The 70,933-nt window shown below is 42.2% G+C and overlaps 3 protein-coding genes and 3 long non-coding RNA genes across 12 annotated transcripts; 4 read left to right on the top strand and 2 right to left on the bottom strand.

Annotated features, from left to right (window-relative positions):
* Positions 1-9,310: 9,310 nt before the first annotated feature.
* Positions 9,311-13,211, bottom strand: LOC109195433 (uncharacterized). Its single transcript, XM_019347473.1, has 5 exons — positions 12,999-13,211; positions 11,834-12,184; positions 10,429-10,656; positions 10,137-10,238; positions 9,311-9,318 (listed from the first exon to the last, which is right to left on the bottom strand). Exons 1-5 carry the CDS (start codon positions 13,033-13,035, stop codon positions 9,311-9,313), a joined length of 726 nt encoding a protein of 241 aa, XP_019203018.1. The 5' UTR covers positions 13,036-13,211.
* A 20,781-nt stretch (positions 13,212-33,992) lies between these two features.
* LOC112844455 (uncharacterized) lies at positions 33,993-35,480 on the top strand. Its single transcript, XR_003217176.1, has 2 exons — positions 33,993-34,314; positions 34,669-35,480. It is a non-coding gene; the product is annotated as an uncharacterized LOC112844455 (long non-coding RNA).
* A 2,835-nt stretch (positions 35,481-38,315) lies between these two features.
* On the bottom strand, positions 38,316-47,448 carry LOC109195589 (uncharacterized). Of its 4 annotated transcripts, none has more exons than XR_003217173.1 (6): positions 46,736-46,931; positions 45,351-45,492; positions 42,906-43,235; positions 40,253-40,573; positions 38,617-39,198; positions 38,316-38,378 (listed from the first exon to the last, which is right to left on the bottom strand). XR_003217173.1 is itself a non-coding variant. In XM_025904175.1 (6 exons), exons 3-6 carry the CDS (start codon positions 45,490-45,492, stop codon positions 39,122-39,124), a joined length of 870 nt encoding a protein of 289 aa, XP_025759960.1. In that variant the 5' UTR covers positions 45,493-45,523; positions 46,736-46,776; positions 47,087-47,448; the 3' UTR covers positions 38,468-39,121. The 4 variants fall into 4 exon arrangements, 3 of the variants coding, with proteins under 3 accessions (XP_025759960.1, XP_025759959.1, XP_019203387.1); XM_025904175.1 differs by lacking the exon at positions 38,316-38,378 and adding an exon at positions 47,087-47,448 and having other exon boundaries at positions 38,468-39,198; positions 45,351-45,523; positions 46,736-46,776; XM_025904174.1 differs by lacking the exon at positions 38,316-38,378 and having other exon boundaries at positions 38,468-39,198; positions 45,351-45,523; positions 46,736-46,932.
* Positions 47,449-52,180: 4,732 nt separating this feature from the next.
* On the top strand, positions 52,181-54,733 carry LOC112844467 (uncharacterized). The gene is made up of 2 exons (XR_003217196.1): positions 52,181-52,227; positions 54,603-54,733. It is a non-coding gene; the product is annotated as an uncharacterized LOC112844467 (long non-coding RNA).
* A 608-nt stretch (positions 54,734-55,341) lies between these two features.
* On the top strand, positions 55,342-56,289 carry LOC112844464 (uncharacterized). The gene is made up of 2 exons (XR_003217192.1): positions 55,342-55,620; positions 55,984-56,289. It is a non-coding gene; the product is annotated as an uncharacterized LOC112844464 (long non-coding RNA).
* A 2,481-nt stretch (positions 56,290-58,770) lies between these two features.
* LOC109195591 (uncharacterized) lies at positions 58,771-65,869 on the top strand. Of its 4 annotated transcripts, none has more exons than XM_025904164.1 (19): positions 58,771-58,895; positions 59,273-59,517; positions 60,262-60,565; positions 60,688-60,827; positions 60,963-61,167; positions 61,430-61,620; positions 61,704-61,845; positions 61,930-62,580; positions 62,680-62,757; positions 62,976-63,139; positions 63,233-63,352; positions 63,427-63,474; positions 63,552-63,635; positions 63,745-63,810; positions 63,967-64,617; positions 64,715-64,766; positions 64,855-64,899; positions 64,984-65,048; positions 65,125-65,150. In XM_025904164.1, exons 5-15 carry the CDS (start codon positions 61,086-61,088, stop codon positions 64,198-64,200), a joined length of 1,860 nt encoding a protein of 619 aa, XP_025759949.1. In that variant the 5' UTR covers positions 58,771-58,895; positions 59,273-59,517; positions 60,262-60,565; positions 60,688-60,827; positions 60,963-61,085; the 3' UTR covers positions 64,201-64,617; positions 64,715-64,766; positions 64,855-64,899; positions 64,984-65,048; positions 65,125-65,150. The 4 variants fall into 4 exon arrangements, with proteins under 4 accessions (XP_025759949.1, XP_025759951.1, XP_025759950.1 ...); XM_025904166.1 differs by having other exon boundaries at positions 59,273-60,565; positions 63,967-64,058; positions 64,557-64,617; XM_025904165.1 differs by lacking the exon at positions 64,984-65,048 and adding an exon at positions 65,353-65,869 and having other exon boundaries at positions 59,273-60,565; positions 65,125-65,234.
* The last annotated feature ends 5,064 nt before the right edge of the window (positions 65,870-70,933 follow it).

The following is a 70,933-nucleotide window of genomic DNA, read 5'->3' as shown; positions in this document are numbered from 1 at the left end:
CATTCCAACAGAAACTTCAACCTCGATCAGATCAGGGCAGACTGTGAGGAAAGTGAGGAAAAGCAGGAGAAACAGGCTCATGAAATAAGACACATCAGACAAAGGTCATTTACACTGAAGTCAGATCCAACTTTATGAAGAAACCAGCAATAAAATCTGAATTGTGTGGAGGAAAAACTTAACTTGACACTTTATGAATTTTGGTGTTTGAGCTAAAATATTTTCCCTTCACTGAGTTTACAGTTAGAGTCCATTCAATACATACATGCAATAAATACTATCACTCATAATAACACAAAAGAAATACATTCAATTATTATTTTTTTACTGTATAAGAGTGTTTTATAGCACTAACACTGTGATTTCAGCTGCTGCCACTAACTTTTATGACATGTCACATTCTCTTGTAAAACACACTCTTATCTGTTTATCAATAAAATGAACCGAACTTTGACCTTTAGGATGTTTATCCTTTGCAGTACTAAACCTAAGGCTGCAGCCAGACCGGATGAATAATAACAGAAGCAGAGGACGAGGATGAATACAGGACTCAGCTCAACTGTCCATGTAACCTGAAACTTTGTGTGCAGTCCACATCAGACCCTGAGAGCGGCTCTGAGGTCCATTCATAAAGATCCATCTATTTTACACAAACTGAAACTGGTTCAGACTACATCTGAAAATAAGTTACGAAGATTATTAATCACAATAACAGACTGAAATAATACATTTTCAACACTTTCAAATCTGTTTTGTTCAAACTCTGTGGATGCAAAAATGTAGAAATGATGTACAAAGAGTCTGTGATTAGATTCTTTGTTTGTAAAATCCTGTTTTTATTATACAGTGGAAAATAAAAATACAGTCAAGATGAAACACATCAGTAAAGTTCAAATAAAGACATAAAAAATGGAGTAAAGGAGTTGTGAATGCTGTTATCTCTGAGTTCAGAGCAAAGAATCCAGCAGAGGAAAAACAGGAAGTGATGATCTCCAAATTAAAGCCAAATGGTCTGAAGCATTTATGTACGTTTCAGTCTTGCTTTAAATAACAGTAATAAAGATCTGAATGTGTGATGGCGATGTTGAGATTAGCTCGATTTTAAAAAAACCTGCAACTGTAAAATGAAAGAGACGGTTTCTTTGTAAAGAAAAAAACAAGCTGTGATTTGAGGTGTGTGTGTTTATGTTTCGAGGTGACCAGCAGCTGACTCCACCCAAAGGAAGTGACCTCACACCTGTTTTATTCAGTGAAACAGGATGATGAGAAGCATCTTTTTTGGTACTGTTCTTCTACACAGAGATTCTGAAAGGAATTTTGCTGGTTTGTTATTGTCCATATTTTAAGGGAGTTTTCTGTAAGATGGGAAAATGTTTTATTTTGTTTCTTTAAGTTCCCCAAGAAGAATGATGTTTTTTTATAATAAATTTGTTAATATTTTTAGCTAAATTTTTATCCAGAAGTTTACTAATAAAACACTTCTAAAACATTTCTGTCATTTTCTTAAGGATTTGGAATTGTACATAAAATCAACATCAGACTCCACCAACAAAAAAGCTCTCAAAACAATACATGTGTGTGAGTTATTGTGTGTATTTATATAATCATTTTTTACCCCTAATTTGTGTGTTCATGTTCTGTTCTCTTGTATACTTTATATGCTTGTATGTTGTATACTCACTGTTTCTTCAATAAAGTTCCTAAAAAAAAGGGATGATGAAAAGCTGTGAGTGAGTGTTTAGAGATGTAAACACTAAAGAAGAACAAAACTGGATCAGATTAAAAGTTAGACAGCTGTTTTTATTTTCACTTATTTAACAGGACGGCTCATATCAATAAAAATCAATATAAAACGATAGAAGATGGAAACCTGCCAGATTTGAGCTAAACTGCTCATTTCCATGTGTAGTCCCTGGGCAGGTCACATGACTCTATCCAACAAAGACACACAGACACACAAGAAAAGCCAGAGAAACAAAGACAAATCCAAACAATCCATCATACTGAGTTAAAGTGATCACAGGTCTGCTTTGTTGGAGATGAGCCTTCAAAGTGGAACATGTGGACTGTTCCTTTATTACTACCACTGAAGGCCACGCCCCTCTGGTCATGTGATCATGTGGTTTGTAGGAACGCTCCTCTTCCTCAGAGGATCCACCTGTGCTTCCTCTCCTCTCTCCTCCACCTGTTACAGTGAGGGAACGTCCTCCATGATGGAGGAGCTGCTGGAAAGTGCTGAGAGTTTCCTCCAGAGTGAGACCTCTGTCACAGTTCAGAGGATCTACGGCAGCAGAGACCTTCATGGACACTAAAAGTCTCAAACACACAACAACAACATCACACCGACTCCACTCTGACATCACTGATCAATAATCAAAGAACACACAGATCAAACTGATTGATCAGCCATCAGAGGAGTCGGATCAATGGAGCTGCTTCTGTTCCTGATGTCCCCTGTTTGATCCTGGACCTGAACTCTCCCTGCAGAGGAGACACAACACAGTCAGACACACACACACACACACACACACACATATCATCTCTGACAACTGAGGAAGTTTGGGGTCTCTCCAGTGATCCTCTGGCCTTTCTATGCAGGCGCTGTGGAGAGCATCCTCACACAGAAGATTGCATCCTGGTATGGGAACAGCTGTGTTAAGGACCAAAAAGCTCTTCAGAGAGTGATCCGTACAGCAGAGCGCTGCTACAGGACTGCCTCCCTACAGGACATCTACACCAGTAGATGCTGGACTAAAGCAGCTCTGATTGAAGGACCTGTCACATCCCAGCAAAAAACCGTTCCAAGGTTCTTCACTGTCTGCGCAAAAACAGAGAAACTCAAGAGCAGCTTCTATCCTTGGGCCATCTGTGTGTTACATCAGGACATAGAACTGTGCACATGACAAATAAAGAATCTTGCATCTTGAATCTTTAAATATAAACATGAAGACAGAGACAGACAGATACCTTTGACTTTCAGCGGGATTATTTTGTATTGGATGATACTGCTGCTGGTGACCATATACTTATACACTCCACTGTCTCTCTCTGTGGGGTGTTTCAGGGTCAGACTGAGGTCTCCAGTTCTCAGCAGGTCTTCATTCATCTTCGTTCGTCCTCTGTAATCCTGGTCCTGTTCTTCTGGCTGGTCAGAGCCGTTCTTATACACGTGGACCTTCCTGTCATCACTGTCCCTCCACACCACTACAGCATCTTCAGGCAGGTTTTCTGAGGTTTTGAAGGGCAGCTGGAAAGACTCCACCCCCTCCTCTACCTCCACCTGACAGACTGAGAGGACAACAAACAAAAGATGGGCTGTCCAGACAGCAGCAGCAAGTTTTCAGAGTTGTTGAGAAAGCTGAAGGACAGAAGCAGATCAGAGCAGAAGGTAACAGGACAGAAAGTTAAAGGAACTTTTTGAGCTGTTGGAGATGCTGAACAAATGTGTGAAGAGTTTGTCTGTGGTTTCTTTGGGGAACATTTGTGTTCCAGACAAAGTTAAAGAGACTGAGCGAGAAATGTTCCCTTGAAACACTGTGGGAGAATATATGGACTCCACTGATACAAACAGTTTCTGAGGAAAAGGAAATTTGAGTTGAAATTTGTTAGTTTTGCCCTGCTGACTGTAAAGGATTGTATTGTATATACAGTGGCTTGCAAAAGTATTCGGCCCCCTTGAACTTTCCCACATTTTGTCACATTACAGCCACAAACATGAATCAATTTTATTGGAATTCCAGGTGAAAGACCAACACAAGTGGTGTACACGTGAGAAGTGGAACGAAAATCATACATGATTCCAAACATTTTTTACAAATAAATAACTGAAAAGTGGGATGTGTGTAATTATTCAGTTGCCCATAGACGTTACCTGATGAGTGCTAATGACTAAATAGAGTGCACCTGTGTGTAATCTAATGTCAGTACAAATACAGCTGCTCTGTGACGGCCTCAGAGGTTGTCTAAGAGAATATTGGGAGCAACAACACCATGAAGTCCAAAGAACACACCAGACAGGTCAGGGATAAAGTTATTGAGAAATTTAAAGCAGGCTTAGGATTTCCCAAGCCTTGAACATCCCACGGAGCACTGGGATGGGATACTGGGATACTTTTGCAAACCACTGTAATTGAAGACAGTTTGACTGCACACAAACTTCATGTTGTCAGTGAATTCACTGTGCAGTGGGAGTGACTGAAATGACACCTGCAGATTCAGATTAAAGCAGGCTGCAGACAGAGGTGGGAAGTGACAAGGTACAAGTACTTTGTTACTGTACTTAATTACAATTTTCAGCTGTCTGTACTTTACTTGAGTAGCTTTTTTTCTGACTACTTTTTACTTTTACTCACTACATTTTTAAACAAATATTAGCAAACACACAAACTCTTTGTGTGTTTGTGTCACAGTGCATTGCAGCTAAAGGTGCAGCTGCTGGACTTCACAGTGAGATAAAAGAAAGAGAGCTAACTTCACTCAGAGAGGAAGAAAGATAAGAAAGACAGGAGAGGAAGAAGAGAGCTTAGATTTAAAGGTAAGGACTGCTCATTTAAAGCTTACATGTAAGTCCTCATGTTTTTAAATCAGATCTTCAGTCTGTACATGTCACATTGTGTTTTTAAAAATAAAGAACAGTGTGTGCCTGGTGCACAGTGACCGTGGTTTCATGCTCACAGTTAGCTTACATCAAGTGTAGTAGAGATTCATATGAATTTCAGCTGATGATGCTGAGATTCATTCACTGATTTCCACCTTCATACCAAGTTTGTATTGTCTAATATAAAGACTATAAACAGCGTAGTGTCAGTGTAGAGGATGACATCAGCCAGGACAGCTCATGAAACATCTGCTGACATCTGGTTGAATTCAGTTGTGTACATCCACAGAGAGCAGCAGGTCAGCTGATCAGCCTGCACACTAAAGAAATCTACTGGAGCTCTCAATAGATATTAATGTGAGTTATGATTGTTTTCCCCACACTGAGACATTACAACCAATTTTAAAATTACTCCACCTGCTGAATCACTTCATCCCCTGACTGTACATATTTTCTGTTTAGAGGCAAAGTCACCCTCTACAATGTAGCAACAGGAAATACAAATATATTTTTTTTATTTTGCTTTGCAACCAAATAATAATAATAATAATAACGATTTCAAAGGACATTGTCAGAGTCAAAATTCACACTGACAATGTTTGAAACTTTGCATGTCAAATTTTTTTTTTAAAGAATTTTTTATACAAATCTAAATAATTTCAGTTGATGATTAAATGCCTAAATGTACCTGTGTTCTGTAAGCAGCATTTAACAGTTTGGAGTGTTCAAACATGTAAACAAATGCAATAATAATGTAATAATAATGTAATAATAATGCATGAATGATAAACATACATGTGGAGGACCATGAAGAAGACAGAAGGGAAGATTTTACCTTGTGTCATTCGCCGTTATTCTTAAACTGTGCAGTCACAATGACACAAATGTGCTGCCCTGAAACTGTTTTAAAGCACTATATCTTAAAATTGTGACTTCAAATCTGGCTGATAGTAAACTAAATGGAGCATTGCAATTTGAAAATTAGTGTTGCCATTTTACTGTTTGGGTGACCTTAATTTTATTTTAATTTTATCATGATACTTAGGTAATATACTTACGCTTGTCTAGTAGAGTTCATTCTGATCTCAGTCTGTGATATAGCGTGACATAGTCGATTCATCATTTCACTCATGAAGAATAGATGATGCTTTTTGATTTTACTGCACTAGAAGGATTGTGAGGGATAATTCTCCTCCTGACATGACGTAAGGCTGTTTATGGATGTCACTCATTGCTCAACAGCCTAGTGATGATTTTAAATTGATTACCACAAAAAACACAAGCCACAGCCTGCCTATCAATCCAGCTTAGATTTGTTTGCATACAGCATGAAAAGGCTTTACTCTAATCCTGCAAAGTAGTTTCTAGAATAAATAAAATGAAGTCATTCAGGAGGACAGCTCAAGTCCACCATTCCCAGTGTTTCCAATCTCTTCCCCTGGCCTTGATTCCTGAGCATTGCACCAGCAGCCAAACTGCTACTCCACATGTCTCTGGTCCCCTCCCCAGTCATACCAGGGTTGATATGTTTAGCTTGCTGGCTGTCTGAGGGGTGTCCAAAAATGTGGGCTTTATAGATAATTGACAAACTTTCTGGAGGAAGCCTGGTCTTGTTAGGAGAGACGGCATTCATTCCACTTTGGATGGAGCAGCTCTCATTTCTAAAAATCTGGTCAAATACATGAAAACCTCTGAGAACATGCCCCAAAAGGTTGATTCTGTTCATCTGGACACAGCGTTTTCAGTGGGAGAAACATTTAGTCACTCATCCAACTGACGTCTTAAGTCTCAGCTGACTTGTTTCCCCAATCTTGTAAACATTTGCACTGAAACGAGCCCACTGAATGACTGTGAGGTCAGTTCCTTGATCATTAATATGCCACTGTATAACGATTGATCAACAACCACTGATCAATGATCAATGGATGTGTACATCCTCATCCTTGAAAGAGTCTCCACTGGCCTGTAGGTGTGAACAGACTGCAGAGTCCTGGCCTCACGAGGTAGCTCTTCTGTGTTGTGCCAGAGGTTGTTTAGTTTCCCCGATGTATAAACCATGACAATCCTCCTAGAGTGTTGGGGATATATTCGCACATGAACACTCGTGCACAAGGAATCCTGTTACCTCTATAATACTCCACACTGATTTGGGTCTAATGTGAAGATCTCCACATTAACTACCTGAAAACAGCGTGTTAGGTTTCACACTGCAAGGACCTAAATCATGGTCTTTCTTCCCCACTAATTACTTTCTGCAGAAGAAGTAATTCCCCAGCTGCTGTTTAAAACCACCAGTGTTTCCACTCATTATCACATTTCTGTGTGTCCTCAAAGCTTTGAGCTACTGCTGTCTGTGTCCTGTGTTCTAATGAGTTGTTATATTCAGCAAAGAAATGCTGCACTGACTCCATAAGATTCACTCTGACTCCAAACTCAAAGAGGCACTTTTGAACTGGAAGCCACTTTTACCTTCAATCAGCTTCTCATTAGCTGCCTGGAAACAGAAAACAAAGTCAGAGGTCTGCAGCACTGACCTCTGAATTTCAGCTCCACTTGTTTCTTGAGGATGTTTCCCTCCCTGCTGCAGATGGTGCAGGTGTAGGTGGAGTTGTCTCCATCTGTGAGGTATTTCAGGGTCAGACTGAGGTCTTCAGGGTGGTTGCTCCCTGTTGCCCCTGGTGAATCTATCTCATCGCTGTCTGAGTGGGTGGGGGTCAGGTGGTGTTAATTCTATCTTTCCAAATTATACTTTAAAAAGACAAGTCTTGAAAATCTGCTGACAATTTTATACATTAATACAGTGTCACACATAACCATTTATGCACAAAATAAGGTAAAAAAATAATATAAGTGTTTTTATGTGATTTCAAAATCAGCTGTTACATCTACAGCCACCTCAGAGTCACTAATTGGTCTAAACATGTGATTAGCTTAATTAGACAGTTGACAGTGTGAATAAATGTGGCTTGATGATGGACAGAAACACAGTGTCAGTGTTGCTCTTTGTTGGTCGTCCAATAAAGTAGCAGAATGTTGTTTAGTTTTTGGCTGAGAAGTGTACGAGGCAACTCAAACTGTAGCTTCTCAGAAGGAAATAGTTTTAATTTAACTGAAATGATCCATAAAATTTTAACATTTAACATTTAAGAAAAAACAAATGTGTTATATATGATCACAAATTGAGTTCTGGCATAGTCATGTACTAACCTTTGACCTGAAGCAGTACTTTTTTTTCATTCCTAACTTCCTGTTTGAATCATCTGTCTGTAGTTCCTCTGAATGTTGGAGGTTCATCAAAAGTCCAAAGCCCAATTTGTGTTCACAGAGCAGCTCAGATCAGAGCTCACTGTCTAAGTGCTAATTATGCAAATCTCAGAGGGGGACCACTATCTGGTTTTGTCCTGGAGGTCAAAGTTCAGCAGGTGTTTGTTTAGTCACACAGAACTTCTCATTTTACCCTCTGATCCTTAAGCAGACAGAAGGAGCTTTATCAAGCAAACAGCTGAAATAAAGATAAATCTTTCTGATTCAGTGGAAATTAGACTGAAAGGAAGGGTTAACCAGCTTCAACCTGTTAGCAGGTCTCTGTCCCAGGAAGCAGGATTAGCTAAAACCTCTGAGTCAGTGTAAAAGTTCAAAGCAAAATAACTTAACTATGGAAATTTATATTTTTACAAACACTGAGATTCCAGTTAGAAGTTCATTTATTTTGTAATCAACGTGGCTACTTTCATAACCCAACAGTGCTTAGGATGGGGAAATAAATTAGACATGCATTCATTTATTACAAAGCAGGCGCTGTTCTTTACTTAGCTGTTGATTTGTCAATTCTGAAGCTCGACTGATGATGGCTTTCTTGCTGTAAGCGTGAGTTTTCAGGAACATTTGTGTTCCACACAAAGTGTGAGCCAGACTCAGTGAGAAATGTTTCCTCCAAACTATGAAGGAGGAGAACAAAACTCTGGAGGCAGCAGATCCAAACTGTTCCTCTGCTGACTTCATGAAATACCAACATGTTTGCTTTCACACTGAAGGAATTTCAATGCTATTATTTCTTTCTGATCAGTCTGTCAGCTGCTCAAAACTCCTCTCTACAGAAGAATAAATTCTCCAATTGCTTTTTAAAACCACAAATGTTTCTTATGATCAGTGGAAAACCACTTTTACCTACGACTTAACTAAGACTTAACTTTGACCTGTGTCTGCAGCACTGACCTCTGACTTCCAGCTCCACTTGTTTCTTCAGCAGGATGTTTCCCTCCCTGTTGTAGATGGTGCAGGTGTAGGTGTCACTGTCTCTGTCTGTGGGCTGTTTCAGGGTCAGACTGAGGTCTCCAGTTTTCAGCAGGTCTTCATTAATCTTCGTTCGGTCTCTGTAAACCTGGTCCTGTTCTTCAGGCTGGTCAGAGCCGTTCTCATACACGTGGACTTTACTGTCGTATTTGTCCATCCACTGAACTTTAGCATCTTGAGGCAAGTGAGCTCTCGTTTTGCAAGGCAGCTGGACAGACTCTGCCCCTGAATCCACCATCACCTGGTAAACTGGACAACAAAAAACAACATGATGATATGAACAGCAGATGGGACGAGTCGTGACTTCCCAAAATGGGCTCTTTGAATGCAGCACGGATGAGAACTTGGAGAAACTCGAGGCTGTCGTGAGGACTCAGACTTTGCTCTTTGAGCGCAAAATTGATAACATCTTTGAGAAGCTCACGGCTCTTAAACGGGAGAATGAGAGATCAGTGACGGACTGTTAGATCGGCTGTGAAATTGACACGCAGTTGTTCACACTAAAGGAAAACCACCATCATTGACTGCAGGTGTAAACATTGCATGTGGCAAATAAAAGGATTGATTGATTGATTGATTGATTGATTGATTGATTGAGCTGTGATGGTCACATGACCTCCCTGTCCCCTCCTTGTCTTCTAGTCTCAGTCAGATTGTGTCTCAGTTTGTTCCTGATGTGTTCCTGACTCATTCTTTGGTAACTAGTCTGCAGCGTCCTGTAAAGTGCTGCAGACATGTTGGATGAAGAGCAGAAGAACAGACAGACTGAGCCTCCACAGTCGGCCATGTCTCACACACATCAGCACAGAAACCACGAAGATCTCATGTGTCTGCTCTGAACATCTGAAGCTCTCCACCACATGACTGAGCACAACTCAAGGAGGAACATTTACTGAAGCTGCTGCAACATTTACTGTCAGCATGTTTCCATGTCAGCCTGCTGTTTACCACCACAGAAGAAGAACAGCTTGTACACATGCAGCCTGTGTGTCAGATCAATGCAGTGAAGCACACACACTGTTTAGTAAAGTCATGTTGTGGAGCTGTTTCACTGATCAATGACTGAGTCTGAAGGAGGTTTTCTGGAACAAACCTGGAAGTTTCTCTTCAGCTCTCTGTATCAGCTGTTTGTAACTCTCAACTCTTTCAGCTTCTGGAACAAGTTTGTGTGAGCCGCAGTCAAGGAGCCACCAGAGGACACCTGCTAACCATCGGCATTATGGGTAGTGTAGTAGGAGACACTCACCTGACATGAAAAAGTGCCGGAAATGATATAAAAGACCTCCAGAAACCACAACAAGAACCAGGAGAACCAGGAGAGCAACTAGAACTTTGGCCCAAGATCGTTCTAAGAAGAAACAATAAAACAAGAAATTGAACTGTTACGCTCTTACTTGTAGCAGCGACCTCTGACCTGCATTTACAGCACTGACCTTTGACCTGCAGCACTACTTTCTGTCTCAGGGTGTCTTTGTCCCTGTAGATGGTGCAAACGTATCCTCCACTGTCTCCATCTGTGGGGTATTTCAGGGTCAGACTGAGGTCTCCAGTTCTCAGCGGGTCTTCATTCATCATCGTTCGGACTCTGTAAAAGCCATCCTGTTCCCTGATGGTGTTACGTGTCTTTGAGTACACGTGGACCAACATGAAGTCTACATCAGAGCGAGTCCACTCAACCGTGGCATCCTGTGAGAGGTCAGCTGTCGTTTTGCAGGGCAAGATGGCAGACTGCGATCCTTCTACCACCTTCACAGTCACCTGCTGGTCTGAGAGGACAAGAAACAAAAATGATCACATATGGAAGCAGCAGCCATTATCACAACAGTGAACTACACTGTTATCCTAGTGTTTACATTCCTTTCCTCTGACTCTATACTTCCAGTAGTGTTAATAAAGTATATAAATATCCCTTGTGTGGCCATTATCAGTCGATAGTGTGCTGAGCCTCGTGGAGTGGTGCACAGATACTTTTACATGTTCATTCACTGCAAAAAATAATACAAAATCACTCATTTGAAATTTTTACATTTTTTTGCATGCTTAATCGAGCACTCAGATGAAACAAACCTTGCACCCTCCTGATGAACTAACGGGTGAGAAAAACATATCAGGGTTTTCAAACTGTGCTAAAGAGCCAGCAACATGCGGCTAACTTATCTATGATTATTGTCTCAGACAAGGTGCCAGCTCAGAGTTCAGCTTCACACCTTGTTAAACCAGGTCAGTGGAATGAATGTTTTGTTAATGCCGGTGTTCTGAGATTCTACCCTGCCAAAACGTCCAACCGTAAGCAGTTTATGCACATTCCTGATGTCACAGAGTAATTCCAGCACAAATGTAAGTAGGTATGACGGTTTGCCACTTAACATTGCCCATCAGAGTATGCTTGTAGCTCATATTCATAAAGCCAGGACGGTTTGGCACTTCATTTTACCCGTTAAAGTACGTTTCTCGCTCTTATTAACAAAGGTAGGATGATTTGCCACTGAATTTTATCTGTTGAAGTATGTTTATAGGTCACATTCATAAAGGTAGGACGGTTCGCCCTTTAATTTCGTGTTGTGCGCATATGTAGAAACAACGGGTAGGATGGTTTGTCAGGTAGGATGGATTCCCAGAACATCGGTAAAACCTTTACTGCATTTTTATTGGGCCTCAGTGGGCCCAGAGTTACAGTGCAGAACAATAACTGGAATGTTTATGTAAGTAGGCAATTTTTTTAAACGAATCAATCAGGGTTAGTTGCTGACCTTTGACCTCCAGCTCTATGTCTGTCAGTCTGCGTTCTACTCCATGGCTTCTATAACTGAGGGTGCAGGTGTAGTTGCCGCTGTCATACATAATAATTTAGGAAATATCTTTCTTCAGTTAACCTCTGACATTTGTCTACAGAACTGACTTATGACCAGTAATAACAACATTTGTTGCAGTTTTTCTGCTAACCTTTGACCTTCAGCTGGATGTCTATGACTCTCCGTTCCTCTCCTCCATCACTGATGGAGCAGCTGTAGTTGCTGCTGTCAGTCTTTGTTGGTTTTCTCAGAGTGAGGCTGAAGTCTCCAGTGTCCAGAGCGTCAGACCTCATTGTTGTGCGTCTGCTGTAACGCTGGTTTTGTCCTGTAAGATCATCTCCTCCTTCTCCTCGTAGGTGAACAGATTTCAGATCAAGATCATTGCGAGTCCATGTCACAGTGGGATTTGTCTCAGGTATGATACCGGAGTACTGACAGGGCAGCAGGACATAGTCTTCCCCCTCATTCACCTCCACCACCAGAGCCAGGGCATGCTGGGAAACTGTGATGAACACACAAACAGAAACACAGATTAACTGCTTGCCTTCAGTTTAGCACCGTACTGACATTTATCTGCAGGCATGAAAGAGACAACTTTTACAGTTAGTCTCTCCATGAAAAAACAGATTCAATCAGAGACGCTGGTGGTCAAAGAAATTACAGAATAAACTCCTAAAGTGTGACCTCATCACACATCTGTGCAGTACTCTAAGACTCATTTAACATCAAACTAAGAGATATTATTATAAACTACAGATCTAAGATTAAACAGCTGGAAATGCTAAAGTGATGAACACGTTAAGTTGTTTTAGAAATGCTTGAAATACACTGTTGTAGCATTGCAGTACAAGTACAAACCTACACAAAATAAACACCTGATACTGTAACTGTATTCAAACTATTGTAAAAAAAAAAAATAATAATCACAGTTTACTGGACTTCCTGATCCACTGATGAGAATTTAAATGTCCATAGACGATGGGAGGCACAGAGCTACACAACAACACACAGCAGTTGTAGTACAAATACAAACTTAAGCAAAACAAACTAACAGTTTGCACGTTTCCAGGAATCTGATTTATTCATAGGACAGTACAACAAACACAGGAAGCAAACACACACACAGCAGCTGATTGTAACATGAGCTCATCTGAAAGCCACCAAGAAGAATCCAGTGATTTGAAAGTTGCTGCTTTGGATTGTTAGTTTGATCTGAATCAGAATCCAGTGTTTGATGGAAATCTCCTCCTGCTGCACTTCAACACATTAAAGAGAGAGAGATGATGATGAGAGCAGAGAGAGGAAGGTGTACTTACCGTGCAGGAGGATCACAAACACCACAAACATCTTCATGTTCCTGTCAAACTCAGAGACTCTTTAAAAGCCCTTCAGGACATCAGCTCACAGCAGCTCTCACTTTCCTCTGCTGATCATCTACTGACACTCTCACACTGCTCACACTGTCACAGCTCAGAGTTCAGCTTCACACTTTGTTAAACCAGATCAGTGGAAACAACTCCAGACGTGCACGGATCACTTCTGAGGAAAGAGGAGGACGTTCAGTTTCCTCCTAGTTTCACGCCCGAGCGCTCCGGTTGGAGGCGGCTGCTGCGGCCTCACCCTGACACACACAAAGCTCCACCTTCAGTCCTGACACTGAAACATGCACTGAGGGAAGGCCTGAAGCTCAGCCAATCACAGAAGAGAATCGGGAAAGGTCTTGATCAGCTGTCAGAGTGAGGCTACCTCACTGCTGAAAACAGTGGACCTGAACCCCTTTCTTTGTGTAACCTCCCACCAGTTCACAATAGGCAGTTCTCTTTAGGTCCTCACAAAAGCAAAGACCTCTAGGGCAAAGGTGAGGTATTCTTCCTCCCTGCAAGGTGACATACAAAGAAACAGCAGACAATCCTTCGCCTGTACGTGTGTGTCATGGTCCTCCAGGCCTGCTGTGTCACTGCCATTTCTCTCTCAGTATGAATATGTAGTGTTTTTGTGTTTGTTTCTTTACTCAGGCCTGCTGGGTCCAGGATCCAGGACCTTCACCCTCCTCCTCTAACCATGCTAGTGAACCTGTTCTGTGAGTCTCTTTCCTGTTGTTGCCTCAGGGATTACTCATTTGTCATCTCCTCTGTGCAGCAGCCCTGGTGTTGTTTCCCTGCAGACAGAGCGCGAGAGCTGTGGAGTAGTGCTGGTAGAAGTGTACCGAGGCTTCGAAACGACCTGAAACCGTCTCCACAGTGACACCTGCTGGACAGTTTGGCTGTCACCACATCTTGATGATGATATTCTGTGAAACAGTAACACAGCGAGGAAAGACTGCAGCGTTTCCTGTAATAACCATGTGTTTGGGTCACTTTAGGTTTTCTGGGAGTTCATGTTATCAGGTTTGTTTAACACACTGTCAAGCAAAGATAAAAGCTGACATACCGTTAGGTTTTATTTTTAATGAATTAAAAATCACGCTGCTGTGGATGTTTTATCCTGTAACACTGGCATGATGTTTTACTGAGTCTGTGAACCTTCATTACTTCTGTTGTTTATGATAAATTCACAGCAGAAGCTTCAGTGGGAATAAAAAAGGAAAAAGAAAAAACGAACTTGCCATGAAAACAGTAAAGAAGTAGATCACCTGTATTTAACGGATGTGTTTTACAGATTATTTTCTTTCTTGCTGTGTGCAGTGTGTGAGTGTCAGGTTACATGACTCACTGTTTTATTATAGAACTCCTGTTTTATTTCCTTCCTGAAAGCAGAGAGCAGGCTTTTATTGAGATACTGAAATCAGTTTACAGCAGTGTTGCCTCCTCTCTCTCTCTCTCTCTCTGCTGATAGGAGTGAATGGAGCTCTCGCCCTGAGTGAGCACTTGGTGACATGAGGCCTGGGAATTTCTTCTCCTTTCAAGAGACTGAAAGGAAGCTCAGTCGTGTGAAAGCCTGGCTTTTAACGTCCCATCACTCCTCTCTACCTTCTTTATCTCTTCGACCGTTTAACCCTTGGCTCTACCTTCACACACTTTCTTTCTTGATTGAAAAAGAACAAACTCTGGGACTGAATTCAGAAGTTCAGATGGTTCAACTTTAGACCTGAGAGGAAAACGATACTTCTGAACCAAACAAAGGACTAAACTTTAGGATGGAAATACAGGATTTTACACACCAATGAAATGAATGGGACTAAATGAGAGGAGAATTTAATGCAGCTCAAGTTCAGAATCATGAGGCCAGATTAATGGCATGGGTAGTTTTCCCTGTGGTCTCTCTTTTCTGCCTGCCTGTAAGATCAATCTCCAACATCCTTTGTCCAGTGTATCCACTGTCCCTCCCGTGCACATGTCCACACCGTCTCAGTCGTGTCTTTCTAACTTTGCAGTGAGTGCACTCCCTTTACCAGCCTTAGTCCTTGTGTTTAAAGTCTCTACTCTCACCTCCACAGTCCTGTCCTTCCTTCTGTCTTGCTGCCTCTGAACTGCTTTTCCTCTTCTCTTCCATTAACACCCTGTTGGTCAACAGCACCAGAGGCCATCATCATAAACCTGGGCCCTGACTGATTCAGTATGTTTATGATCCGCATGTTTGATTTTGCAGAGATTTTATGTCTTTCCTGATTTTACCTTCCCTATTCAGACACACAGTCAGATGCTGCTCTGGTTCCTCTGCTTCCTCAGATCTGCTCCCAGCTGCTAACAAGAGTTCAAACTGTCTCACTGACATCGTTTCATATGTATGAATGCGAGATACAGCTTCTACTCCTGCATCAAACTATAATGTTCTCCATGCCAACGTCACTTTTTTTCTTCACTGTGCAGTTTCTGAGGACTTTTTGCAAAAATGTAACACATTTGGTGTGTATATAGGCTACATGGCAAGTTCTGATTAGTAAAATAACACAGTGTGTAACATCCTTCAGCATCAACTTAAATCTCTGGAACGCTTGATGTAACCCAACTCTGACGATGAACACCTCAGTCGCTGTGCACCAGTCCAACACTGTGTTCTTTACTGTGTATTCACCACAGAGAGGCAAGCTAGCCTATTACAGTATTACAGAGTCTGGCAGTCTTTGCATGATGTCCACGTCACTGTAAGTTTCTAGCTGACTCTCAGGTGTGACAGGTGTGCCAACAGGAAAGAGTCATAATAACCTGCATCCTGAGGTTTGTCATGCAGGATTAAAGGAGCCAGGCTTTGTTCACACAGCTAGGATTGTATTTACACTGACCCTGGGTCAGTATAAGTATCATACAGTTTAAACGAAGCACTGAAACTTGCACATATTCATTACAGATGCACTAAAGAAAATCGAGATATTTACAGTCAATCTGTGGCTGCGATTAATCACTTTACTGGAAACTTTATTAACTAGTAACTTCATCAGTCATGACAGAAGCTAATATTTCTGTGCTAACATCGTTTAAATAAGTGGTTCCCAAACTTTTTTTGCTGGGTCTCCTTTGTTTTACAAGAAAAATTTGCCCGCCCCCCTCGTGCGCACAAACACATCCTCCAACCACACACACCCATGTTTTGCTCCATTGTGGTTTATTTCACACCTCAAACATTTAGTAAACAATTAAGCAAATACAGGTAATCTGCAGGTAGTAAGAAAATAAACTACTAACTCTTTTACGCTGCGTCCACACCTACACGGGTATTTGTGAAAACGCAGCTGTTTCGTCCACACGTAACCAGCGTTTCAAATCACCAAAAACTGAGATTTTTTAAAAGTCATTTTTTGCATTTACGTGTGGACGAGGAATACAGAGTTCGTCACGCAACGTCAAAGGTATGTGCCTCTTTTCACGCCACGCTGTGCGCCACGTTATTGTTTACATGAGATGAATTGCAGAATGGCAGATAGAGACAGTCTGACTGTCTGCAGGTTTTACACGCAGTTACTGTCCCTGCATTTACAAAGGCAGAGGCGTCATGGTGTGATTATTTTAGTGTAGTTGTTTTTTTCCTGTGTAATAACCAGTGTTGGGACTAACGCGTTATTAAGTAACGCGTTACAGTAACTACGTTATTATTATGGTAACGAGCACGGTAACTAGTTATTATACCAAAACCAGGAACGCGTTACTCGTTACTGGGATTTAGATAGGCTCGTTACTCGTTACTTCGTGTGGTGGATATCGCGGAGCTTCCACAGATTCAATAACATTAGCAAGTGGTGGAAGCCAGCAGGTGGATGAAGGAAAAGGGAGGCAAGAGGAGAGACCCGAAGCGGCCGCCGGTCCGAGTGTCAGGTGAACTGAACTTCAGGTAAGAAGTTATGACCTGCAGCCTATCAGTCAGATATAAACCAAGTTTAGGTGGAGTTTATTTTCGGTATGCTGACATTTTCGTACTGCGAGCTAGCTAGCATGACGGAGTTTCTATACAGCTGAGTGGGTGCTATGTTACTGATGTTGAACTTTATTTTGTTCATACAGTTAATTATTAGAGTTGCCAACCATCCCGTAAAAAACAGAATCGTCTGGTATTCAGAGAAAATATTACGCGTTTCGTACTGAGGTGAAAAGGAACACAGTTTGTCCCGGACTTCAGCTACAATGAAAAAGACACAAAGCTGAAGCTGCACAGCTGCCTCTTCTTCTCTCATTCTCTCCTCTCCTGTTTCTACTTCAATCACGAAACTGATCAATGATCAGCTGATTGGCTTTTCTCTCTTGTTTATTTATCGCCCACTTTGCGCCAGAAAGAGGAAACCAGCGGAGGTCGCGTTAAACAACAGCAGCACGTTTAAGCTTGATCAGCTGTTGTTAGAATTTATTTAATATTAATTTCTAGTATCAGTTGATGTTTGCTGGAGCCACAGCTGTAAAGCTGCTGGTCATGATATCGGTTTGGTTATCTGGTGAGAGGGAAACATGCAGATGAAACCAGGAGATGTCCTTACTGAATCATCAGAGCTGAACAGGTGATGGAGAAACAGGTCTACCTTTTAGGTAACATGAATGAGTGGAAGGGAAGTTATGAACTGTTTCTGAGAGACAAATAACACCAGCATCCTTATTCTATGTAGCTGACAGCTGGTAACTGTGCAGGGGCGGGTCTAGCAAAGTTTTGCCAGGGGGCCAGGTAGGGCATTAACAGGGAAAGGGGGGGACAAGGAAATACTTTTCTTTCTTATTCTCATTTAAAATGTCTCGCTTTTAAAAAAATAATTATCTGAGTCTTACAACAAACAATTGATAGATTGATACGTATATACCATCAGAACAGTGTACATCACTGTCACAACAGTGTTTGTTTTCATTCAAAGGCTTTATGATTTTTCCTATAATGGTGGGCCGGTCTCTTGTCAAAATGCCCGGGACGATTTTTTTGTCCCAGTCCAGCTCTGTATGCAGCTCATCTGCAGTCTGGTGTTACCCACATCTTCCTATTCAGAAGGCAGAATTTCCAAGTTCTGAGTACAATCAAAAGCACCACGACTGCAGTTTTTGTGTTGGATGTAAAAAGCAGGCTAGAATCATGGCGGCGGTCAACGACGGTCCAGGCGTGGGATTTCTCTCGTGGAAATGTGCACATTATTTTTTCCTTTCTATTGGTAGGTGGCACAGTGCACTTGTGGCAAGTAAGCAAGCTAGAAGACTGGCAATCTGGCTGGGTATCCAGTTACGGAAGCAACACATTAACAAGAGAATTCTGAGTAAAACCAAAGTTACTTTCCCTAGTAACTAGTTACTTTGAAAGTAACGAGTAACTTGAAGTAACTGAGTTACTTTTTTAGAGAAGTAACTAGTAATGTAACTAAGTTACTAATTTAAAGTAACTTACCCAACACTGGTAATCATATTCAACATTGCTATCAATACATTTTTCAAAAAATGCCTCTCTGTGAAAAATGGGTTCAAAAACATAAACAGCTGTGGGAGACTGTTTGTCCGTGATTTGAACAGGGGGAACAAATCGTGGCAGGATCAGCCTGATATTATTTGTATCCCGCTGTAACTTTACTGTATAAAGAGCTAACATCTCCAAAATGTCAGGAGTAGTTTGTGAACTAAAAATCAAGAATGTGGGATACTGTTTGTCTGTGATTTGAACAGCCGAGCGCTGCTCTGACGAAGGGAAAACTAATTGTGCTGAGGAGACCTACCTTGGCACTTGTGCTCCCCCCCCACACACACACACACACTTTGGGTAGGTCTGGTTTAAACAGTAACAGCTTTACTACAATTATATTTTGGCTCACACGTGTTATAAAGCTGTTCTTTCGTACTGCTTTTACGCGAAACATGCTTTGTAGATGAGGCCAAAGGGTGTTCATCCTCTTCAATTCTAACAGAAACAGTTGCCTCTGCCATGTTTTCCTGTCTCTTCTTTCCGTGTGTCCGCTAGTTTGAAAGGCTTGAGCCGCTCTGCCCGCCACAGTTCATAACTGGTCATGTGACCGCCTGGCTACATCTGCTGGGGAAAGAGTTGCAGGAAACTCCACTGGCGGCATGATCTATTATTAGTAACATTATCTAATGTGTGAAATTAATTATTTAAAAAGAAAGTAACGAGTCAAATATTGTCAAATGTAGCGGAATAAAAGTACCGTTTCTTCTTCACAAATGTACTCAAGTACAAGCAGAGGTGGGTAGTAACGAGCTACATTTACTCCGTTACATTTACTTGAGTAAGTTTTTGAAAAAAATTTACTTTTTAAGTACCTTTTTTGCACGATACTTTTTACTTTTACTTGAGTACATTTATGAAGAAGAAACGGTACTCCGCTACATTTGCAAAATTCGACTCGTTACTTTAAAAAAAAAATTAGTTTAACACATTAGATAACATGCCGTCAGTGGAGTTTCCGGTAACTTTTTTACCAATGAGACGTGGCCATACAGTCACATGACCAGTTTAACCGTAGCGGGCGGAGCGGCCCAAGCGTTTCAAAGTAGCGACACACGGAAAGAAGAAATATGATGGCAGAGTCTACGCTAGAGCTGAAGAGGATGAACACCTTTGGCCTCACATACAAAGAATGTTTCGCTTAAAAGCAGCACAAAAGAACAGCTGTGTCTGCAGTGTCGGTGTCTTCAGTGAGAGCCAAAACAAACCAACTTTTCAACGTGAAACAAATCAGCTCGTAACCTGATGAAACGGTAAGTTTTCTCTAAATATCTTTTTAGCTGTGGTTAGCTGGATGTCAGTCTTATGTTACAGCAGCTGTGTCGAGCTCGAGCTGCGAGTCATATTTTCGGTGCTACGTTGTAGTGAGATAAGTTTGTGGGTGTTTTGTGCAGCTTCAGCTGTCTTTTTAACTGCTCGCTGGTTAGCTAGCGTGAGCTATAAGCCAGTGGTTCCCAAACTTTTTTTGCTGGGCCCCCCTTGTTTAACAAGAAAAATGTTCGCGCCCCCGACCCCCGCGCGTGCACGCGCGCACGCACACGCACAAACACATCCTTCAACCACACACACCCATATTTTGCTCCATTGCGGTTTATTTCACACCTCAAACATTTATTAAACAATTAAGCAAATACAAATAATCTGCAATAAATTACAGGTAGTAAGAAAATAAAAAACCAACTCTTTTACGCTCCGTCCGCACCTACACGGGTATTTTTGAACGCGCAGCTGTTTCGGGCACATGTAAACGGCGTATCGAATCACCGAGAACGGAGATTTTTTAAAACTCCTTTTTTTTTGCGTTTACCTGTGGACAAGGAATACAGAGTTTGTCACGCAATGTCAAAGGTATGTGCCTTTTTCACGTCACACTGTGTGCCACGTTATTGTTTACATGAGATGAATTGCAGAATGGCAGATAGAGACAAAATACTGTTAATCTGACTCTGCAGGTTTTACACGCTTACATATACAGGCCATTACTGTCCCTGCATTTAGAAAGGCAGAGGCATCATGATGTAATTACTTTACATGTAGTTGTTTTTTTTCCTGTGTAATAATGTTCAACATTGCTATCAATACATTTTTCAAAAAAACCCTCTACAAAATGGGTTCAAAAACATAAACAACTGTGGGATACTGTTTGTCCTTCATTTGAACAGCCCAGCGCTGCTCCCGATGCAGGGAAAACTAATTCTGCAGGGAGACCTACCTCAGCACTTGTGCAGGTGAAACCAAAGGGAAGATATGCTTCACCATATTTTCTAGTCTTTGGCTTAGAATGAAGTTGGTTTGGAAACATATTCAGCAATGCTTCATCTCCTGCTTTGCGTTTGTGTGGGCGCCCCGTGCTAGCAGTGTCCAAGCATTGTTTTTGTTTTTGTTTTTTTTCCCTTTTCATGCCGCGCCCCCCTGCAATAGCTCTGCGCCCCCCCTAGGGGGCGGGCCCCACACTTTGGGAACCACTGCTATAAGCTAACAGCTAGCCTGGTTAATGACGCTAGAGTTCCACGAACATGCAAACAGCTCGTCTCTACTGCTTTAACTGTTAAACAGAAGGCAATACTGCGGGTGACAGGGTTTATTATGTGAAACAGCAGCTTGTTTAGTTTAAACAGTCTGCATTAAGCTGGGCAAACACTGTGCGATTTTTTTTTTTCAGTCACGTTATTCCGCTCCTGCTTAAACTGTACAATTAAATCGCAGAGGTTAGAAGTTCATAGGTCACGATGCAGGGTTTCACACTAGCCGGCCTGATGCTGTGAGTGCTCAAACGGTGCGTCCATAAAATGAAGCTTATCATACAAAATCTGTCCCTCGCTCTCCCTCTCTGTCTTTCACTCACACAGACACACACACCATCAACTCTGCTAAATTACTAATGAAAAACATTGACCAGGCAACTGTGATTGAGCAGCAATGTCCATCCAACTCTTCATGGTTGTTGCAGTCGTGATAATTTTGTGAGGCCACATTGAAAAGCCTCGGATACAGAAGTGTAGAGCTGCCACCGGGGCAAAAGAAAAATAGAGCTATGTTACGTTATAACATGAAAGCTTTATTGTTCTAACAATATACTTTTAATGTTTGAACAATATAATATCACGTTATTACAATATACATAATTATCACATTCGTACAATATAAATATTATATTGTTCAAACGTGAAAGGTATGTTGTTAGAACAATAAACTGTTTACGTTATAACGTGATATACTGTAGCTCTATTTTTCTTTTGCCCCGGTGGCAGCTCTACGCTTGCGTACTCGGATGAGCTTGCCTCATCCTACAAGTTGTGCCTCCATCTCTTGTGTCCAGATCACACACTGCACTGCCGTGCCGCTCCACCTTTTCTTTCATTTCTGTGTTTGTGCGTGCGCAGTGTGAGAGGCGACAGGATTTCAAACTGGTTTGATTATCATGCGACCATACGATTGATGATTGGGAGCTGGTCGTGAGGTGTTAACTGCTTTTCGTTACCCCATGTATACTACACAATGCACACACGATTAAGGCAAAACACGGCCGATCCCCAAAACGGTTGCGCGATTGAAAAATCGTCTCAAAATGGGCCAAATCACACAGTGTATGGCCAGCTTTTGGAGGCTTCCTCCAAACAAACATCTGCAGCTTGGCAGTGTATACAGCACTATAATGACCAGACCTAATTCTTTTGAAAACCTTACATCTTTCCAGAGGTTTCAACTTCATCAGACATCACCTAGACACAGAGCTGGATGAGGCCAGCACAAACAGCGGCCTATTCGATGAAGATGATGGATCCATGGGGTCAGGAAAGCCAGAAGCAGAGGAGCTGGAGAGATACTTTTCACTGTCCAATCACTGGAGGTGTGGAACTATTGCATGGCTTTCCTCAGATCAAGAAGCTGTCATGCAGGACTCCTGTTCACTGCCAAACTGTCGCAGCTGAAGCTGAACCACCATTTCACTGACTGAAGAAACAATTTGTGGTAAAGTGAGCCATACACATATGTACATCCACATAGTGGAAATTTGTATTTGTCTTTTATAATTAGTTTTACTCTGATTTCAGTGTTTATTTGTGAGTGTAGTTTTTACATTTTTACATATTACATTGTGTTAATCCACTGTCTATACTTCAGGGTATTTTAGTATACAAAATAAGTTTTGTTAGAATGCCTATTCATGTGGAATTTTAGCACAGATGTTTTTTTTTGTTGTTGTTTTTTTTTAATTCCTGCTGTCCGCCTTGGGGATAAACTTTTCCTGATTATACCTGTTGCATCTCTGTGTCATTTGTTTCTGATTTACTTAATTTACGTTGTGAAAAACTGAAATCTTGAAATTAGAATTGTTGTGCCTTATTTTGTGGATCTTTTTACATATATTCCTTTTGAAAATACTAAAATTTGTATATTTATTTATTTTTGATTGTCTGATAGCATTTATTTATAAAATAAATTGGACATTTCAAACAGATACTCGCTATTTACTCAGTACTTGAGTAGCCTTTTCACCAAGTACTTTTTTACTCTTACTCGAGTAACTTTTTTGACGACTACTTTTTACTTTTACTTGAGTAATAATATTTTAAAGTAATGATACTCTTACTTGAGTACATTTTTTGGATACTCGACCCACCTCTGAGTACAAGTAAAAAGTATGGTGCGATAAAGGTACTTTGAAAGTGCATTTTTTTCAAAAACGTACTCAAGTCAATGTAACGGAGTAAATGTAACTCGTTACTACCCACCTCTGGTCACTACTGTGTCATTTTGGAAATATAGAAATATACAGACAACAGACTCTTCCACAGCAATCTCTTGTCGTCGGTCTGCGTTCACACTGCAGGCGAAAGCGCATCAGTCTGACTTTTTTGACCCTATGCGACCCATATCCGATCATGGTGTGACAGTGTGAACGGCACAAATCCGATATTTTCAAATCCGATCTGGGTCACTTTCATATGTGGTACTGAATCCGATACATATCTGATGTTTTAGAAAGCGACTGCTGTTTGATGGTCATGTGGCATTAAATCCGTCTTTTACGTCACTGACACAAGACAGACGCCAATTATCAGCGCCTGAGGAGACATCATGAACGCTTCCTGGCCCTCCAGTGAAACTGTTGGGAAGACAACGTTGGAGAAACGTGAACATTTTATTTGTACTGTATAATGGTAAATGGCCTGTATTTATATAGCGCTTTACATATCCAGTCATTCACCCATTCACACACTGGTGATGGCTGCTACGTTGTAGCCACAGCCACACTGGGGCGCACTGACAGAGGCGAGGCTGCCGGACACTGGCGCCACCGGGCCCTCTGACCACCACCAGTAGGCAACGGGTGAAGTGTCTTGCCCAAGGACACAACAACCGAGACTGTCCAAGCCGGGGCTCGAACCGGCAACCTTCCGATTACAAGGCGAACTCCCAACTCTTGAGCCACGATTGCAGATTTCTGCAGATTCTGACAGAAATCTGCAGAAATCTTATCCTTTGAAGCACCGCTCCTCTAAAACAGCAATAAGGATCATTATTAGGCCAAATGTATATAATACACACTAATTTTGAAACTTCAGCAAAAAGAATTTGTGAGGACAGGCATGATCTGTCAAAAACACAACTCACAAGGCAATCTGAGGACAAAAAGAGGACATTTCCCCACACTACCTCATCCATTTCACACCATTCACATGGACTTTATTGAATTAAGTGAAAGTCAAGGCTAAAAAATACGCTCTAGTGATTATAGACGTATTCTCAAAATGGCCAGAGATTTATCCAGTGAAAAAAACAGATGCAATCTCAGTTGCAAAATGTCTATGTAATCATTTCATTCCAACATATGGCATCCCTACTCTGATAAGATCAGATAATGGGACACATTTTGTCAATGATGTAATCAGTAAAGTCTCTGAAGCACTAGGATTCAGCATAAGAAACCATTGTGCTTATCACCCACAAAGTGCAGGGTTAGTGGAGAGAACTAACGGCGCCATAAAACAGAGACTCAGAAAATGCATGGCAGAAACAGGAAGACCGTGGCCTGAAAGCATAGGCCTAGTAAAAATGTGGATGAGATTAACACAAGGCTCCCAAAAACTTACACCATTTGAGGTCGTACATGGGAGACCTTTTCCACTCCCAGTGACAAGTGAACCTTTAGACAAATCTGTCAGAGAAATGACTCTGGCAGAATGGATGGCAAAACTACTAGAAAATAAGGATATTGTTTTGAACAATAAACTGCCGTACGGCTCTTCTCCAGTCTCTTGCAGGTTGAAACCAGGCGATTGGGTCCTAAAGGGGTGCTCCAGAGGAAAAATTGGAGTTTACCCCACTGGGAGGGCCCATACCAAGTGTTATTGACCACACCCACAGCCTGTAAAATTGCAGAGAGACCATCCTGGATTCATCAGAGCCACTGCAAGAAAGTTTGAAGCCCAGACCACTAGAGATGCACAAGTGTAAGGTAATCTCCCCCGGTGCCAGTGGGTCCAGTGGCGAGGGAGGAGTGCTGATTGAGCTCAGCTTGCACTCTCATTCTCTCCTGCCACTGACCAACTCTAGGCTCACTGATACATTTGGGTGTGACCAACCTCAAGCATGACGTGTTCTCAGGTGGTAACTGGCTCTGATCATCACGCTATCCACCCTGGAAGACGGAAGAAAACAATACACGAGCCGAGAAAAGAGATGGACAATGCCTGATACAGATACGTGTTTAACAGAACCACAGAGAAAGACTGTTACGTCTGCTGCACATGCCGAGCATATTAACACACCCAACTATATATGGGAAACACCCTGGAACATGTGCACCAATTCTGATCTCCGACCACACCTTCAGAATGACTTGTGTAAACTGCACCTGAAGAATTCAAACTCTGGACATCTGGACAAAAGGTACTCAACTCACTCTTCCTGTGGGCAGGAGTTGGAAAACATGTTCTCAGAATTGAGACACTGGACTGTAGATTCGGCTTGTTCCTCAAAGCATCCTGGAAGGTCAACGAGGGACAAAACCAAGAAATAGACGCTCTCAGAATTGCTGCAATGCAACATCGTGTAGCACTGGACATGATCCTGGCTAAGAAAGGAGGATTGTGTATCTTATTCAACACCACGTGCTGCACCTGTACATTCTTTAAACATGGCTTCAGATTCTATAGAGACTGTTGATCGGCGTTGGAGTTTCCCTGGTTTTATTTTACTTTTCTTTACTTGTGTTATTCCTTGTTTAGAAGCTGTAATTTCACAGATGATAAGTTTATCGTTCACAACATATGCGGAAATGTACCACAAACCGATGAAGATCATGAAGACTTCTTTTCCTATTTGTAAGATGAAGATGAAGTGAAACTAATTATGTAGTAACTGAAAATGTGAAAGACAAGTAGTTACTTACTGTTGAATTGTACATTTCACTTTCTGATAAACAGAATGTCAAAGGAAAATCGTGTATTTGTGTTATCAGCTACACGAAATGTGCTCTTTCAGGATCACTAAGCAAATGTCTACGTGACTTTTCACCTAATAACTTTTGTGATGATAAACTTATTTACCAACTAACAGCTTCCTCTCTTCTGGAACATGCAGACTTAGAAAAGGGGAACCTCAGCTCTGAGTTCTTAGAATAACTCTGTTATCTTTGTACACACACAGACACAAGCTTGTATAAATGGTAAATGGCCTGTATTTATATAGCGCTTTATTAGTCCCTAAGGACCCCAAAGCGCTTTACATATCCAGTCATCCACACATTCACACACTGGTGATAGTAAGCTACATTGTTGCCACAGCCACCCTGGGGCGCACTGACAGAGGCGAGGCTGCCGGACACTGGCGCCACCGGGCCCTCTGACCACCACCGGTAGGCAACGGGTGAAGTGTCTTGCCCAAGGACACAACGACCGAGACTGTCCAAGCCGGGGCTCGAACCGGCAACCTTCCGATTACAAGGCGAACTCCCAACTCTTGCGGCACGATTTATTTATAATATAAATAAATATAATATAATAATAATAATAAATAAATATAAATAAAGAACGCAGACAGTGACAGAGCGCGAGTCTGTGAGTGTCTCCTGCGAATACAAGCGCTCTGTGACCGTCCTCGCGAGTAAAGACAACTGCAGTGTTTGTGTTTTCTAACTCAGGTGTCTCAGCTGAAGAACTGCGGGGTGATTTTTAGAAATCCCCCGTCAATAACAAAATAACTTTTTAAGTTAAAGCAAAATTAGGAAATGTAAAGTCTGAAACAGGTCTCTATATTAACGGCCATCAGTCAAACAATACTGTTTGGTCTGGGTCTAAACAGAGCGCGTTGTGTGTGACGTCTTCTTTTGAGCATGCGGGCCGCTTTGAGCGTTCACACTAGAGCGCGTTTGCTGTCAGACAAAAAAAACGTATTTGATCAAAAAATGGGAGCATTAAGACCTGCAGTGTGAACGTAGCCTAAGAGGACCCTGCACGTCAATTCTCGATGCGAGGGGGGTACCCGGCGCGTCAATAAGTGAAGCAGAGGGAGCCTGACCATGCGTCACACATTTGACGAGTTAGGAGTGAGAACGTGTTGAACATCTATATTCAAGAAGTTTTAAAGAAAAGAACAATAGAAGCTGAACAAACCTACAAGAAGTATAAGAATAAACTGATAATAATTATAAGAAGCAGCAAAAGAAATTACTACAGTAAACTTTTAGATGAAAATAAAAAGAGTATGAAAAACGTGGACAGCAACAGGTCTGTCTAGCACAGACCTGTTGCTGTCACAGCCAAGACAATTCAGCTGCTGCTAGCACAGCATTGGGAACCAGGCAGAAGTCTTTGTGTGATCTCGTGCACGAGGGAGAGAACCGTGCACGAGCGCTGTTCCTCCCCAGTCACTCTCAGTTAGCTCCTCCATAGCACTGCTCTTTATTGTGGTCCCATGAATATGCATAGGTTCATTAACATATGACATCTCACACAGACATAGATGTGTTTACCATATCATAAATCAGAAAGAGAAGGTTCGACCTCTCTCATGACCTTACGATGTGTGTGGATGCCAGAACACTCTGGAAGGCACACAGAGTCTTTGCAGACTGCTAAGGATCAGACCTCTATCATTATACAATTGATTATATACCTCTAAGCATATATGATTATATATTTCTAAGCATAAAGGACAATCCAACAATATAAACCTGACAGACAGAACTAAATAATACTGTATTATATAAACCTGTAAAGGGGAAATCCTGACAAACCAATCCACAACCAGAAAAGAAGACTAACTCTGTGCTGCTCCAATCAGGCGTCAGCTCTGTCAGTGTAATATGTAGGTGTGTAAAGTCACAGTGTAGCTGGTTTTAAATGTATCTATAAACTTTATTTACATTTTATTTAGGCTTAAAAAACGTCCAAGTTTATTTCTTTGGACTGTTTTCACTTAGTGCCACCTGGAGGACAGTCAGCTCCCTGCAGCAGCTCTGGAGGACTGTTAACTGATGAAGAGCTCGGACTGCACAGCCTGCTTCATCACCCACTTCTTTAAATAAACATGACCACGATCAGTCGCAGCACCTCAGACAAACATTTGTTACACAGCAGCCGCCTTCACACCGACTGAGCTCCATCACAGCTTCAGAGATCAGCTTACTAAAGTCCAAAGTTTATTTCCTCTCAGGTTTCTTACTTTCAGTAAAGTTTGACTTTTAGAGCCCTGACCAGCATCCTGCAGCATCTGGAGCAGCTGTGTGGTGCTGTCATGTCAATAAGGATCAATATCTGTGGGGATGTTTCCAGCAGGGGTTATAACCTGCAGTCAGCAAGGTGTACCTAATAAAGTGGCAGTGTTTATGTCACAGTGCAGCACCATCAGAAAACGGTGGTTTACATCTCTGTTACAGGAAACCTGAAGAGTTAAAACACAAGAGAAGAAAATCTAAACGTTACACAAAGAACATAAAAGAACTAAACTTCATAAAAACTTCACAAATGATGCTTTAAATGAAAAATAAATCCCTGTAAATAATTCAACAGGTCACATATTAGAACCACCTTAACTAAAACTCTGTAGCCGCTCACTGTGGTTTGTCCCAGCAGCTCTTAGGAAACAAACTGCTAACTTCAGTGTTAGCACACACTGTTAGTAAACTATGCAACACAGAATTCAGGTTTCAGTTGTGTTAAGTTGTGAAGTTGTGATGAAAGTTTTCTTACTGACACAGGTAGGATGGTCAGGCGTCCTCTGTTCCTGCACCGTTCATGAACTGTCACTTATAAAATGCTGCCAAACATCAACTACACTCAATAACTAAACGTGTGCAGGTTAAAGTGATGGACGCCCAGATCTGCACTCCAAATAAAAACAGACTAAAGGTGTTTCCTTCAGAAACAAAGACAATATTTACAAAGATCTCACAGGTAAACTGTGAGCGATCACAGCACAATTGACTAGCTAGATCAGGAGAGCGTCGTGGTTCAGAGGTGCTCAGCAGATGATGAAGGCCTTTCTGTTGCATTGTGTAGTGCTGTGGATGCCATGATGGTTGACTGGGTCTGGTTCTACTGAACTCAGAAACACTTCTGAGGTATTTACACCTGAAGCCTCATTTAATGTGAGTCAGAAACAAACGGCTCACCTGTGATTAATGGATGTTTCCCTGCATTTATATTTGCACACAGTTTATTTCTTACAGCAGGAAAACTGAACAGAATGTATGTAAGAGGTTAGAGTGAGGATGACGTCACTTAATACAGAAAATCCATGTTTGTCTGTTTTGATGATGAAGGACTTCTTTAGCTCTGTAAACAGCTACACTTGAGAGGACAGAGGTGATTTCATGGATCAATAACAATGTGTTTATCAGCTTTCATCATCGCAGTGCAGACATGACGTCAGATCTATCAAAGTGAAGGCCGTCTCTCTGATGACGTCACAGAGTCGTTCTGTCCAATAAAGGATCTCAGATCAGCTGCTGCCATCTTGTGGCCACAGTTGGTTACTGTCTCTGAAAGTTGTCTCATGTTTCCTGTTGTCCTGTTAACAAAGGCTGGAGCTCATCATGCTGAGAGGGGAGCAGCATTTTTTGGCTCTTCACACATGTTCATTATATTCTGATGATCCTGGATGGAGACAAACTACAGATAAGTGTGTTCAGCCCAACTAGTTTATCTCATTACAGCAGTTTGATGTTTCCCTTTGAATCCCCCTGAAGATACTGACAGTGAAGCACGTACATAATACTGCAGCCTTTCAACTCTGAGCTTATTTAGTTCTATTAATACACTGAAATCTCATTTGTGTCATGAAGAAAGTCTTTAATCAAACAGAATTCAAAGATCAGAAACATTTCATATATGGAGTTAAATATGAATCATTGTTTCAACAACATATTTATTGTTGTCATAAACAGACAAGAAGACAACAACAAACTGCTCCTCCCATTCAACACATGTCAGTCCATATCCCAGCAAACTAAATCATCTCCATTTACACACATCAAATACAAACATGAATCACTTGTAATGATTAGAAACTTGATAGAATTTCAAATCTAGTTTGGGGAGTCATTCAGTGAGAAACAGTGAAATGATTTTCCATGTGAAAAGGTGGACAGCAGAAACAGAAAGAAACAGTGAGAACTAAAAGAGAAACAAAGAGCTTTGGAACAACGAGGCAGCAGGAGGACAGCTGCAGTTTAACAGCTTCAATTCACTGACAGGAAACAACATTAGAAACATCATCATCCTCAACTCATCTGCTCCACTGACACTGACACCTTCAATGGCAACACCTTCACTTTACCAGCCCAAATATATGGAAACATCCTGTGAGTGAAAGTGTGTGTGAAGGTGTGTATGTGTGTGTTAGTATCAGGATCAGAGAACGACAGCTTTCCTCTGTTCCAGTCCAGATTCACTCTGATCCTCTGGAGCTTCTTCTTTACTGAGAGAGCAGTGAGAGGAGTTGATGGTGAGCGAGCTGAGTATTTACCTTCATATAAACGTATTCTCCACAAATGAGACAGCATGTTTCGCTTCCTCTGCACAGACTCTGCTAACACACCCAGTCGCCACTCTGTACTGTCTCCAACCTCAAAATCCCAGCTGTGAGTCCCCGAGTTAAAGCCCTCAGAGCCCAGGACAGAGCAGATTAATCCATCAAACCTCTCTGGATTATCAGGAAGCTGCTGCCTCTCTCCTCCTCGTCTCACACTGGTCAGATCTTCAGACAGGATGAGTTTTGGACTCACAGTGTTTGGGTCCAGAATGAGAGGAGTGTAGGAGACCATGTCCTTCATGTTCTTCCAGATGTTGAAGGTCAGGTTGCCCAGGTGTTTGGCCTGGTCTATCAGAGCTCCTGAGGGCAGCTGTGGATCATCCAGCAGGGGGCAGCGCTGGACTCTTTCCACTGCAGCCTTGTAGTTGTGCAGGAATGAGACGTCTTCAGCTCTCAGCTCCTCCTCTGTGGCTCTGACTGTGTCTGAAAGAGCTGCTATCTCTCTGCTCAGAGCCTCCATCTTCTCCTTCATCATCCCACTCTTCTGCTCCTCTTCCTCCCTCAGTGCAGCCAGCCTGGCCTCCTCTTCCTCTGCTAGAAACTGGTGAAGCTTCTTAAACTGCTCCTTAATCTGCCTCTCTGTGTGTCGGGCCTGGACCTTAATGTGTTCTGCTGTTCGATCAAACTTCACTTGAACTCTTTTGCAAACCTTTAACTTCTTCTTTAAGGGCTCCAGAGTTTCCTGAAGTTCCTTCTTGTGTTGTTGTGCAGCTTCATCGATGGGTCTGAATCTGTGATTGTTGTGTTTTTCTGAGTCTCTGCAGATGAGACACACTGGCACTGTGCTCTGCTCTCTGAAGACTTCCTGACAGACCGGACAGCAGAGATCCTCCTCTGATCTGGAAGCCATTGAGTCTGTGAGTGAAGCTGAAAACAGCACACAGGCAGTACAGTCAGTCCTGGCTCCCCTCCCTCCTCTACTACCACTGCAGGAACACAGAGAGAGTTATTCCCTGTACTGTAAGGACACATTCAGCATTGTGCAGTAAATCCAGATCATCCCAGTTAAATGATTACATGGATGTGAGTGTGGTCGTCAGAGCAGCACTGATCAGTGTCAGGTTATAATGACCAAGGTGTTCACAAACACTAAGTTTGAGTGTGTGCAGTGAGACTTCAGTCAAAGCATTTAACTGAGGTGTGAAAAATAAGCTGAACTCTACAGCTTGTTGTGGTCCCCTGTGGCTTGACAGCCTTCCAGCTGTTCTCCAGCATTTTCATTTACAGTCATAAAATATCTCCACATGTTGCTCCTCTTTCTCTCTCTCTGCAGTCCAAATGCGTCTTCTGAGTGCATCTGAGTCACGTGACGGCACAGTAACAAATCCCAGCAGGGCAGGAAGAAGGGGGCGGAGCAAAGTGCGTCTGCCGCATAAGAAGAGGTGTTCACACAGACAGAGCTGCTGTTTCATCCACAACGAGTAAATAGTGAACCTCCAGGAGAGAAACAAACTAAAGTATCGATCATATACCACTACCAACGTTTGGATCGATATTCCATGTATGCCTTGCCTGCTAGCATCTTGCACCCTGCTGTTATGTGCTGGATTGTCTCTGGGGCATCTTTACACAGCCTGCACCTGGGGTCTTGCCTGGTGTGATAGACCCCAGCCTCTATGGATCTTGTATTCAGAGCTTGTTCTTGTGCTGCCATGATTAGTGCCTCTGTGCTGTCTTTCAGTCCAGCTTTGTCCAGCCACTGGTAGGATTTCTGGATATCAGCCACCTCCTCTATCTGCCGGTGGTACATACCGTGCAGGGCCCTGTCCTTCCATGATGGTTCCTCGTCTCCCTCCTCTTTCTTGGGTTTCTGCTGCCTGAGGTATTCACTGAGCACGCTGTCAGTTGGGGCCATCTTCGTGATGTATTCGTGGATGTTTCTTGTCTCATCCTGGACTGTGGTGCTGACACTCACCAGTCCCCGGCCCCCTTCCTTCCGCTTAGCGTACAGCCTCAGGGTGCTGGACTTGGGGTGAAACCCTCCATGCATGGTAAGGAGCTTTCTTGTCTTTATGTCAGTGGCTTCTATCTCCTCCTTTGGCCAGCCTATTACCCCAGCAGGGTACCTGATCACGGGCAGGGCGTAGGTGTTGATGGCCCTGATCTTGTTCTTACCGTTCAGCTGACTCCTCAGGACTTGCCTGACCCTCTGCAGGTACTTGGTGGTTGCAGCTTTCCTAGCGGCCTCTTCATGGTTCCCATTCGCTTGCGGGATCCCCAGGTACTTGTAACTGTCCTCTATGTCTGCAATGTTGCCTTCTGGTAGCTCGATCATCTCAGTTCTGACTACCTTCCCTCTCTTTGTTACCATCCGACTACACTTCTCCAGTCCGAATGACATTCCAATGTCACTGCTGTATATCCTGGTAGTGTGTATCAGTGAATCGATGTCTCGTTCACTCTTGGCATACAGCTTGATGTCATCCATGTACAGGAGGTGGCTGACAACCGCTCCGTTCCGTAGTCGGTATCCGTAGCCAGTCTTGTTAATGATCTCACTGAGGGGGTTCAGGCCTATGCAGAACAGCAGTGGGGACAGAGCATCTCCTTGGTAGATCCCGCACTTGATGGTGACTTGTGCTATGGGCTTGGAGTTGGCCTCTAGTGTTGTATGCCACATCCCCATTGAGTTCCTGATGAAGGCTCTTAGGGTCCTGTTGATCTTGTACAATTCTAGGCATTCCAGTATCCAGCTGTGGGGCATTGAGTCATAGGCCTTCTTGTAATCAATCCAGGCTGTGCACAGGTTGGTCAGTCTGGTCTTGCAGTCTCGGCTGACTGTTCTGTCTACCAGTAGCTGGTGTTTTACGCCTCTGGTATTCTTGCCATATATTCAATCACATTTGCAATGTGTGTATGAAAATAAGTATAAATACTTATTTAATAAAAGCTCACAAAATACCACTAATAAAAGGCCGGTTAGAATAATGTATTTCCCACAAATCACTGCCTCTGTTTGTATCTCTGTCACTGCAGGACCAACGTGGATCGAGAAGTCAGCGCTCTCAGGAGGCCGACAATTTTGTTGAAGAAAGAAGTGGAAGAAAAAAATACAACAGTGACGAGTTTGGGAAAGATTTTACTGTGAAAGCTTCCAAAAAAATGCATCAGGTCATCCACACCAGAGAGAGACTGTTCAGCTGTGGAGACTGTGGAAAGTCTTTTACCCACTCTGGAAACTTAAAAGCACACCAACTCATCCACACCAGAGAGAGACCGTTCAGCTGTGGAGACTGTGGAAAGTCTTTTACGCAGTCTGGAAACTTAAAAGCACACCAACTCATCCACAGTGGAGAGAGACCGTTCAGGTGTGACGAGTGTGGAAAGTCTTTTACGCACATTTCACACTTAAAATCACATCAACTCATCCACAGTGGAGTTAAAGCATACACCTGTGATCAGTGTGGCAGAGCTTTTACTCACAATCACAGCTTACAGAGTCATCTAGTTACCCACTCTGGAATTAAGGCGTACAGCTGTGACATTTGTGGAAAAACTTTCAGCCGGATAGGGAGCCGAAACATTCACCTACGCATTCACACCAGACATGATGTGTACAGCTGTGATCAGTGTGGCAAACAGTTTACCACAAACACAGAGTTACGATGTCACGTTTACCCACACTGAGGAACGACCTTATAAATGTGACCTGTGTGAGAAGACTTAAATCTCCACGTTGCCTGAAAGCACACCAACAGATCCACACCAGAAAGACTCTACAAGTGCAGTTACTGTGAGGTATGTATTTATATTTTTATCTTGTCAGCCCGACTGTTTGAAACAACTCTGCTCATCAAAGTGTGTTAGCATGTTAGCAATTCTACTGGCAGCTCTGAATGATTATTCAGACTCTAATCACAGGTTTTTAGGGATAGTGTTTGAGAATTGTGTTATTGTTATTGTAGCATTAAACTAGTATTACTTTAATGTTTTTACTCTTATCGTTTTTATAGAACATTAAATTGAGCTGAGTGTGATAATGTAAACAGTATAATGTAATTGGACTTTGGCAGAGATGCTCTTTATTTCAGGTGACGTTCAGGATAAAAATGTTGAAGGACTGACTTACACTGTCTTTGTGTTTTTGTTTAGAAGCAGAGCGACACAGATGGATCAAGTTCTCAACCCTGTCATCGCTGTGGGAAAGACTTTTGTTGTGACCTTTGTGGAAAAACTTTAAGTCATTGAAGGACTCTGAAAATACATCAACGTAGACACACTGGAGACAAAATGAACTACTGTAAAGAATGCGGGAGAGGCTTCACCACTTCAAAGGACTTCAAACAATATGAACTCCTTCACAGTGGCGTTAAAAAGCATGTCTGCGATCAGTGTGGGTCATCCTTCATCAGTGCACGTCAGCTTGAAAAGCATAAACGAGTCCACACATGAGAGAAACCATACAAGTGCAGACACTGTGACAAAACCTTTTCACAATCATGTGATCATACTAAGCATGAACGCAGACACATGAAAGAGAACTTTATCACGGCGCCCCCCGTGTGCGGCAGCCTGTTACAGCAGCTCTGCTCGTTCTGAGTTTCTTTCTTTCTTATCTTTTTCTTCTCGTAATTTTTTATAACTAACGTATTAGTAATTAGATAACAAATTTGCCACGTGTGGGACTAATAAAGGTTATCTTATCTTATCTGTGAAAGAGTTTGAGTAATCTCGGTTCATACTCCACTCAGAAACGATTCCATGTTACAAATAAACTGTTACGTCTTGATTCCTGCTTTTACGTTAATCTTGTAAACAGTACATTTGCATAACGACTGAAACCGGCCCAATGAATGAACAATGGGCTGTGAGGTCAATTTCTTCATCATTAATATCCAAATTCTTATGAGCATTGATCAACAACCACTGGTCAATGGCCATGAGTACCATTCACAGAGTAAAAATTTGCATAATGATTATGAAGTTTACTGTTACCAATGTTCAAAAACATTTACTAAATTATCTTCTCTGTGCAAACATCAGCGTGATGCAGGACTGAAATCATTGCCATCTCTGGATCACAGTGAATCTGCAGAGACAGAAAGATCCTCTTCTGGTTTCAGGGTCAGACTTAAACCCTTGAGATCAGGCTCCACAGAGTTCAGGTGGAGTCTTCTGCAAAGATCTGATGAGGCACCTATGAATGAAAATGTGCCTCTTGTTACATTTTAAGCTTTCTAAACTGTTCTACTGTAGTGTTTGTGTTGAGTGGTTCGCTTTGTTCCAGCAGTTTGATTAAGAAATCTGTTTCCTGTTATATTTTTAATGAATGTATTGATCCATGTGTTCTGCAGATTTTTTTTTTCAGTTTGTTTGTGTAATGAAATCCTGCAACAATTAAACCAAAATTTTATATGTTAAATAAAGAAATGGTTTACTGACAAAGAGTTTGAGCCGTGATGTCATTTCCTGTCTATCAGAGCAGCACCTGAAGTGACCAGTGTTTAAAGTCAGAGTCAAATTTTGTGTCAGCATGACCTTGTGAAAACTGCTTGGCGATGCTTCACTACGTTATCTGCTAACTGTTAGGGTGTAGAAGGACGAAACTCCCAGGGTGACCAGTGGCAGGAGCTTCCTGATGCAGAGAGTTGAGTGTGGGGGATATAAAAGAGAAGCTGAGGCATCCCAAGGTTAAAGCTGGCATAACTGAACTTTAATGTTTGATGTGTGTTTTGGCTCTCCTGCGCACAGTAATTAATAGCTTGAACACAGCAGAGCTTGATATAAAGACCTGGGTGACAACTAACTTTATGCTGCTGATTATACTTGGCCCTAAAATACCTAGAAATATGGTATCTAACCAGATACTTGCTCTGGATGGCATTACCTTGGTCTCCAGTAACACCTTGGAGTAATATTTGACCAGGACATTAAACAAATATTTAGGGCTGTGTGATGAACCAAGTTGAAAAAGCAGAAGGAGTCACAAGAATTATTAGAAAAACAGAGTTTTCATTCATTTAACCCAAATATTATATTTACAAAAGTAATTAATGTTAAGCTCATAAAAAATGTCAAAGAAACAAAACTGAACTCAGGCAAAGAACTGCAAACTTAACAAACCAAATGACTGCACAAGGAAATATAACTGACCTAAACAAACATAACTGACCTAAACATGAAATGGCACAGAAGGGTAAATATATTGTCTGATCAGACCACTATGACACACGAGGAGTTTTTCCTTTCCAGTCACCTTTCTCACTCACTATGTGTTAATAGACCTCTCTGCATTGAATCATATCTGTTATTAATCTCTGTCTCTCTTCCACAGCATGTCTTTATCCTGTTTTCCTTCTCTGACCCCAACCGGTCGCAGCAGATGGCCCCGCCCCTCCCTGAGCCTGGTTCTGCTGGAGGTTTCTTCCTGTTAAAAGGGAGTTTTTCCTTCTCACTGTCGCCAAAGTGCTTGCTCATAGGGGGTCTATGATTGTTGGGCTTTTCTCTGTATCTGCTGTACAATATAAAGCGTCTTGAGGCTATTTTTCTTGTGATTTGGCGCTATATAAATAAAATTGAATTGAATTGAATTGAATTGGTTCTTTAGTATTTCTACAAGGTTAAACTGCTTCCTCACATCTGCTTCATGAGTATGAAGGGTTGTAGTGGGAGAAGGTGGTGTGAAATCCTCATAGGTGTGAAGTGAGGAGGTTGCTCCTGTGGGTGAAGTCTTTCATAGCATCTGTTGTGGGGGGAGTGGGGAAGGTGGGGGATGGGGTTGCTGTTGCTGGGGGTGGCTGTATCTCAGGAGGTAGAGCAGGTCACCTACTGATCGCAAGGAGGTTCGATCCCAGGCTCCTCCAGTCTGCATGCCAAGTATCCTTGGGCGAGATACTAACGCCAAGTTGCTCTCCGATGCATCCATCGGAGTATGAATGTGTGTGAGTGTAGTGAGAAAGCACTCAGTATAGAGGTATTGCTTGTGAGAATGGGTGTGACTGTGTGAATGTGGCGTGTTGTATAGAGTGCTTTGAGTACTCTGGGAGAGTAGAAAAGTGCTCTATAAGAATCAGTCCATTTACCATTTACCATGAGTGACCAAAGTGTCTCTATTGTTGGGGAATTCTCTATTGAGTTGTGAAAGCTGCTTGATGTCTCTTCAAACCAGCAGTAAGAGTCGTTGAGGGCGTTGGCCAACAGTGGAGTGGGGCTGTGTGCTTCCTGAAGTGAAAATCTGGCATTTAGTCAGCTGTGAGCGAGTCTTTCCCAGTGCCCGCCCCCAGGCCCCGGCTGCAGCTCGGAGCTGGGAGAAGGCGAAACAAGTGAGCCGCATGGAACTATTTCAAAGTGAACGAAGACGCGAAAACAAAGGCAGACTGCATATAGTGCTCAGCTCAGCAAACAGTTATCCTTTGTCCTCCCTGGTGAATCTGACTTTAAGGACACCTGCAAACCCATTAATCTGACTTTGTAGCTATACCATTCTGGTCATGTGATCATGTGGTTTGTAGGAACACTCCTCTTCCTCAGAGGATCCACCTGTGCTTCCTCTCCTCTCTCCTCCACCTGTTACAGTGAGGGAACGTCCTCCATGATGGAGGAGCTGCTGGAAAGTGCTGAGAGTTTCCTCCAGAGTGAGACCTCTGTCACAGTTCAGAGGATCTACGGCAGCAGAGACCTTCATGGACACTAAAAGTCTCAAACACACAACAACAACATCACACTGACTCCACTCTGACATCACTGATCAATAATCAAAGAACACACAGATCAAACTGATTGATCAGCCATCAGAGGAGTCGGATCAATGGAGCTGCTTCTGTTCCTGATGTCCCCTGTTTGATCCTGGACCTGAACTCTCCCTGCAGAGGAGACACAACACAGTCAGACAATGAAGTTTCATTTCTAGTCAAAGCACCTCTAAAAACTGAATCACTGAAGTGATATTTTATTCACATCAGAATTACATGTGAGAAGAAAATGTACAACCTCATTGTTCCAGACTGTCAGAATCAAAGAGCATCACTGACTCACACTGGAATGTGGCTGAATGTAAGTGAAGCTCTCAAATAACTGGTCAGTTTATGTCCCTACACTCACCTGTGGTCGTGAGCTTTGGTAGTGACTGAAAGAACGAGACTGCAGATACGAGTGGTGGAAATGAGCTTTAACCTGGGTGAGGTGTTTTGGGCATATATCCACCGGAAGGAGGCCCCGGGGAACGTCTTGGTGCTCCCCAGTCAAGCTGGAAGAGGTGGCTGGGGAGGGAGAGGGAGGACTGGGCTTCTTTGCTTAGGCTGCTGCCCCGGTTAAGAGGAAGAAATGGATAGAAGGTACTTAAAGATTAAGCTGTTGCTAATGTAAATTGTGGTACCTGGAGCTCCAGTTATTAGTGTCTGTGTATGATGATGAGTTTAGAAGTGAGAGTAGTCGCAAATTAAATTTATGGAAACGTCGCGTTAAAGTATCACCAATAAAACAGTATCAAGGCTACTAAGTCAGTTTCATAAATCTAATTTTCCCACTTGTTGATGCCCAGACTGGTTGAAACTAGATTTAGTTTGCTTGCTGTTGAAACATAATCCAACATAATCATTCTAGTGGATCATTCAGGCAGGTTTTCTGTGGTTTTGAAGGGCAGCTGGACAGACTCCGCCCCCTCCTCCACCTCCACCTGACAGACTGAGAGGACACAAACACACCGTGAGCTAAACAGATGGCAGCAGCAGTTTGCAGCACAGTTATAGAGAAAGCTGAAGGAGAGAAGCAGACCACAGCAGGAGGTAACAGGACAGAGATCTAAAAAGTCAAAGCAGTTTTTAAAGATGTTGGAGACGATCAGAGTCTGATGGTGCTGCTTCACAGTCATGTCTCCTGTCAGTGTGGATCTACTTACTGCTGAGTGTGTGTGGGCCTAAAATGAAACATTAAAGAGAAGAGTTCAAGGAGTTCTGATCACAGATCCTGTCTTCTGTCAGGATCGGTTTCTTTGTAGGACAATATGACTCAACAAAGCACCGGATTTAAAACACATCTTCAACCTGGAGCCTCAGAAACTGTCACACATCAAGGTTTCATTATTTCTACACATCACTAAGTCCTCAGGATCAACACAGCTCATCTCTACAGTTCTGTTTGAGCTGCTCTGTTGGACCAAACAGTTGAAATCAGCTCCACTGAAAGCTGCTGATAATCACATGACCTCAGATGAGTTGCTTCCTCCAAACAAACTGAATCACTGAGTGAATTTATTCCATCAGTCATGCTGAACATGAACAGCTTTGCAGGATGGAGAAAGTAGGACAAAAATTCAGTCTCTGAAAACACAATCAGAACCTGAAGTGAGAAATCGCTGCATGATCTACATATAAACTGGATCAGACTGTCTGCTGGACTCTCACAAACATTAAGAGCTAAAAATACAAGGCTGTCTATTCCAACTAAAGCACAAAGTCTAGTTTGTGTTCACAGAGTAGCTCAAAGCAATCTGCTGATTTTCTCCGGGAGGTCAAAGTTCAGCAGCTGTTTGTTAGCTTAAAAGGAGCTTCTAATTTTATACTCTGATCCTCGAGGACACAGGAGTTTACAAATCAAACATTTCTGCAGACTCAACAACTACAGGCTACCAATGCCTTTTTTCTTTTTTCTTTTTTTTGGATTCACATCACCAACAGAAGTTCTAATGCTTTAAATAGTATAACAGATTAAGACACACACACAGAGGAGCAGCACTGACCCATGACTTTTAGATCCACTTGTTTCCTCATCAGGATATTTCCCTCCCTGCTGTAGACGGTGCAGGTGTAGGGGCCTCTGTCCCAGTCTGTGGGGTGTTTCAGGGTCAGAGTGAGATCTCCATTTTCATCATTCATCTCTGTTCGTCCTCTGTAACGGCGGTCCTGTTCTTCAGGTTGGTCAGAGCTGCTTGGATACACGTGAAGCATCCTGTATGAACTGTCCATCCACTCAACTTTAGCATCTTTAGGCAGGTTAAGTGTAGCTTTAATTGGCAGCTTGACAGACTCCACCCCTGAATCCTCCACCTCAACAAGGGGGACTAAGAGGACAACAAAACTTAATGTGACAGACAGCAGCAGCACTGAGCACATTTTCTTTGGTTTTCTTTGAATGAATTATCTTTGACTGGCTCCACTCTGACATGCTCCACTTTCTTTGCGTTAGCTGGCTCAATATAACATCAGTCGCATCAAAGCGCTTTATATTATAGGGTAGATATGTCAGTAATCATCAGTCATTATCAGTAATATCAGCACAGTGATAATCAACTTTCTTGAACTTTTTTGGTAGATTATCAGAATCAGAACCAGGCAGACTTTATTAATCCCAGAGAGAAATTAAGTTGCCATAGCAGCAAATATACAATAAACATCAAACAAAAAAAATAAGAAATAAAGAAGTGCAGATCAGCTAAGATCAAGAAAAAACAAATTACATAAAAGTTATAAATTATGAGTGGTCATTTATTTGTGTAGTCAGTATTGAACACCTAAACTCTACAGGTTGTTGTGAGTACACTGCCGAAACTTTGGCTTCATCCTGTAACAATTCACTGAGTCTTCAGGTCCTCACCCCAGATGTTTACAACAGAGCTATTATCCAGATAGCACACTTGGTGTGGCCCCGATCTGGCCCACACAATGTGCTTACACATGGCCCACATACCGCAAAGAATGACGGCCCTTTGGTGGCCCAGATCTGGTTTACCAGAGGTGGCCCACACATGGGCCAGCACAACGCGAGTTGCAGACACACTGGTGGCCCAGATCAGTTTCAGATCTGGCCCCAGATGCCAGCCTAATGTGTACCTTAATCAAGCCATGTAATAACAACATGTGTCAAACATAATAATGCAAAAGTAACATGATGAAACCCTGTTCAGACGATGAATGGAATGATTCTTATATAGCACTTTTTTCTACTCTCCCTGATTACTCAAAGTGCCCTATACAACATGCCACATTCACCCACTTTCTCTAAACTGAGTGCTTCCTAACTACATTCATACACATTCACATGCAAACTGGAGGACCCAGGGATTCAACCATTAACCTTCCAATCAGTAAGTGACCCGCTCTACCTCCTGAGCTACAGCCACGCAGTGGTAAACATGCGTTTTAGGTTTTGGATAAAGTGTACACTCACAAACCTGTCAAACCTGCATTTGAAACATTGTCTACCACAGCAGTATAGTATTGCAACATGGGATTTGGGTCTTCTAACTAAAATAGGAAAATAGGAACATAAATAGTGCCATCATTGCCAGACCTGGCCCACATCTGGTTGACATACACTCTGCCATGACACCAGTCAGTCAGAAGTGCCGGTTTGATGCCGGATCTGGGCCAAACCTGTTTTCTATGAGCCTGCGCCACATAAACCAAACCACAATCGGGCCAGATGTGGCATGCCATCACATAAGCAGTGCCAGCTACGCCAGGCCTGGCCATATCTGTATGAAATACCACTTACCATGTGTTACGGGTCCGAAATTGAGGACGAGAGTAAAACAATGATGGTCCAGAAAAGGTCGATCAAACAATTGATTTTAATGAATGCACGCAGCGTGGGGAGACGTACACTGGAAACCATCAGTTGTAAATCCCCACCCAAAAATACACTTCAGATTGCTTTTATAACATCAGGGTATTATGACGCCCCCTCATGCGTTTACAAGCACATAATTTGCATCTTAAGAACATTATTTGCCTCTTCTACAGACAATGATCAATTTTAAGAGATAACTACAGAGACAGGAGTTCCCCTTTCTGGCATCCTTTTCCAAATATGGTGATGAGGTCCCCATGGACTTGTCCTCCTCTTTGGCCCATCTTCTGTCACCTGTTGCTAGGCAAACTCAAATGCAACAAGAAGCTGAATACATTCAGGCCTTTGCTCAGCTACTATTTTACTGTAACAATATACTCAGCATATAAGCTTTTATGATTATAGATTTAACTCAACGATTTAAGTGGTTATAACTGCACCTGTAATAAACCTGTTAATATGTGATTATGATAACACCTGTAATACAAATTATAACATAATGCCAGCAACTTCAACAAATGCTTGGATGAAATGATAATTAATGCAATGATAAAGATGATGGCTATGTAAAATAATCCCTGTAATTCCACACATGCCAGAAGTCAGCCAGCAGTGCTGGCTCGACACCAGATCCGGCCCTGACCTGTCTGTTATGTGGGTAATCTCGCTCAGTCTGATCCACTGTAGCAATAAAAAGGCAAATTTCTTCATTTGACTTATAAATACATAAAATCCAACTGCTTCCCAGTGTAAGCAGAAACCAAGGGCCCAGGTCACAGCTGGTTATTATATTAAATACTGATGAAAACAAAGTATGGTCTTACCTCTGACTTTCAGCTCCACTTGTTTCTTCACCAGGATTTTGTTTTTATCCCTGCTGTAGATGGTGCAGATGTAGGTGGAGTTATCTCTGTCTGTGGGGTATTTCAGGGTGAGACTGAGGTCTTCAGGTTTCAGTGGGTCCACATTAATTTCTGTTCGGTCTTTGTAACAGTGGTTCTGTTCTTCAGGCTGGTCAGAGTCGCTCTCATACACGTGGACTATCCTGCCTGAGCTGTTCTTCCACTCCACTTTAGCTTTTTCAGGCAAGTGAAGTGTGGTTTTGAGAGGCAGCTGGACAGACTCCACACCTGAATCCACCTCCACCCGGGGGACTGAGGGGACAAAAAAGCACAAATGAGCTGTACAGACACTAGACAAAAGACATCATCACTGGTCCTTGTTTCTCTTACGCTATTTGTGGTAACCACATCTTCTACAAGGCAGCAAAGAGAGGCAGAGGTCCTCTCTAAAGAATCCTTCCACTCGTTGCTGCCTGCTCTCGCTCTGAGAGTGGCAATATTTTGCAGTGAATGCATTGGAAAGCATCTTTCAGGCTGCCCACCCCAAACAGCTGGGGCATCCTCAGATCTGGCATCCTCACGAGTGCATGCCAATTTTATGACAAACTGCAAAAAAAGATATCACACTGGGCGATCTGAGTGGGAACTGTGACCAGCAACAGAACACATATTGAAACAGAAGCAGCAATAAGGATTGATAAACTAACACAACCTGAAGCAAATCAAATCAGGGAGAAGGGTTCAGCTACTGTCTTCAGTTCAAGAATTCCATTGACCAACCTCATAATTTACCTGGCGATGGTACGGCCTTCTTTTCTTAGAGTCCAAAACATCGCTACCCTTCTAACCGACAAGGGGAGGTGCACTGTTGTTCTAAACTCAACTGATTATCACACCAAAAGTACTACACAGCATTTCCTATTGTAATCCCAAAATGGCCCGACGTGACTCTGTGGCTGTGTTTTGTAGGGTTTGAGTTTTTTTTTGACACAATCAGTTTATCATTTGTGTCACTTTCCAGCACACACTGCCCTGACTCTGGTGCTTTTCTCCAGCAGCAGCTCTCCTTTCTCTGGCCCGGCCGCTATCGAAATAGGGAAGGTATGATTAGCCTCCCCAACACCACACCCTGAACCCACTACTCTGCACTGATAGTTAAGTTATTTATTCACCAGGATATAGTTATGTATATTACTTCGTTAGAGTTATCCGATACTATGTCTTGCACTATCCTACTGTATATTACTGTACACCATTCTTATTGTATATATTGTATATCTTATATCTTATTTATCTGTTCCTCTGTCTCTCCTGCTGCTTTGAGCATGTACATGACAAAAGAATTTCCCTCGGGATAAATAAAGTTGTTCTTATTCTTATTCTTACTCCAGTCCTCTTCATCTTAGCCACCAACCACACATCGATGAAGCCTTAAGATGAGACCCCACAAGCAATTAGAACAAGAAAGTCATCAGTTGCCTACAACAACATTAAAGGGGAAAAGCCATTGCCCCACTACATACAACTGCCTGTATACAGGGGATTTTATACCATATTCATGTGAACATCCAAAGAACCACAAAGAGGCCCCATTCAGACCCATTATTAACAGTATGAACTAAGGCACCTACAGCATTTCAAAGCACCTAGCTACCATCCTAACCCCCATTTTGTGGGGAGCACACCCCATCACATCAAAAACTCTACTGACTTCACCAACGAGGTTCACAAATTTACACTGGATCCAGATGAAACCATAGTGTTCTTTAATGTGGTCTCATGCTGTGGCTGGTTGTATTAACTGTATTAACTAACTCAATAAAAATATAATAACAGTGGAAAGCAGAAGAGAATACACTAACATAAGACAAGGAAATATCAAAGTAATACACGAAACACAAGGCCCCATTCACATTTGGGTCCAAGAGCATCAGAAACGACTTAATGCTGCTGATTAAAGTGTGAGAAAGTGTATCCATGCAGCAGTGCAGATCATCAGACCACTCCAGCTTCTGACCCACTCCTATTGCTTCAGCTAGTGTATTTGAGAATACACAGTATCTGAACCAAGGCAATCTCCAGAGGACCTTGTTACTGTAATCAGCTCACATTCCAGAAAGGCTGAACCTGCTAACCTGAGAGAAGAAATTAACGTCTCCACTCCCCTGACTCACAGTAGTAGGGTTAGAGGAACAACACACTCAACAACTGACCACCATTCAAATCTTACCATCTGCTGCAACCAGCTCACGTAGTGTATATTTAGTTACAGCGTTTTACAGGCCTTGGCTTTGAGGTTTCATTGTTGAGTTGTCAATGCAAAAATAAAGAAATTGGACTAAAGAAAAGGTCACTATTGGGTATCATATGAAAAACAAATGAAAACAAAGTATGCTTTTACCTTTCAAATGTATCTACATCACTGACCTCTGACTTTTAGCTCCACTCGTTTCTTCATCAGAATTTTTCCCTCCCTGCTGATGGTGCAGGTGTAGGTGTTTGTATCTCTCTCTGTGGGATGTTTCAGGGTGAGACTGAAGTCTGCAGGTTCCAGGAGGTTTCTCTTCATCTTTGTTCGGTCACATAAATCATGTGCAGTTCAACATGATTATTAACAGACAAAAAGAAAACATATTACCTAATGTCCACCATACTGTTACTCATCTTATATTATGATTGTAACTACAGGGGTCCAACAAAGAATGGCCACGCATCATACTGATGTCTTCGGAAATTTATTTCTCTCTCACACACACTCTTATTGTCTTCAGACACCGTGAAAACTGAAGAAACACAAAGTTTACAACATAAATGCTTTGAGCTTATCAGTCTCTCTTATCAGTGTCCATAAACAGTCTTGTGCAAGCAGAACAGAAAAAATGCACAATAATGGATATCAAAAAAATGTTCTCTCATTACCAGTGTAGAACACGTATGCAACATTACAAACAATATACATGAAACCATACCGTGTGCGCCTCTTGGACCACATGCAGAATAACATTAACGTTGAGGCTGTAGATGCATCTGTAGCCATGTAGCCATGTATCCATGCTAGCTCCACCGTGCCATGGTTGTGCTCTCAACCAAACTCTGGTCATGTGACCATTACAAACTCTACCTCATACAAACTTTACATATTTAACAAACCCATATTTTGTCACATATTTTAGACATGTTTTTTAATCAATTTTACACTTTTATCAACTTATCTTGTAATTATTAAGCATCTCTCTATCACAGAAACATATGAAATAAACAACTTTATTTTAACTGTCTCAGGGACAGTTACAATGATTTAGGCTTAGAGTCCTGCCGTATCAAAAGATGCCAGCTGAGCTGGTTCATGCATCTTACAAGGATGCCTCCAAACGGAGCTTTTTCTAGGCATGTCCTAATGGAGGAGGACCAGGGCAGAACTGGGACTCGCAGCTTCAGTTAACATTGACACACTTTGGCAACAATAGCAGATATAGGTGGCCACTTCATTGCATGTTCCTGTCACCTGTCTGAGAATGATGTTGTGATATAAAGGATTATCGCACCTGTCAATAAAGCCTTTTATCTGCAGCCATGACCTGTCACCGAGCTAGCTTAGCACGGCTAGTTAGCCTCTCAAAGCTCAAACTTTCAACACAAAGTCGGTCCAGACTTTCTCACACCACCCCTCGCTCTCCTACATTAAAGCCACCATTACATCGGTAATTTCACACACTGCGTGTATCTACCTGTGCGATAATGATCAAACTTCGGTCTGAGTGCAAGATAAACATTGTTTACATATAGTATATAACATAGTAAGAGTTTCTTACCACTCGTGAGGAGCAGGAGCAACAGCAGCATCTTCAATCTCCTGCAAGAAACAGCAACCCGTTAAATCCAAATACTTCTCATTGTTGTCTTAATATTTGGGGATTTATATCTCATATTTGGAGCCGTGGATAAAACACAGTGGAGGGAGTAACACCAGCTGTTTACTTTCGGTTTCACGTGAACAGCAGTGTCTGTGTCTTCCAGGTTAACTTCCAGGTTAACTGGTTTTTACTTTCACTGGCATATGTATTGTCTGCTCAAACAGCTCTTATCTCCAAACTAAACTCTCAGCGCCCTGAACTTGTTTATTGATTAAACTTACGATGATAAAACATTACAAATACACTTACTCAGCAGTGGCGTGTTGTAATGCAGTTCATCGCCGCATGGTGGCGCCTGTTGTGTCATGACTGCAGGTCACCCTCTTTTTTTATTCTTCTTCGTTGTGTACGCGGACTAGTGTGCTCTCGTGTGAGGTAGAGCTGGCACTTTTATTTTTGATATTTAAATTCTGGACACAAGACGTCGCACACCTTCATCATGCAGCTTTTCAGAAACTCTCCCTCGGTAAATGGCCGGGCTGATTTGGCTTTCTCCTCTGCTACAATAAAATTTGCTTTCACAACAGCTTCACTTTGTGATTTTGCTCTGGTGACAAAAGTCTGCTGAAATGTCAGATTCTTCTTTAGCTCTTCTACTTTCTGTAGTTTCTGCTCTGCATTCAGGTTTTTCAGCTTATCCTGACGTTTGTCTCATAGTTTTGTCTTAAATTAAATTCTTTCATTACAGCCACATTAGCTCCACTAATAAGACACACGGGTTTACCAGCAATGTTTGTAAACAATCAGTCTCCCACCGGTGCTGAAAGGCTCTGTTTTCAGAAATCAACTTTTCTCTTCGCCATTGTGAGGTGCTAGCTAGTGATGTGTCCTGTGTGTCGAAGCGTCGAATCGTGCGTCGGGTAATCTCGGGGGCGTTTTTGTGAAGCGCGTATCGAGGCTTGCTTTGATTACGTATGCAGTGAAGTTCGAGGCCTCGCGGGCAGTCCGTACCACGTGACTGATTCAGGGACTGGTTCACCGGTTCGCGCCAGATTCGAAATAAAATGGGCAGCAAAACACAGCTGATTTCTCCATCACACTGTGTTGTGGAATTGGATTACGTACGTGTTACATAGTTACTTAAACTTCTTCGATGGAACCAGCAAGGAAGAGATTTTTTTTTTATTTCATCTCTCCTAATAAAGTCTGCACACAGTAATAAATATCACAAATGATAAGCACCATAATATAAATAAACAACACTACAGATCCTATAATCTGATTTCTGTCATTATCATCATCTGTCATTCTGTCATTATTTGTGTCATTATCCAGATGTACATAAGCATGATTACACAGTTACTATAGGAGCGGGTTTTGATTATCAATTAAAATCGATTCTAGCTTGGATAACGTGATATCGATTTATTAAAATCCTGAATCGATTTTTAATATAAATATTACTACATTTCAACAACCACCAAACAGTAAATGAGAGCAGGTACACCGATTCTGCACAAAGACGTAAACTCAAAGCGCGGACCCGCTGACGCATCAGAATCAGTGAGATGTCGCCTTTCTCTCCCAACGGCGCGGACACGGTCGGGGCTGAGAGCTGACAGCTCACTGATTCTGATCCGTCGGCGGGTCCAGTGTTTATGCCTTTTTTGCGCTGATTCTGAAGCTGCAGGTTTTATTTCTCTTCCCTTTCTTTTGCTGTTTTGCTTTCACCAGGATAAAATCACACTTCATGCACATCTCTCTCTCTCTCTCTCTCTCTCTCACACACACACACACACACACACACACACACACACACTTCAAGAACAGTTTCCCGTCTAAAAATCTGTTCAATAGATGGAGACCATCAGCACTTCTCGGGCTCTGCAGATCTCTGGCCGTGCTGGGAGGTTCTCCTCCAAGTTTAAAGAGGGAGAAGTTACAACCATGCACAGAGACGATCTCCCCGTCCTCAAAGAAATACTCAGTCACTCTGTCGATCCTATAGAGACTGCAGGACTCCATCCAACTGCAGAGCAGATAGAGATGTTTGCTTACCATCTGCCCGATGCAACGCTATCCAACCTTGTTGACATATTTGTCAGCCTCTCTCATGTGGATGGTTTGTATTTTGTCTGCAACATTGACGACTTTAAGTTTCTGGCGGACATGATTCAGCACATACCGCTTAACCTGAGGTCACGCTACGTCTTCTGCACTGCTCCCATCAACAAAAAGCAGCCTTTTGTATGTACCTCCTTCCTTAAGTTTTTGCGTAACAAACAATCGCTTGTTTGTTACGCAAAAGACTACCGTTGTTTACAGCGCTGTCAGCCACTGTTTTTTCCCTTTTACATACTTCTGAAAAGAAAACCTAATTTCTGCCATTCAATAGGCTACAAAACAAATTAAAATTTTTTAACATTATGCAAAGTTGCAAAACGCTAAGGTGTGTGTCTAATAAAACCTCTATAATTTGCTCTGCTTCAATTCAGCAGCATCAGGCAATGTTCATTTGTTGATTAATGGTTTTCTTTCGTATTTGATCTACTGCTGAATATTTTTATAAAATCGTTTTTCTGTTTTAGCCTCAGCTATGTTGACACAAAGGCATCTGCTGTGATGCTTACACATTAGATAAAGTCTCGAAAGTGTCAGCTTTCTTTTTATAGTTATAAAAATATGCAAATATACTGATCGATGATCTGAATTATTCTATTGACTGACTGTCTGAGGCTAACAGTTACACAATCATACCAAAACTCTGTCCTGATAGTTTCCACCTTCACTTTTGTATCACTCATACTGAGGCAATATTCGGGATAAATAACCATGAAAACAATTTATTTATTCAGTTTAGAGGTTTACACATCATTATATTATAATCACAGAGCCCGCTTCACTTGAATTGTCCACTTGATGGCGCAGTAGAGCAAATGAATCATCACAATGCTTCGAACCATGAGTCGACCAATTCAGTGGAAAGCTTCAGTTCATCATGAGGCTTCATCTCACCATCACTAGTGCTAGCTAACACACGTTGGACTTGATTGACACAGGAATGTTCCCAGTTAGCCTAGCGTTCAGCAAGGAGGCTGCAGCGCTGCATTATGGGATCTGTAGTTTGTGTGTTATTAGCGCCTCATATTGCCGGGCCATGCATAACAATAATAATAAATCTATATAAAATGATCTCGCGGGCCAGATATAAATGTCCGCCGGGCCAGATGTGGCCCGCAGGCCTTGAGTTTGACACATGTGCTCTGAAGTGTCAAACTTCTTTTCTTGTTTCTGTGACTTCAGCACACTGACAAACTTGAAGTTGCTAAAGATTTTAAAAAGTGATAATTATATGGAAGAAACGCCTTTTTCATCCGTTTAATCAAACATTTGATGCCTCAGCTGTCTCAGTCCTACAGCGTTCTGCAACTACAACTAACCTGAGGAGGCTTGGATTTGGCAGCAGGTACACCTGTACATCCTTCTCAGCAGCACACATGCGGCTACAATTTAATCACACTTCTTCCTGAGCTTTGCTTCATCACAAGACCAAAGGTGGCATCCCATGTCACAGTCTTATCATCATCCAACAGGACAAGAAACATTTATGGTCATCCTGGTTTTGTGATGCTGAGGCTCAAGACATTCCGATTCATCCCCGCCATACGCCTGTTTGTACGCTCATACACAGTCGATGGGACTGGAACACATTCAGCAGGATTGCAGAACACACCATGACTGAACTGAGATCATCACAACATATAGTGTGATGGAAATTCAGTTTCCAGTAGCACAGCACCGACAGAAGTTGCATGTTACAGATACGCTAAGGGAAATGAGAGTAAGGATATAAGCACACAGCCCCACTCCACTGACGACCTGCTGTTGGCCAACACCCTCAACGACCTTTACTGCTGGTTTGATGAGACATCAAGCAGCCTTGACACCTCCACCTTCCCCAACAATAGAGACACTTTGGTCCATCATCCCCCCACCTCCCCACTCCCACCAGCACAGAGCTATCACCACCATCAAAGACTTCACCCACAGGAGCCCCCTCCTCACTCCACAGCTATGAGGATTTCACACCACCTTCTCCCACTACAACCCTTCATATTCATGATGTGAGGACGCAGTTTAACCCTTTAGACCTACTAAAGAACCCAGTCTGCCTGAGCTTATCTTTATATTTTTACATGTTGTAGTGCCATTTCTGGGAGTATTCTAAGTTGCTATACATCAATACAACCATTATATCCCAAATTTTAACCATATGTATGCACTAAGTCATCAGTAACTACATAAATTGCAATAGTGGTATTTTTACACAAATTTCTAGTTAAAGTAATTTCAGAGGTTCATCCCTGAAAATTGTAAATGTAAAAAAGTTGCATAAAACAGTTTCCAAATTAATTTTGAGTGTCTTCATAGTTTTATTTTTGAGATACACCAATTTGTATATACTGCAGCCACCAACTTTGAAATTCTCATTTACATGACTTATTTAAACATTCTCCTCTTGAATGCAAAATTCTTAAAAACATCTTTTATCCTTTAAGAGTAAATAAATCTGAAAGCTGTTCCATCCTAAAAGAGTACAACAATGTGTAGTTTATGATGTTCTAAAGGTTTCAGCATCTTTTTGAATTTGTCACATGTGTGGAAAGGTATGAGTGAGCCTTTGTATCATACTGTGAGTGATGCTCGTCAGCACACAAACCCAGAGTTTCTCTACAGGAACACAGAGAGAGTTATTCCCTGTACTGTAAGGACACATTCAGCATTGTGCAGTAAATCCAGATCATCCCAGTTAAATGATTACATGGATGTGAGTGTGGTCGTCAGAGCAGCACTGATCAGTGTCAGGTTATAATGACCAAGGTGTACACAAACACTAAGTTTGAGTGTGTGCAGTGAGACTTCAGTCAAAGCATTTAACTGAGGTGTGAAAAATAAGCTGAACTCTACAGCTTGTTGTGGTCCCCTGTGGCTTGACAGCCTTCCAGCTGTTCTCCAGCATTTTCATTTACAGTCATAAAATATCTCCACATGTTGCTTCTCTTTCTCTCTCTCTGCAGTCCAAATGCGTATTCTGAGCACATCTGAGTCACGTGACGGCACAGTAACAAATCCCAGCAGGGCAGGAAGAAGGGGGCGGAGCAAAGTGCGTCTGCCGCATAAGAAGAGGTGTTCACACAGACAGAGCTGCTGTTTCATCCACAGCGAGTAAATAGTGAACCTCCAGGAGAGAAACATACTAAAGTATCGATCATATACCACTACCAACGTTTGGATCGATATCTGCATCGATCTGCACACCCTTGTCTCCTGGATCGTAGCTGAGATCAGCGTGAACCACGTGGGTCTCTGCTCCCTGACCTGTTTCCTGTGCTTGGAAAGAGTTCCAGCTTCATCACGGAGTTTCTCTCGGTTTGTGGGCTCATCTAAAGGTAAGCACCGAGCTAACTTCAACACTAGATTTACTAACCCTGCGCAAATTTGCAGAAATCCCTTGAACCCAACACCTACTAGAATTACTGACTTTTTTATTTTCTGTAAGACAAAAGCAGCAAAAATAAAAACTGTACCAAGAGTACAGTCTTAATGGCTCACTATACAAACAATCTGGAGACATAAATATTGACACGTGTAGCGCTGGGCTATATCATACCGTTCACGGTAATACCGGTGTAATTTTGGGCAACGATAGGAAAATGAATTATTGCGATAGAATATGGGTAAAACGCGCATGCGCAGTGCATATGTTTACATACGCACATGGCGGGTCGTTAAATGAAACGGATGAACCAGAACTGGTTTGTAGAAATGCTGCAACTTCAGTGGTGTGGAACTGGTTTGACTTTCGTCCGTCAGATGCACAACAAAGCACTATTTTTGGTAGAGCCTGCTAGCGGGCCATCGTTATTACTGTGTTTTTGGAAAATACTGCACACTTAAAATCAATCCTTTGATTTTTCTGAAAATCGTCAGTGCCCCTTATAATCCCGCGTGCCTTATGTAACTCTGGTTGTGTTTACTGACCTCGGAACGATTTTATGTACACGGTGCTTGAAAATCTGTCAAATGTTTCAGTACGACTTTGCTCAGCTACGAAGCCGCAGCGCTTGATGGTAGTGGTGTGCGATACTGCATATTTTGGTATCGATCCGATACCAATACAGATACGATACTTTTCAATAAATAGGGTGGATGCCTCAGTGAATTACTAAATCGCAATTAATTTTCATGACCTTAAGTGTTTTTTGTGATGTTTCCTTTGGTGTTATTAATTAGTTAAAACCCAGGACATAATTAGGAGAAAGAATTTATTTATAATTAAATAAAAAATGTTTTATTATTGTGGCGGCTCGTGGTCTGCGATGCCGCTGCAGGTGAGATGGACTCACCTTCACTGCCTCTACAATGATGCCTCGCTGGCTTAAAACCTGTGCGCTGCTTGTGCTGTTGTTGTTTTTGGTGTTGATGTGTACAGCTGGCAGCAGGAGGGCTGCAGCCGTTGAATGTAGGCTACTGTTACAGCAACCGCGTGATCACTGTAAGTAGGGCTGCACGATTAATCGTTAGAAAATCGCGATCTCATTTCCAAATGACAACGATAAAAAAAAAAAAAGAAAAGACGATGACGATTGCACCGCATTTTGATCCGGGACTTAATCTGCATGAAAACAAGCACTCACTCTTCCTGCTCAACAAATGACAAGGGCGTAGCCTTATACCACGTGATACAGACGCTGGCTGCTAATATTGGCAGGGAAAAACCAACGGAGAGCACGTCAGGGATGACGAGAAAGTGACTGGAGAAAATCCACCCAAACATCAATAACGGGAACCTTATACAGCGCTTCCCCATACCCGTCGAACGGAGGCTATTACTTATCACCTGACCAAAGATATGGCTCCCATCAACACTGTGCAAAACGAGGGATTTAGGAAAATGATCAACACCCTAGACAAATGCTACACAGTGCCGTCCCGCAACTATTTTTCTATTGTTGCACTACCTGCTCTATACACGTAGTGTTGAGCAACGGTGGAGACGGAATTTCAAGCAGTACAACATTTAGCGGCAACGACAAAATGTGAGGCATTTATTGTTTTTATGTTTATTGTTTTTATGTTCAGTCTCAACTGTTACGAAGTTGATGTGTAGTTAATAAGTGCAATAAATATTTATATTGGAAGTCAAAGGAGTTTGCAAAGAAAAGCGTCTGGACTTCTTTAAGTTGCTTGAAAAATTTTCAAGCAACTTAAAGAAGTCCAGACGCTTTTCTTTGCAAACTCCTTTGACTACGATGACCTGGATGACTGAGAACCTTCACAGACATTTATATTGGAAAAGAAAATCGTGAGAGAATCGTGATCTCAATTCTAAGCAAAAAAAACGTGATTCTCATTTTATGCAAAATCGTGCAGATCTAACTGTAAGGGTGGACAGCACGCGGCTCGGGTGAGCCGGAGGCTGGCGCACCAGCGGGACCTGCTGTTTTTTCTCCTCGTACACGTCTCTGAAACATCCAGAGTACATTCTGTGCTAATCTCACTGAGCAGGCGTACAGGCACAGCCAAATGTCTCTAATCTTTGCCCTAGAAACAAGTCTAATATTTATCTGTGTCTGTAAGCAAGTTTGCATTGACACTCAAAAGACTGAATGCCAACTCTCATGAGCACATTTGCAATGTCTGTATGAAAATAAGTATAAATACTTATTTAATAAAAGCTCACAAAATACCACTAATAAAAGGCCGGTTAGAATAATGTATTTCCCACAAATCACTGCCTCTGTTTGTATCTCTGTCACTGCAGGACCAACGTGGATCGAGAAGTCAGCGCTCTCAGGAGGCCGACAATTTTGTTGAAGAAAGAAGTGGAAGAAAAAAATACAACAGTGACGAGTTTGGGAAAGATTTTACTGTGAAAGCTTCCCAAAAAATGCATCAGGTCATCCACACCGGAGAGAGACCATTCAGCTGTGACGAGTGTGGAAAGTCTTTTACCCACTCTGGAAACTTAAAAGCACACCAACTCATCCACACCAGAGAGAGACCGTTCAGCTGTGGAGACTGTGGAAAGTCTTTTACGCAGTCTGGAAACTTAAAAACACACCAACTCATCCACACTGGAGAGAGACCATTCAGCTGTGACGAGTGTGGAAAGTCTTTTACCCACTCTGGAAGCTTAAAAACACACCAACTAATCCACACTGGAGAGAGACTGTTCAGCTGTGACGAGTGTGGAAAGTCTTTTACCCACTCTGGAAGCTTAAAAAGACACCAACTAATCCACACTGGAGAGAGACCATTCAGCTGTGATGAGTGTGGAAAGTCTTTTACGCAGTCTGGAAACTTAAAAGCACACCAACTAATCCACACTGGAGAGAGACCATTCAGCTGTGACGAGTGTGGAAAGTCTTTTACCGAGTCTGGAAACTTAAAATCACATCAACTCATCCACAGTGGAGTTAAAGCGTACACCTGTGATCAGTGTGGCAGAGCTTTTACTCACAATCACAGCTTACAGAGTCATCTAGTTACCCACTCTGGCATTAAGGCGTACAGCTGTGACATTTGTGGAAAAACTTTCAGCCGGATAGGGAGCCGAAATACACACCTACGCATTCACACCAGACATGATGTGTACAGCTGTGATCAGTGTGGTAAACAGTTTACTACAAACACAGAGTTACGACGTCACATGTTTACCCACACTGAGGAACGACCTTATAAATGTGACCTGTGTGAGAAGACTTTTAAATCTCCACGTTGCCTGAGACGACACCAACAGATCCACACCAGAAAGACTCTACAAGTGCAGTTAGTGTGAGGTATGTATTTATATTTTTATCTTGTCAGCCCGACTGTTTGAAACAACTCTGCTCATCAAATTGTGTTAGCATGTTAGCAATTCTACTGCATGGAAAGGCAGCTCTGAATGATTATTCAGACTCTAATCACAGGTTTTTAGGGATAGTGTTTGAGAATTGTGTTATTGTTATTGTAGCATTAAACTAGTATTACTTTAATGTTTTTACTCTTATCGTTTTTATAGCACATTAAATTGAGCTGAGTGTGATAATGTAAACAGTAAAATGTAATTGGACTTTGGCAGAGATGCTCTTTATTTCAGGTGACGTTCAGGATAAAAATGTTGAAGGACTGACTTACACTGTCTTTGTGTTTTTGTTTAGAAGCAGAGCGACACAGATGGATCAAGTTCTCAACCCTGTCATCGCTGTGGGAAAGACTTTTGTTGTGACCTTTGTGGAAAAACTTTAAGTCATTGAAGGACTCTGAAAATACATCAACGTAGACACACTGGAGACAAAATGAACTACTGTAAAGAATGCGGGAGAGGCTTCACCACTTCAAAGGACTTCAAACAATATGAACTCCTTCACAGTGGCGTTAAAAAGCATGTCTGCGATCAGTGTGGGTCATCCTTCATCAGTGCACGTCAGCTTGAAAAGCATAAACGAGTCCACACATGAGAGAAACCATACAAGTGCAGACACTGTGACAAAACCTTTTCACAATCATGTGATCATACTAAGCATGAACGCAGACACATGAAAGAGAGCTTCATCACGGCGCCCCCCGTGTGCGGCAGCCTGTTACAGCAGCTCTGCTCGTTCTGAGTTTCTTTCTTTCTTATTTTTCTCTTCTTGTAATTTTTTATAACTAACGTATTAGTAATTAGATAACTAATTTCCCACGTGTGGGACTAATAAAGGTTATCTTATCTTATCTTATCTGTGAAAGAGTTTGAGTAATCTCAGTTCATACTCCACTCACAAACGATTCCATGTTACAAATAAACGGTTACGTCTTGATTCCTGCTTTTACGTTAATCTTGTAAACAGTACATTTGCATAACGACTGAAACCGGCCCAATGAATGAACAATGGGCTTGAGGTCAATTTCTTCATCATTAATATGCAAATTCTTATGAGCATTGATCAACAACCACTGGTCAATGGCCATGAGTGCCATTCACAGAGTAAAAATTTGCATAATGATTATGAAGTTTACTGTTACCAATGTTCAAAAACATTTACTAAATTATCTTCTCTGTGCAAACATCAGCGTGATGCAGGACTGAAATCATTGCCATCTCTGGATCACAGTGAATCTGCAGAGACAGAAAGATCCTCTTCTGGTTTCAGGGTCAGACTTAAACCCTTGAGATCAGGCTCCACAGAATTCAGGTGGAGTCTTCTGTAAAGATCTGATGAGGCAGCTATGAATGAAAATGTGCATCTTGTTGCATTTTAAGCTTTCTAAACTGTTCTACTGTAGTGTTTGTGTTGAGTGGTTCGCTTTGTTCCAGCAGTTTGATTAAGAAATCTGTTTCCTGTTATATTTTTATTGAATGCATTGATCCATGTGTTCTGCAGTTTTTTTTTTCAGCTTGTTTGTGTAATGAAATCCTGCAACAATTAAACCAAAATTTTATATGTTAAATAAAGAAATGGTTTACTGACAAAGAGTTTGAGCCGTGATGTCATTTCCTGTATATCAGAGCAACACCTGAAGTGACCAGTGTTTAAAGTCAGAGTCAAATTTTGTGTCAGCATGACCTTGTGAAAACTGCTTGGCGATGCTTCACTGCATTATCTGCTAACTTTTAGGGTGTAGAAGGATTAAACTCCCAGCATGACCAGTGGCAGGAGCTTCCTGATGCAGAGAGTTGAGTGTGGGGGATATAAAAGAGAAGCTGAGGCATCTCAAGGTTAAAGCTGGCAAAACTGAACTCAGGCAAAGAACTGCAAACTTAACAAACAAAATGAGTGCACAAAGAAATATAACTGACCTAAACAAACATAACTGACCTAAACATGAAATGGCACAGAAGGGTAAATATATTGTCTGATCAGACCATTGACTGTAGAAAACATGGACGACGCGACTCCGCCTCCTACCATTGTGCAAAAATGAAGCCAAAATATCGAGAAGGGTCTGGCTGCAGCCACTGTGGAGCTCCACAGTAACCGGATACACGTGACCTCCACAGTAACCGGATACACGTGACCGCCACAGTAGCCGGAAGCACGTGACCTCCACAGTAGCCATAAACACGCATGGATACCGTGGAAGTCTTGCAAGTTGATCGCAAAGGTTGGGACAGAGTCTTTCTTAAATAAATTTGCCGTTAGTGATTTCATAATTCTAGGAATCGTCTAGTTTTCTTACAATGATCATGCTGCCACTTTTTTTGCGTTACAACAACATTCCTTCTTATTTTAATTTTTTTTTCATCGTGCTCCATGGCAGAGAAACACACAAATATGCTTTTTCCTGGGCCTGGTTTAAGTAAGAGAGCTGGATTAACGGCTTCTGTGGGCGAGAAGAAGAAAAAACCACATTTTGCATTAGAGTATGATTTATTGTTGGCGTCAGAGATGCAAAATAACAAATACTTCAATACTGTACTTAAGTAGAATTTTCTGGTATCTTTACTGCTGTACTTTTTTGTGCCTACTGTATACTTCTTTATACTTCTACTTCTCACATTTTAGCACGCGTGTCTGTACTTTGTAATCTGTACATTTGTAAATCAGCCCCCCGCACGCGTGCTTTGGACGCAAGATTACTTCAGAATTTTGTACATAAATTATATTTTAGACCCTGTACTTCTTACTTCCACTTGACTAAAAAGTCAAGTCAATGCTTCTACTTTTATTTGATTATTTTTAAACAGAGGTATCTAAACTGTAGTAAGGAACGTGTGTACTTGTGACACCTTTGGTTAGCGTCAACACCGTAAATATACGTTCACAACACAGATTAGATATTATGCAATACATATTCACATATTCTGATTTTCAAGAATTTTCTTCCCAAATCTTTTACATGCCAACTGTAAATTGTTATTTCTGCTTAAACCTGAACTTAAATGTGTATATGGTGTTAATCTGTTTTTCTCTCTGTTTTAGATGCACATATCAATCTGGAATTCGGGCTTAAAGCCAGAATTGCAGGAATGCAACACATGTTGCAGAGGACTTTCACTGCCCTCTGTGCCCCACTTTCAGCCCTACCGTCAGGGCAAAGATTGAGGAGCATCTAAGTGTGCATATAAAAAATGCTTTGCATTTCAACGGTATCTTTGTATTAAATATACTTTATAGTTATAAATATGCACTTTTTTAAGGACTTCTGCAGTATCTTTGTTGGCTTAAAAGTTGCTGTTGACATTGTACAGTTCAGTGCATTCATCTGCAACAAAAATAGTGTTTTTATAAAATATATTATATATATATATATATATATATTATATTATAAAATATATTTTTATTTACTTTTCACCACTTTTCTTGACATAACTTTTGTGATCCACACCATTTTGCTTTCATTATTGAGCATGGCTTGGATGTTTTTGTCAACATGTACAATCTGATTGTTAGATAAATTGATTGCATTCTATACAACTACATTTAAATTACGTCTGTTTGTTTGTTTGTTTGTTTTCTCTTACAGATAAAATGATATGCCGGTGCAGGCTGCCTTGTAGGACAACAGGACACTTTCACTGCCCTGTCTGTAAGATTACAATCATACGGCGTGGGGATATGGCAAGGCATTTATTGTCTTGTCAGCATTCTTCAATGCCAAGTCAGCCACCATTATCAGGACTGCTCCCCGCTGAACTCTCCGAGGAGACCCCTATTCTTCCGGCAGTACTCTTCGAGGAGCCCCATCTCCCCCCCAAGGTTTTGTCTTCGGTATCTGAACCATTTTCTGAATCTTTGTTAGAACATTCCTATGCTCTACCCTCTGTGTTCAATAAAACTGCGGCTGATGGAAAGTCCATGAAAATGACATGCCCTCACTGTGGCCTTACTCTTCGTACCAAAAACTACAAGGCTCACATGATGAGGAAGCACTCCAACCGATCAATCGATGTTTCCCTGGCCAGTCATCTGCAGTGTGTTTGTGTAGATGAAACTACAGGGTTATTTGCTGTGCAGAGAACTGGCCATGGGTTTTCTGTGCCAGTTCACGTTCAGAGGAAAACATGGGGGATGTCTCACAATATCAGATGTGAGCTGGAGGAATGTCAGCAATACCAGTTGCTGGCCCACCGGAGCGGACTAGGCTTCAGTTTATGTGAGCACCTTCACTCACTAGATTACTGCCGAGAAACTGTAAAGGAGGTTTTTCTTCAAGAGCACATCGTGATGGAAATGGTGGACCTTAAATGTTTTGGAGAGGCCAAAGCTGCTACATGCATAAAGAGACAGAAAGCTGCCCAGATGGCACATGCTCCACTTTGTGTGAGGGTGGATTTTGGTGGATCCTCAACACAGATCTGTTTGTCTGTATTTGAGCTGGAAATACACAGTTTCTGCCGTCTTGGCAGAATATTTGTGACTTACAATGCTCAGAGGAACACATGGCATTGTGCTTGTGCAAAGCCACGAATATCATGTTCTCATAAAAACATAGCTAAATGGCATCTCTTCCAGACACAGAGAGACATCTTCAAATCAACTGTACCACTATCATCAGGCACCCCATCACAGATGACTCAGGAGAGTTCTTCCTTTGAGGACAATGCTGCTGTCGAAAGGAGTATCCGCTATATGTTTAAAGAGAAAAAAATTCCTGGATCTCTTCCAGAAAATGTCATCTCACAGAAAATGGATCATCAGAAACAGCTCTTTCCATGTGAAACGTTGTGCCAGGTGTGCCCAGAGCACCCAAAACTTGATGAGGCTGTTCTAGTTACCAATAAAGCGAGGATTGTCAGCATGATGGGAGTGATTGAGAGTAAGTTTTAATTTTTTCTTATTCAAATAAAGTTTGAATAAGATTAAACATCAGTGTGAAATAATTAGTTATAATTGTTCCTATACTAATGTTTTGACATTAATGTGATTTGTCTTTAACAGATGTTTCAACACACCATAGATCGTGTCCTCGGTGACACTTGGTCTACAGATACCAGGAGTGGACAGATGGGCTTCACAACTTTGACAACCACGTTGTTTTGTCTCTTGAACTCTGCCTTTTTTTGAGAGAAAATCTGCAGGTGAGGATCACAAAAATAAAATATACTCATCTGAAGATTGCTTTAAAAATGTGTTTGTGTCATTATGATATGTTGGTGCCCAAATTTAAATATCTGTGTAATCATAGTCTTCTTCACCCTATTGTCATATTACAGAACCATGTATCGGCTTCAAGGGTCATTGACTCATTGGAGGGCTTAAGAAGAGTGAAGTTTCCTTCTAGGGATACCATTTTTCATGCTTATTGCCATTTTGAGGCTTTGACTGACACAGACTACATGTACTCCTGCATAAACTGTGGGTTTCACCCCCCTGTGGTAGTTATGGACTTACACAGAAAAGGGGTGTTCAAGTTAGCAGGTAAGTTTAATGTACATTTGTGTTTATAGTTCATTGTGTACATTATGTGCATGTTCTTATGAGTCAATTTATTATAGTGAGTGACCTCAAAGCCCCGGAAGACTTCAATGGTGAACATGACATTGAAGGTTTTGGAACTCTATTCACCTGGAAATGATAAGCCGTGGGTTTTTCCAAGTGAGTGATGGCAAAAACTTATTGAAAGTCATTCAGTGTTTTAAAGTAATTTAGATTGTAAATAAAAACATGCCATTTTCTGTAGGCGGCGTGAAGAATCCATTTTCAGTTCCACCAAGTTACACGCACTGGGCACCATGGATCGGGAGTGAAACTCGAACAAGTGACATTGTGCTTAACACAGAGTTTCAAAAAGTAGGAACAAGCTCTTCACATGAAGCAAAGCTTAGCAGTGTCACAGAAGACCGTCTGTTGGATGAACTCGCCAAACAAAAGGTAACATTGCTTTGAAGTTTTCAGAATATGTGACATAAAGTTCTGGGGTTGTTCCATTTACATTTTTCCTTAATTACTGTCAGGTTGGAGTGGTGAGAAAATTGTGTAAAGCCTGCAACATCGACTCCAAAGGCTCCCGCTTTGATCTCATCACCAGACTGAGGGAGAAGATGAAGAGCAGGCAGACATATGATAAGGTCTTTCAAAGCATATGGGGGGCCTCTGGTAAGCATCACTTAGCGATTATTAGAAGTAGCATTAAAATATGTAATTACAATCACAAACAACTTTTTAAATCTTTGCTTGCAGGAGGATGGTCTGTAATACTATGTCCACATGGCATTGTATACAGTGTTAAATTTAATCTTCGTGCTGAAAGTCCCCGGGATTTTGCTGACCTTCTCCTGTCCTGGAAGCACATGCCAAACGTCTGTGTTTACGATTCTGCAAGGGGTTTGGTGGCACACACCAATTTGCGGGTTCCTGATAAACTGCCATTTCATCCACATGAAGGTCGACTGGCTGTGCCCACTGAGGAAAATGTCAAGGCTGCACAGGATGGAAGCCTGAAAGTGAATCTTCCATGGCTACATGAAAGGATGGATAGTGTAAATGAAAATCCTCATCCTGTCACTGGATCATCTGACCATTATGTCCTGTATGACAGATTTCATGAGGGAAATACAAAAGATCCCAAGGACTTATTACGCAGAGTTCAACTTGTCCCAGAGCTGAAAGGCTGGCTGAACAGTCAAGTTGTTGAACAGTTCTTTGCAAACATGAGGAAAAGCAATTACTTTTTAAGTAATATGAGTCCATCCACACATGTGTTTCTGATGAGAAATATAACTCATCATTATAACACTGTCACCAACAAGAAACTTCTGGAGAGGCAGCTAAGACATGGTCGACTTGGAAAGATCAATATCTCATTGTCGGCACTGGGTCAAGCTGTCGTAGGTAAGTACATGCATTGTCTCATGACCAGAACGCTACCATTGTTCACATGTTAGATTTGTTCCTATCTGTGTGTGTATATTGTTTGCTTTGTGTACCTAGCCCCACAGATGTGCAGTAAACCCAGAGAAACCACAGAAACGGTGTTGAACCCAGCACCTTCAATGTCTGGTGACACTGGTAAAATTTCTTATTTTGAATGGTGATTGTCATATATAGGTGAAATAATAATCTTGCATTCATTATCTTGTTGTAGTTGAGGGCTCATAAACGAATTTGTTACATGCTGTTTCAAATTAATTTCCTTCTATAAATAGTGCTTATTTTTCTTGCATTTGTATGCATTTAATATGCATTCTATGTAGTGTTCTGTCTGAAACCTGTTAAAATCCCTATAGAACCTCAGGTAAGAGTTGACAACAAGAAAGCCAATAGAAGGTCAACAGATGCAACTTTTCCTGACCTGTGTGGACCACCGTGCGAAGCTCTGACAAAGCCTGAGAACATTTTGGCCAGCCGTTCATCATGGTGTTTTGTACCGCACCCGGGCCAACAACAGCTTGTATGTTAAAGTTTTCAGATGTCGCAAAGTGCAACTTTTAGTGCTTATCTGATTTTGTCATCCACAGTCTATGACACCTCTCTGTTTTTTTAGCTCAACTATGTTCTGGACATCAGCAGACCCAAAGATGAGCTGATTGTTGAAACGTCTTCTGGATGCATCACGCGGGCAGATTTTTGGACACTGGGTTTAAACAAACAAATGGAATCAACTGTAAGTATTTTGTTTCTATGAATATGAAATAATAAAGTGTACATTCCTTTTTTTGATGATTTTTTCTGTTTCAGATTGGAAATGGCTGTTTTGAGCTTATCACTAAAATTGTTCAGTCAAAGGTACCGTATATTGTATATGATGATTGTCAAGCTTTAATTTAAAGACTTGTTTTAAATGTGCTGTTTTTACATTCTAGGGGATAAGCATTTACATAGAAAATCTGTATGTCACCCGGACTTGGCTTGCACCCTATGGCTGTGATCCATTGCAGTCCTTTCCTGTAAGTGTACCGTCCTTTAAAGAAACAAGCAAGTAATCAAAATGATTTTTTTTTATAACTTTGGTGAGAGTTCATATACAGAATACTTAAAAATAAAATTGTGTTTCAGACTGATGCTCAGAGGATGGACATCATAGTTCTCCCTCTCTGGACACCTGGTCATTTCCAGTTGTGTGTAAGTCTTGTTTTTTGACACATACAAACTGTTAGAATTTTGCTATGTGTCTGAGATGTATTCAAGCTTTTATGACACAGTTTCAAAAGTCTTTGATTGTGATCGCTTGCAATGACATTGTTTTCAGGTTTGAAGTCATGGCTAACTGTCTTTTAGGTACTGAAGCCACCTAAAAGAGAAATCCTCTTTCTTGACCCATTATACACAAAGGCAGGATTTGGTGGCCAACAATATGTTTCACTTTTGAGGTCACATTTTTATAAGCATGTTTGGTTTGTTCCAGAGTTTTCAGGAACCTGTTCAGTGTTCCAGGTTAAGTGCATCCCAGATCATGTTCTGCTGATCTTGAGTGTTCACACATACAGTACACTCACATGCTTTTTTTTATAAACTATATCAGTATGATGCTTCAACATTTTATTCTATTTCTCATCTTCACATTCTGATCAAGTCAGTGATGCTGTCTTTAGATGAGTTTCAGACATAAATAGGGTCTTCAAATGTTCTAGTTTAACATAAAACACCATTAAATATTAGTTTATAAAATATGCCAACCTGAAATTAAAGCTGAAAATGCTTAATTTTGACCAACTGTGAGCATGTGACTGTACTTTTTCATTTTGTTATGCTGTTTTGTTGAGGTCGTGTTCGGCCTGTAGTTACAGTTGGTGCTATTAGCAATAAACATTTCACACCCATCGTGATGATGTCTGTTAACTTGTGAATGTAACTGTCTTGAAAAAAAGGAATCTTGCAGTGAAGCTCATTCCCGGGCAGTGGTCAGAAAAAAAGAGCTTTGACTTGAAGGTATGTGCTAGTTTAAGTTTATGGTGAATAATATGAATTACACTAGTCTTCTTTTAAGGGATTTTATTAACGAGCCTTTATTTTCAATGTAATACAGGGTTTTCCAAAGCCAAGACTATGGAGTTGACTGTGGGATCTTCATGCTGATGGTAATTTTTCTCTTCTCTTCTTGAGATTCATACAGAAGCTAATTTAAGCTTCTAAAAAAATGACATTTTTATTTTTTCTTCCAAATAGTCTGCTCTGTACGTGGCACTGGATGCACCATTTGACTATACTATAGTAAGTATCCTATTTACTTTCACAGCAATGGAGTCTTGAATCTTTTGAAAGTTGTTAAATATGTTTCATATTAATATTTTACAGTCAGACATGCCCTACTTGCGTAAATGGTGGTGCTTGCTGTTGATGGAGAACTTTGATCTCAGAAGGTATTTATATTTTGACTTCTGTTCTATGTTGTGTCAAAGTTTACACACCTTAACAATATCAAAATTTTCTGTTAAGCTCTGGCAAGCTATTTGCACACTGGAGAGAGGAAGCCAAAGCTGTGCTTGAAGGACAACACGTGCCCATTTTCAGACTGAAAAAAGCAAGAGTTCCAGGAAGTCAGTCAGGTCAGTATTCACTTTAAACAGTAGTGTAATTACATGGTTAGTGACATTTGAATAACTGTTAAAAACTGTTCTGCAACAGAGAAATAGCTATGTTTTTATCCCCATTTGCCCGACACAGGAGCCAGCAGTTGTTGAAGATCTGCGTCCTGCTGTGCAGTGGGTTGTCCAAAATAAGGCACTTTTCCGTGGACACGTAACAATGCCAAAATATCTGTCCTTAAATCAAGGGGACCAGCAGAGGGTCTTAAGAGACATGTCAGAGGAAGAAGACACTGGAGCAAGGGACTTGTTCCTCTTTGTTTTTCAGTTTGCAGAGGACATGGAGCTCTTTTTGAAAGCATGTGCTGATGAGCAGGGACTAAGGGTCAGTGCTATGTTTGACATGTAATGGACAAATAAAGGCACTGGCTGTTTGTTATATTTGTTTCTTTGTTTAATATGTCGTTGTTGTTGGTTTTTTTTGTTTTTGCATAGTACAAAATTCCAAATAAACTTATTTCAAAATGTTGTTCACTTGATTCTATGTCCATACTTTTAATAAAGGATTACAGTGTAACAGCATTAAATGTAAATGTAACAGCATAAGCACTCTGGGCTCTATCCTGGCCATTTGTGGCCACTTCACTTATTCTTTTTTTTGACTACTTCACTGCAGTGGACCAAAAGAATGACATGTGTGCAAATTCCCTGCTGACTCAGCCTCAGGATGGTTAGAGGCAAGAATCAAGCGCACCCAAATGAGCGCATCATTGATCATGTGCACATCATGCAGAGGGAGAGTGGGAGTAAGAGACGAGAGGCGCAGCGACGGAGCATGGGAGTTGTAACGCAGTTTGTGTGATTCCGTATGCGTTAATGTATCTGTAAGTTCACCTTTGTTAACTGGTATGATAATAGTCATAGTTGTTTGTGCATGTTTAAATCTAAAGTTATGCCTCGGTACCCTGATATCACGTTAGTAGGTTTATTTAATTATTTAGTTAATTTGCACTAAGTTCATATCAGTGGCCAGAATCTCCTCCAATGATTACATCCCGTGGTTAAAGGATTTCTCTGTTGTTTATTGCTTAATTTAGCTGTTGCTAGCTTGCCACATTCTTGCCTTAGTACTAGCAACTGGGAATATATGTGCTATTTAGCCAACTTGTGGTCTTACGGTGACCCCTTGTGGACATTGTAAAATATTGCTGTGCCTGAGTAGATGATATGTTCTGATTGTTACTTAGTTATTTTTAACCCTGCTAATTATAGTATTACCTGTTTCTGTTTCCAGAAAACCATGCTTATAATCACCTATACTGCATCTGCTACAGTTATAAGTTCATATCTGGCTGCAGCACAGTTGGATTTATCCTGGCAAGCCCTGCTGTAACCAGTTCTTCTGTGAAGCTTAATTAAAGACAGTGAACTCAACTCCTGGACTGCTGCAGTCTTTCTGACCGAAGACTTAGGCCAGACTTGTATACCCGCACCTCCAGTATATATATATTCTACAAGTGGTCCTTCGAGCCGGATGTATACTAGCTGCGCTATGGCTACACCCAGAGAGTTTAACGACGACCAGCCTGCACTGAGTCCCCGTCCCAGCAGGGTGCGACGCATTCCCGGACATCTGGAGGACTTCGAACTCACCTACCCAGCTCACGGTCTTTATAGTACCACAGTAAGACCAGCATCACCACTAAGCCCTGGGAGTTCCCCTAACTACCCTGCAGCTGGTCATTATGGTACGGCAAGTCCAGAGGAAAGATGGCAGCGGCTGGAAGCACGTTGGCAAACGATAAGCCAGCAGATGAAAGAACTTGAAGTGGAAATGGACAGGGTCAGATTGCCTTCGTATCCACAGAGTGCACATCTGCCTTACCCTTCATACCACTATGCAGCATTTCAGCCACATTACAGTAGCCTCCCCCATTTAGAACTGGGTTACCCTGTACGGCCTCCCAGTCCAAGAGCTGCACCTAACATTCAGCACCAGGTTCTGCACGCTCCAACACAAGCCCCTGCTCCTCAAGCGCAGGTTGACACTGCTGCATCAAACCCACAGCCTGCTTCAGAAGCAATGTCTGTACCAGCCCCGCATCCACGGCTCCTCCAGCCTGCTCGCCGCCGTTGCCAACGCAGCCTGCACCTCCTGCTACTCTAATGATGCCTCAGCCAGTGTCCCCTATCACACCACAGCCAGAACCACATGTGCCTCAGCCAGTGCCCTCTACCACACTGTTACAGCCTGAGCATGTTCCGCAAGAGCAGCAGTATGATGCACTCCCCAGGGCCTGGCAGTCTGTTCCACTGCCATATCCACCTGTGCATTATCCTAGACCACCCCGTGGTCAGCACTATTATCCAACATCTCACCCAGTAGACAGTTCACATCAGCCAAGTATGATGGAGATGGCGATTGCTTCATCATTTGGCATTCCTAAACCCAAACTGACTGTATTCAGCTCAGGGAAAGAGAGTGATTTTCTTATGCTCAAAAAGGGTCTGGACAGCTTACTTGGTCCGCACAAGCATTTAAGTGAAGACTATAAGTATCAGATTCTGCTTGACCATCTCACATTCCCATCTGCACTTCAAGTGGCAAAGAGGTATGTCAACAGTCAGACCCCATACACAAGTGCCATGCAAGCGCTCACACAGAGGTACGGACAGCCAAGGCAGCTAGTGCAGGGAGAACTGAAGGCCATTCTGAATGCCCCACCAGTCAGGGCCGGAGATTATCAAGCATTTGAGGACTTTGCTACGGCAGTTGGAACTCTAGTGGGGATGCTCAGTACAATGGAGGGCCCCTCATCGTCAGAGTTGAAGTGTGGGTCTCATGTGGACACTCTACTCACCAAACTCCCCACTAACTATCGAGATGCATTTGCTGAACATTGCTTTAACCGAGGAATTATCCAAAGTGGCAGTGACCGTACATACACTCTCCCTGACCTAGCTGAGTGGCTGGAAAGGAAGGCCCAGACTCTGCAAGTGTCTCGCCAAATCACAAGCCCCTTCCCAGCTATACCAGCACCGACTGAGTACAAGGACCGGAAAGCAGTGAGACAACAGAGGGTCAGACCTGCTACTATTCTGCTTGGGAGTCAGCAGGGATCGAAGCCCGCTAATCCTTCTCCGAGCCCTGCCACTGTACCACACCTGAAGAAGAGAGATCGTTTCAAGCCCTTCTGCCCTTATTGTAATAACCAGGAGCACTACCTCAATGCCTGTGCTGACTTTGCCACGCTCACCTGTACTGCCAGAGCTACCTGGATAAAAGAGAAAAAACGATGTTGGAAATGTGGGAGAGGACATCCCCCAGAAAACTGCACTCTGAAGAAGCCCTGTGCAACATGTGGAGAACAACATCTGCTCATACTACATGATGTTGCTGCTGCAGAGAGCATCCTGACCGTAAATACGTCCTCCAATACGGTTTTCCTGGACCAAGTCAGCCATTCAGGGCGAGTAATGCTAAAGGTTGTCCCAGTGCGGTTGCAAAATGGGGAGAAAACACTGGACACATATGCTGTCCTGGATGATGGCTCCGAAAGAACAATCATACTACCTGCTGCCGTCCATCACCTTGGCCTTGTGGGAGCAGAAGAGATTCTGTCCCTCAGGACAATTCGACAAGAAATCGTACAGCTGAAGGGAGCCACTGTATCCTTTCAGGTGTCAGGTATGACAAACCGAGTGAAGTATGACATTCACCAGGCTTTTACAGCAGCCGAAGTAACTCTGGCAGAGCAATCACGTGCTGCTGACCTCCTGACACAACGATACAAACACTTGAGAGGCTTATCCCTGCAGTCCTTTGACAAAGTCCAGCCCCTGCTACTTATCGGTTCTGATAACCCTCACCTGATAATACCTACCCAGCCTGTGCGTACCGGTCCAGTTGGTGGCCCAGTGGCTGTGTGCACAATGCTGGGGTGGGCGATTCAGGGACCGGCAAGCTTTTTGCAGCAACCAACAGATGAGAGAAGCTGTCTGCATTTGTCCACTCTCTCCTCCTCAGATGAGCTGCATCAACATGTCCAGAGACTCTGGCAGCTGGACACCCTACCCTTCCACACCAACAAGGAGGTGACGCGATCAGGCGAAGATAAAGCAGCCATAGAACGACTGGAGCAAGGGACTGTCCGGGTCACCGTCGATGGAGTGGCTCGCTATGCTACTCCACTGTTGCGAAGACAGAATGCACCTGTTCTTCGGGCACCTCCCACAGCAGTGATGGCACTCCTCAGAGCGACAGAGCGACGTTTGTGTAACAGTCCAGATCAAGCTGCTGTCTACAATGAGGAAATTCACAAGTTGGAGAAAGCTGGTTATGTAGTAAAGATCAGCATGAATGAGGTGAGCAGTTCTGCGGAATCATGGTTTATCCCGCACCACATTGTGTACCACAACAACAAGCCCAGAATTGTCTTCAACTGCTCCTTTAACTACAAGCAAGCTTCACTTAACAAGAACCTGCTTCCTGGCCCGGTTCTTGGGTCAACACTGCTTGGCGTGCTGTTGAGATTCAGAGAGTATGCTGTGGCTATCAGTGGAGATATTCGCGGCATGTTCCATCAGGTGCGCCTTCTGCCTGAGGACCAGCCACTTCTACGCTTCTTATGGCGAGACGGGGAGAGGGAGCGCTGCCCAGACGTGTACGAGTGGCGTGTCCTTCCTTTCGGGACCACATGTAGCCCATGCTGTGCTACATATGCCCTGCAGCGCCATGTAAAGGATCACAGCGAAGAGAATGAAGAGGTACTGTACTCGGTGCTCCATGCATTCTATGTGGATAACTGCTTACAGTCTCTACAATCTCAGACTCAGGCAAAGGACCTGATAGACAAGATGAGAGCCCTCCTTGCCAGTGGAGGATTTGAGATAAGGCAGTGGGCTAGCAACGCACCGGAGGTTATTTCTCACCTACCAACAGAAGCCAAATCAACTGAGTGTGAGTTATGGCTGACTACTAACAAGACTGAACCACAAGAGTCTTCCCTTGGTCTCATGTGGCGCTGCAGCTCTGACACATTGGGATACAAGCACCGTGCCATTCCACGTACTGCACCAACCCTGAGATATGTTTACAGAGTACTGGCAAGCCAATATGACCCATTAGGTTATATCATTCCCTTTACAACGCGAGCCAAGGTTCTGGTTCAGGCACTCTGGAAGAAAGAGAGGGGTTGGGATGAGCCGATTGCTGATGAGCTCCTGTCCGTGTGGTTAGCATGGGAAAGTGAGCTGCCATACTTGCCAAACCTCAGCTTGCCAAGGTGTTACACTCCTGGTATCTCGGCTGGGAGCCCCGTGAACCTGCACATCTTCTGTGATGCCTCAGAGAGAGCCTATGGTGCAGTTGCATACCTGAGAGTAGAGACTGACAGCAATGAAGTTAAAGTGGCATTTGTGATGGCCCGATCTCGTGTGGCACCCAAAAGGCAGCTTTCAATACCTCGCCTGGAACTCTGCGCTGCCCTAGCAGGAGCACAGTTAGCCAAAGTCCTGCAGACCGAGTTAACCCTGCCACTACAGACAGCTACCCTGTGGACAGATTCGACCACTGTCCTTCACTGGATCCAGTCTGAATCCCAGCAGTATAAAGTGTTTGTGGGAACCCGAATAGCAGAAATTCAAGAGCTTGTTGGAGCTGAGAGCTGGAGATATGTTCCCTCTGAAGAGAACCCTGCCGATGACATCACACGTGGGAA

This window comes from Oreochromis niloticus, unplaced genomic scaffold, assembly GCF_001858045.2.
Source record: "Oreochromis niloticus isolate F11D_XX unplaced genomic scaffold, O_niloticus_UMD_NMBU tig00000235_pilon, whole genome shotgun sequence".
Classification (NCBI taxonomy): domain Eukaryota; kingdom Metazoa; phylum Chordata; class Actinopteri; order Cichliformes; family Cichlidae; genus Oreochromis; species Oreochromis niloticus.
Note: the sequence above shows the minus strand (reverse complement) of the source record. Positions and strands in the feature narration are given on the sequence as shown.

Coding starts and splice junctions, on each gene's coding strand:
- LOC109195433 (XM_019347473.1), bottom strand. CDS start 13,035: ATGAAGATGTTTGTGGTGTTTGTGATCCTCCTGCACG. Junction 12,185..12,998: donor GTTTGTGATCCTCCTGCACG/GTAAGTACACCT, acceptor TGTTCATCACAG/TTTCCCAGCATGCCCTGGCT. Junction 10,657..11,833: donor CATCCAGCTGAAGGTCAAAG/GTTAGCAGAAAA, acceptor TTGTCCTCTCAG/ACCAGCAGGTGACTGTGAAG.
- LOC109195589 (XM_025904175.1), bottom strand. CDS start 45,492: ATGAAGAGAAACCTCCTGGAACCTGCAGACTTCAGTCTCACCCTGAAA. Junction 40,574..42,905: donor AGTGGAGCTGAAAGTCAGAG/GTAAGACCATAC, acceptor TTGTCCTCTTAG/TCCCCCTTGTTGAGGTGGAG. Junction 39,199..40,252: donor AGTGGATCTAAAAGTCATGG/GTCAGTGCTGCT, acceptor GTGTCCTCTCAG/TCTGTCAGGTGGAGGTGGAG.
- LOC109195591 (XM_025904165.1), top strand. CDS start 61,086: ATGTACTCCTGCATAAACTGTGGGTTTCACCCCCCTGTGGTAGTTATG. Junction 61,846..61,929: donor AAGCATATGGGGGGCCTCTG/GTAAGCATCACT, acceptor CTTTGCTTGCAG/GAGGATGGTCTGTAATACTA. Junction 63,353..63,426: donor ACAAACAAATGGAATCAACT/GTAAGTATTTTG, acceptor TTTCTGTTTCAG/ATTGGAAATGGCTGTTTTGA.